A 72,089-nucleotide genomic window follows, 5' to 3' on the forward strand; every position below is an offset into this window, starting at 1 on the left:
CTTTCGACAGCATATAAAGAGGACAATTCAATAAGGAAGGCTCAAATTTGATACATCTCAGAAAATAAAAGTTGATGATAATCCTTTCCTAGGAGATTAAAACATGGTTGATGCTAGGTTGATCAAAGGAAAGACTAAGGTCCTAACATCAACCAAATCAAAAGATGCTTGAACAGTCAATCCCAAGATGCAAATATCGGTCGACGAATACAGAGAAATTAAGAGACATCGCGATGAGCAAAAGAGAAAATATGAGCAGGGAGAAACGTCAAAAACAGGGGCAACAAGGCCACGAGTTACATCTTGGATTCTGTTGAATAAGTGGCAGCAGCAGAGGGAAAAAGATTATTAGCATTGGTTAAAGGATTAAGAATACTAGCGTCAACTGAAAAAAGAGAGGTATGAAAGGAAGCAAGCCAAATCACATTGGAATTTCTCTTTCTTTAGACATTGCTGGAATGAAGGTTTAAAGTTGCCTACCAGACATGACTATCCAAAATGTAGCAATCAATATTGGGAGTTTAGGCAATCTCAAACCAATTGCTGGTCTATCCATACTCAAGACGCATATCATCATAATAACATGGATCAGCGCTTAAAAAAATAAAAGTGTTCATGATCGGCTTGGAAAACGAGTTGTTGACCAAGGCTGGACTAATTATGAAGAAGAAGGCAACAAAAGAAAATATGTTTGGCAGGAAGGCTAATGGTGTCCAGGAGGTTTGATGAGGACATCACTTCTTCAGAGGTACCCGTTGATCCTCGAACCGTCATGTAAGGTCCAATGACCCGGGCTCGAAAGCGACAACTTAATTTAGAGGTGAGCTCGTTCTTAAGCGATACTTTTCATACTTTTGATAATAGACTACTACCTAATGATGTTATCTTGCTTAGGAACATTGGAGAGGGTCATGAAAGACTTAGAGGAAGTGGTGGAGGTGATGATGACCAGCACGGACGTCCAACACAAGCCGGAGGCCCAGTCCAACAAGAATTCGAGTCTGCCTCGGCCTCTAGGACCAGTCTGCCTTAAACTGGTCACCCAGGACACATCCGGACTCCGTTTTCTATGATCCACATATGGATGGAAAGCTCATTTGATAAGGAAGCCAATCCAAATGGTTTCACATCAAAAGTTGTTCTAAATCAACAGTAATCATTGAAATAATTCAGCATCCAGAATCTGTCAGGGTGCTACGACACCGTCTTTTGGTCCGTTGGACCATGTATCGAGTTTGGGCCCATTAGGGGTGCATCCAGGGGTCTTGGATGACCCTAGAGTCTTCATAAACAGCCGCCACCCCTCCATTAGGGGTCAGGTTTTGCTTAGATTAATTTGTCAAGAACAGTTTCGCTGTTCATCGGTTTGTGAGACCCCAACTTTGTGAGTTTAATCATTCATCTGCAATTTAGTTGTGTTCTTTCTTGTTCTTGCTTGTGTTCTTCATTGCATAGGCAGGGATTAGCCTTCTTGGCGAGGTCAACCTGGTCCGTGACTCGGTTGATAACCAGAGGAGCTGTGGTGCTAAGATTGCAGGGTTTGATCTTTCGATCTGAAGCCGGATCGGTATGTCATTCTCCGCCACAACGATAGTTACCATCACCTGATGGAAGATCGAGTCCCCATCTACATTAAGTGGTAATCAAAGCTAAGGTATACTGTTAGGTTCATATTTATTCCCTAGTTTGAGTGTTTCGCATTCGTCCCATAGTCCAGTGCCATACTCGTTTTTCCTGTCCTAGAACCTTCCGCGCCATAGCCATTGCATATTTCAGTTTTAGAGTCCGTCGTGTTGAGTTTGTGTCCTGGTCGAGGTCTTGTTGCTGGTTAGGTCATGTTAGAGTCTAGTTCATGTGTTTTCCCTATCATTTCCATCAAATCTTGGCTGTTGTGACCAATTTTACACACATTGTTCCCGTTTTGTCCTCTAATTCGGAGCCAATTCTTAAAACTGGTCTAGTTTTCGCATACAAACTCCGTTTTCGACATTCCATTTATGCAAATCGATCAGAAAAAATTTCGGATCTGTCCATCCCCTGACATTGTCAGGGGTCAAAGATTTTTAAATTGTTCAAAAAGTGGTCACAAGATCCTCTTTTTGTGGTTACAAGGTTTTTATCAATTTTGATCTAGTTTTCTGAAAATTCCACAGGCCACGTCTTTCACTTGTTTGAGCTCATATTTTCTGTGGTTACTTCTTTTATGCTCCTAAGTAAAGGAAAAATATCAAAAAAATAAAATAAAAAGTCAAAATTTCCCAAAAAACAACGACAACCAAAAAAATAGAAAAAAAGAGAGGGGTAAAAGAGGAACAATATTTAGAGGAGCACATAGAGAAGACCAAAGTGAGCTGTATTAGCGTGTGTTATCTGGTTCCTTGTTTGTGTTGCTGTCTCCATCCATCATACTTTTTTTTCTCACACCTATCACCTTGCTATCCACCATACTTTTGTCACACACCTGGTACTTGCAACACTTTAGACCAGCAACGAGAATAAGTACTTTGGACTATAATTCAACATTACTTTATGTTACTGTCTTGTATGCTAGATATACATATTACTCTTTGTTTGCCTTCCAAGCTCCACAAATTCTTCAGATCAGTACAGAAAAAGGGCTTTGCAATCTTGATACCACTGCCTCACAGGTATCATGAACCAGCCGCCGGTTGTACCACCCACTGCTTGCGTTGGTAAGAACTTTGTAAGAGCTTGGTAAGACGCTTCCACTTGCTGTGAAAAGTGACACCACTGCAACCATATAGTCATTTGGTAGGGATAACTTTCACCGTTTGTTCCTATTTTTATGTTTACCATGGCAGGAGGTGAACAGACAGGAGATAACAATCCTAAGGGTTTCAATGAGTGTGTTAGCCAAGAGCAACTACAAGCTGTTGTTGAGAATGCCCAAAAAAGGATGAATGAGGCTGTTAGGAAGGCTATCACTGACGCACTCATTGAACTTAACATTGGCAACAGCATGGAGAGATTGGACAAATGAATTTCCACGCTAACCAACAAGGTTACTGAGTTGGAAACCTTGGTGGCGGTCAACAATGGCGTCTCCAGCAGCAACACTGATGGTCAAGACATGATGTATGATGCCAATAGGAACATAGGTCGAGCAGCTTTCCGATAAGAGAGATTACGACAACATCTTTGCCGCAACACGATAGGTATGGGTGGTGTCCACCACCACCATCAAGGTAATAATCACCGTATGCCCGATGATCCTTATGCTAAAATTAAGTTCACAATACCATCTTTTTCGGGTCATTATGATGCTGAGGGATATCTTGATTGGGAGATGATGGTAGAACAAAAGTTTAGTGCCCACCTTGTACCTAAGCAGCATAGAGTTAGACAAGCTACTAGTGAGTTTAAGGATTTTGCCATTATTTGGTGGAATGGGCTAGCTGCATAGGATGCTTTACTTGGTACGTGGGAAGAACTTAAGGTAGCTATGCGTGATCATTTTGTTTCTCCTTCTTATCATAGAGACTTGCGTAAGAAATTGATGCATTTAGAACAAGGAGATAAATCTGTACAGGATTACTATGGTGAGCTCCAAAAGGGATTGATGCGCTGTAGTGTTGTGGAGGGAAACGAAGATGCCATTTGTCGTTTTTATTCGGGTTTGAGGTGTGAGATTTAGGACATTGTTGATTATAAAGAATTTAACATTGTCAACCAGTTGTTTCAGTTTGCTATGCTTGCAGAAAAGGAATTACAGGGGCGTGAACAGCAGGGCAAGAGCAAGGTCAGCACCAGCACATACACACCACACTTGGCACCATCTTCGGGGCTGACCAAGCGAACCACTTTTCGGACGCCTCCACCAGCGAGCAAGCGACCAACAGCCTCTGGAGTTTCTGCTACACCTAAGACACCTCCCGCACAACCTTTAGATTCAGGTAAAAATTCTTTGTAGGTGCCTACCAAGAGTTCCTCATCTGTTGCATCGACGGGACTCACTTCGGGTATTCAGTGCCACCGTTGCCATGGCATTGGCCATGTGCAGAAGGACTACCCAAGTTAGTGGGCATATATTGCTACAGAAGATGGTTACATCAGCACCTCTTACATTGAGGATGAAGAAGACCAAGATGCAGATGAGGAGGACAGTGAAGTCCTTTGGTGACGAGGCCACGGTAGCCTATAGGAGCATCATTGTATAGCAGGTGCTTAGCTCACAAGTCCAGCAACCTGAGAAGCTACAATGCCATAACTTGTTCTAGATTTTCTTTGTCATCAGCGACCGTCGTGCACATGTCATTATTGATGGAGGTAGTTACAACAATTTGGTGAGTTCTGATTTGGTCAAGAAGCTTGGCTTGACCACACACCCACACCAACGTCCATACTATATTCAGTGGCTAAATGATTCAGGTAAAGTAAAGGTAACACAAATTTGCAGAGTATCATTTTCTATTGGTTCTTATGTTGATTATGTTGATTATGATGTGGTACCTATGCAAGCTTGTTCACTCTTATTGGGTCATCCTTGGAAACATGACAATGATGCTACACACCATGGTAGAAGTAATAAATACACTTTTGTGCATAAAGGAAAGAAAATTACTTTGGTACCTTTGACCCCTGCTCAAATTGTACAAGCTGATAGAGAACGCGCTGCTAGTTTGCAATGATGTTCAATCTAAAAATCAGCAAGTTGCTAATTCTATTTTCCCACCTAAAAAGGATAAGTCTACATCTATTTCTAAGGCTGAGGGGAATTAAATTGAAGGGTGGTGTTATGCTTGCAACAAAATGTGACTTTGCTGAAATTTCTGATGATGATATTTGCTATGCTTTGGTATGCAAACGAGCTATGTTTTCGCTTGATGATATTGTTAGCTCGGTAGCCTCCTGCTGTCACTAACCTTTTGCAGGAGTATGAGGACATTTTTTCTAGCTAAGATACCCCTGGGGCTGCCACCTATGAGAGGGATAGAGCATCAAATTCGATTTGATTCTGGGAGCAACCTTGCCCAACCGTGCTGCCTATCGAACCAATCCCTGAGGAGACTAAGGAAATTCAGCGGCAAGTCCAAGATCCTTTTGGACCACGGGTATGTATGTGAAAGCCTTAGTCCTTGTGTCGTTCCTATACTTTTGGTTCCTAAGAAAGATGGAAGTTGGCATATGTGTGTTGATTGTAGAGCCATCAATAATATTACTATTCGGTATCAGTCATCCTATTCCTAGGCTAGACGACATTGCTTAGATGAGTTGTGTGGTTCTATAATTTTCACTAAGATTGACTTGTGAAGTGGCTACCACCAATATTAGAATGAAACTTGGAGATGAATGGAAAACTGCAGTTTAAAACCAAATTTGGGTTGTATGAGTGGTTAGTAATGCCTTTTGGTTTGACAAATGCACCTAGCACTTTCATGCGCTTAATGAATGAGGTTTTAAGAGCTTTTATTGGATCATTTTGTGGTAGTTTACTTTGATGATATATTGAATTACAGCAAGTCTTTTGATGAACATATGGATCACTTACGTGCTGTTTTTAATGCTTTACGTGATGCACGTTTATTTGGTAACCTTGAGAAGTGCATCTTTTGCATAGATCGAGTTTCTTTTCTTGGCTATGTTGTAACTCCACATGGAATTGAGGTGGATGAGATGAAAATTGAAGCCATAAAGAGCTGGCTAGTTCCCCAAACCGTCATACAGGTGAGGAGTTTTCTTGGTCTTGCAGGATTCTACCGCCGCTTCGTCAAAGATTTCAGCACCATTGCTGCCCCATTGCATGAGTTGACAAAGAAAGGAGTGGTGTTTCATTGGGGAGAGGCACAAGAGAAGTCCTTTGACACTTTGAAGGACAAGCTTACACACGCACCATTGCTGCAACTTCCAAATTTTGGTAAGACTTTTGAGCTAGAATGTGATGCTAGTGGAGTTGTCATTGGTGGTATTTTGATGCAAGATGGTAAACCAGTTGCTTACTTTAGCGAAAAATTGCATGGTCCTGTTCTTAATTATTCCACGTATGATAAAGAATTATATGCACTTGTTCATTCTTTGGAGACGTGGCGTCATTATTTGTGGCCTAAAGAATTTGTTATTCATTCTGATCATGAATCGCTTAAGTATCTTCGCTCTCAAAATAATCTGAATCGTAGGCATGCTAAATGGGTTGAATTTAGTTGAATCTTTTCCTTATATTATCAAACACAAGAAAGGGAAGGATAATGTGATTGTTGATGCTTTGTCTAGAAGATATACATTGCTGTCCCAACTTGATTGTCGGATTTTTGGTCTTCAATCAATTAAAGAACAATATGTGCTTGATCCTGATTTTAAGGATGTGTTGCTTAATTGTAGAGAGGGACGCACATGGAATAAGTTTATGATCAATGATGGGTTTTTGTTTAGAGCTAACCGCCTATGCATTCCAGTTGGTTCCGTTCATCTTTTGTTGTTGTAGGAGGCACATGGAGGCGGATTGATGGGACATTTTGGTGCCAAGAAGATGGAGGAGGTGCTGTCCACACACTTCTTTTGGCCAAGGATGAGGCGAGATGTAGAGCGGTACTGTGACTCGGTGTGCCTACATGTCAAAAAGCTAAGTCGTAGTTGAACCCACATGGTTTGTATATGCCTCTTCCTGTTCTTCTACTCCTTGGGCTGATATATCTATGGATTTTGTGTTGGGATTGCCAAGGACTAAGAGGGGGAGGGATAGTATTTTTGTGGTGGTTGATCGTTTTTCTAAGATGGCACATTTTATTCCTTGTCATAAGAGCGACGATGATTGTTCATATTGCTGACCTTTTCTTTCAAGAAATCGTTTCGCTTGCATGGTATGCCTTCTACTATTGTTTTCAGATCGCGATGCAAAATTCTTGAGTCATTTTTGGCGCACGTTGTGGAATAAATTGGGGACCAAGCTAGCTGTTTTCTACAACATGTCATCCCCAAACTGATGGGCAAACTGAGGTTGTGAATCGAACATTGTCCACCATGTTGAGAGCCATTTTGAAGCAGCAATTTGAAGATGTGGGAAGAGTGTTTGCCGCATGTGGAGTTTGCATATAACTAGGGCAGGAACATTCCACCACCAAGGTAAGTCCTTTTCAGGTAGTGTATGGTTTTAACCCCCGTGCTCCTATTGATCTTTTGCCTTTACCTACCACTGAGAGAATACATAGTGATGCTAGAGAGCGTGCTGATTTTATTCGTAAGTTGCATGAAACAACTAAAGCAAATATTGAAAGCATGAATAAAAGTATAGAATTGCTGGTAGTAAAGGTAGAAAAGAGATTAAACTTGAACCGGGTGATTTGGTTTGGTTACATTTAAGAAAAGATAGATTTCCTAAGTTATATAAGTCTAAATTAATGCCAAGTGCAGCTGGTCCTTATAAGATCATTGAGAAAATAAATGATAATGCCTACAAACTTGAATTGCCACTCGAGTTCGGGGTTAGTCCCACTTTAACATTGTAGATTTGAAACCTTATTTGGGAGAAGAAGATGAGCTTGAGTCGAGGACAACTCCAATTCAAGAGGGGAGGAGGATGATGAGGACATCACTTCTTCAGAGGTACCCGCTGATCCTCCAACCATCATGCAAGGTCCAATGACCCGGGCTCGAAAGCGACAACTCAATTTAGAGGTGAGCTTGTTCTTAAGCGATACTTTTCATACTTTTGAGAATAGACTACTACCTAGTGATGTTATCTTGCTTAGGAACATTGGAGAGGGTCATGAAGGACTTAGAGGAAGTGGTGGAGGTGATGATGACCAGCAAGGACGTCCAACACAAGCCGGAGGCCCAGTCCAACAAGAATTTGAGTCTGCCTCGGCCTCCAGGACCAGTCTACCTTAAACTGGTCACCTAGGATGCATCCGGACTTCGTTTTCAATGATCCACATATGGATGGAAAGCTAATTTGATAAGGAAGCCAATCCAAGTGGTTTCACATCAAAATCTATTCGGAATCAACAGGAATCGTCAAAACAATTCAGCATCCAGAATCTGCCAGGGTGCTACGACACCGTCTTTTGGTCCGTTGGACCATGTATCGAGTTTGGGCCCATTAGGGGCACATCCTGGTGTCTTGCACGACCCTAGAGTCTTCATAAACAGCCACCGCCCCTCCATTATTGGTTGGGTTTTGCTTAGATTAATCTGTCAAGAATAGTTTCGCCGTTCATCGATTTGTGAGACCCTAACTTCGTGAGTTTAATCATTCATCTGCAATTTGGTTGCGTTCTTTCTTGTTTTTACTTGTGTTCTTCATTGCGTAGGCAGGGATTAGTCTTCTTGGTGAGGTCAACCTAGTCCGTGACTTGGTTGATAACCAGAGGAGCTGTGGTGCTAAGATTGCAGGGTTCGATCTTTCGATCTAAAGCCAGATCGGTGTGTCATTCTCTGCCACAACGATAGTTACCATCACCTGACGGAAGATCGGGATCCCTATCTACATTAAGGTTTAACAAAAAGCCAGAAGAGTAGGGTGCAACGCTTAAGGAATAAAGAGTTGGAATAGGCTCCGGCACCCGATAAACCTCAAGTATGGCGTACTAAGCAAACAGCCAATAAAAAGCAACCATCGGCTAATATCCAAATGACTTTTCTATTGACATCAGAATTCAGATCTCCGACAAATCAAGAAGTGTATTCAGATTTTGATGAATCAGAGTATGGAGAAATAGTTGCCAAGTTGACAGTTGTACAACAAGCAATATTTGATAAACCAGTCAAGCATCGGCACTTAAAGGCTTTATGTATGAAAGGTTTGGTTGATGGGAAGCTGATGAACAAGATGTTGGTGGATGGAGGTGCTTCTATCAATCTTATGCCTTACACCACTTTTTATAAACTTGGTAAGGGACCAGAAGATCTGATGGAGACTGACATGATGCTTCAGGATTTTGGAGGTAATGCATCTAAGACCTGGGGGGCAATAAATGTCAAACTAACAATCGGGAGTAAGACTCTGCTCACCACATTCTTCGTCATCGATGGAAAAGGGTCATATAGTTTGCTCCTCGGTCGTGATTAGATTCATGCGAACTGTTGTGTGCCATCGACCATGCATCAATGTTTGATTCAATGGCATGGAGATGATGTTGAACTAGTTCGCGCTAATGAGTCTGTGAGCATCGCAACAACCAATCTAGTCTTCTAGGAACTAGGAGACTTTGAGTGCTTTTCTAGCAAGTTATGGGAAGGAGGCTTCATTAAAATCAGCAATGAAAGCCAACAGCCGTTGCAAGCAATCGACTCTGAGAGTTTGTTTTAGTGAATAGTCATGGATTCATGTCGGCCATTGGATTAAGGAAGCATTAGTTCTGAGTATGGGTTTAGGCCGATGTATGAATTCTAAATAGAATCCTAAGTGCGGATCAGAATCAATGGATTTCTTAAATGAAGTTTTGTGGCACTTAATGAAATGCTTGACCTAGGTTGATTAATCATGTGACCTTTGGTATGAAAGGTTATGCGGGACATTATCCTGACATTTGATCAATACTCGATAGTCGATTTGTTTAGTCATCAGCTCTAATAGCCGGTACCGGAAGGGTATCACCTCTAGTTCAAAAAATGATATCTGAGATGAAAATCTTCAAAGACATAAAAGCCAATATGATACAAATTGCCTCCAGAGCAAAGAATAAAAACAAAAATAGTCGTACACAAGAGCATTGCACTAAGACACATTCATGAAAAGAATAGGAGTCTTTGTTCATCGGATTAACCTAGATACAATCTAATCAAAGACCTTGTTCACCACATGTGGTAGAATCGCCTAATCTAATGCCTCCTAGGAGTGCTTGTCTTCTATTAGACACTAAGCACTCAGGGGAGAACACTGAATTACTCGGTTCCGTCGAGCACACCCCATGGGAGAACTCGAAAATCCACATTTTTGCCATCAGGCTCACAAATGAGAGAATAAAGCTTACATCATTCTTAACCATTTCTTACATCACTTTTTATACAACATCATAGTATAATATTTATTATTATGACAGCGGAATGTAATAATATTACCAGAGTTATGAACAATTTAATTTAACAGCGAAATATAAACATGTGATCAGAATTACAGTGAAAATAAATACCTATTCATGACATGATGAAGTATTGATAAATAACTTGGACAACATATTATAAAACTTTCTTTATAAAAATATTTAGTAAGAGTTATAAATAAAAACTACGATCGTAGCATAAAGGAATCCTCGCTGAGCCTACCAGGAGGTATCCACACACAAGGGTTAGCTCTAGCATCCACCTGTCACCTGCAACATGGGGAATAAAACCCTGAGTACTCAATTATACTCAGCAAGACTTACCTGACAGGAGGAAAGAAAAGACTCCAAGGATATGCAAGGCTGTCTGGCTTGTGGGTTTACTACATTTGCAGGAAGCATTACTAAGCGTGCGTCCTTATAGTTGATTCTTATTAGGAAGCCACATTAGTTCATTAACTAACCATTCTATATAAGCACTTGTACTACTTTCAAGCAGGTGGTAAGCAATTAGACTTCCTTTTCTAGTCCATCTTTCATCTTTCAGTTCTTACTATGGTGCTAGACAAGAAACAAGCCGTACCGAATTGCCCGGCGATTCGCGAATCAATGCCTCCAGCTGGGTACCCCGAAAACACATGCCCCGCTTGTACCTCGGGTATAAGCAGGATCAACCCATCACCCTCCAGTCCTAGGGTCCTAGGTCCCTGTCCAAAGTAGGACTTCAAGCCCCCGCCCCTGAGTCCCAGACTCAGTGCGATGCAAGGACCTCCTCCACCAAAAAGAAACCCTGACAGTCGGTCCAGAAAGAGCCGAAACCCACGACAAGAGAGCAATAGGCCTTCCAAGCGCCCATACACAAGTATATGCTCAGGATAATAAATCTATGACTTGCCAACGATGCCTTATGCAATGACTGGTCCTTAACCGACACAGACATGGAAAGCAGTGTAACCAAGCCATGCCCCATGTCCACGGCGACACAACCTCTTACACCCACCAATACCCAAACCATATCCCTGCTCGGTCACCATTTTCCTTTCCACCATTTTTATATTTTCTAGCGATAATAATCCAATAATATATTTCCTATTTCTCATGAGTGACAGGTAATCACTCAACTTTTATCAGAGTCCTGTAGCATAGCATTCTACACGATGCTGTCATACAAGTAAGACTCATAGGATAAAGATATATATGCAAGTGAGTTTCATTCAACTCCTTAAAACTTAATGCACAAATATAATTTAAACTGCAAAAAAGTAGGGGTTATGCACCAAGGCTTGTCTGGGTAAGATATATAACCAAAAGTTAGTATTTGCATCTTCAGCTCATCCACCATCAATGGATAGAAAGCCCATTGCATCATCTCCTGGAGAGAATACCATTACACCGTACTTATCTACGTATCGATGTTGTTGAATAAGGCGTTATTTCCCAACAAATATTTTAGTTATACAAACCCATGTTGTTTCTTTATTGCATTCTATCGATTTAATCATTATTCGAAATAGGGCATCATTATATATCTAGCAAACTAATTATTTTGGAGCTACAAAAATTACAGTGAGTACCTAATATTGCTAGGAGCCTACTGTAAAAATTTCAGATCCAACACTATTACTAATTTATTACAACAACTCCTTCAAGTTTATATTTTTACAATATTAAGTACCTTAAATTAATTATATAGCTTCCAAGAATATTATCACACTATGTGAACAAAATATACTAACAGGTAGATCCTGATTTTAGAAACCTAATAAAATTAGTTTCCTAATTTTTGGACCACTACACAGATTTATATTGATTTTATAAATTTGCCTTATGCGTGAATTTATAATTTGCTTTAGAAAAATAAATGGGCCAGCGATCACCTACTCGGCCTAATGGGAGCGGCATACGGCCGGCCCAGGCATAGGCCGCAGGCCGGCTCAGCGGGGCAGGCGGTGGCTCAACGTGGGGCGACTGGCCCAGCAGTGCCAGTGGCCTAGGCGGCAACACAGGCCAGCCTAAGCGCGACACATTTATGAAACAACCCCTGTACTTTCCTCAAATTAATGAAGCCCTTAATTGCAAACCTATGAGTCTAGCATTTTTGTGAAATGGACACCGTAAAACTCTCTATTTGCGTTTCCTGACCTTCTCACCTTCTCCTCTTCGCAAAAACAGAGCACGAAGCAATCCACCGGCCCGGGCATGGTTCGACGGTGGTGAGTGCGAGCTGGCCAGTCGCATGGTAGGGCGGTGACCGACTGCACCCATGTCTGGCCCTAATCCAGTCCGTAGTAGTCCATGGTAGCCTAGCCGCGACAGCTGGTGGCTACCGGCGGACATGGCAAGCGACAGCGGCGCTGCGGCGACAGAGGGGGCCGGGGAGGCGAGGTGCAAACGCCTAGGCACTGGCGGACCTGACGTGCACCCGACTGGACGGTACCATGGAGGCAGAGCCCGTGGCGGCAGCAGCAGTAGGGCGAGCCAGGCGGATGGCACGCAGGGCAACAACGGCTCTAGGATGGCATGGGTGGTGGTGGCATGGTTGAAGGTGGAGCAGCACGGACAGACACGGTGCACCGGTGAGTAGGTGTGACACGGCAACTGGCGAGGGTGGCCTTGCTGATGTGGTCCAGCGCGGAACCGTAGGCGGTACTCAAGGCTTGGGCGACGGGAGCAGACGTAGGTGCGAGTAGCGAACGGCCACGCACATGGTGAGGAGGAGAAGCGCTCACGAAAGGGGGGGGGGGGAGAGACCGACGGTGGTGGGCGCAGTTGAGGCGATCGTGGTCCAGCATTGTGGTCCGACAGGAGGAGCAGCAGGCCTGCATGGGGTCAGGGCACATGTGGGGAAGATGCAGGCCTAGAGCGGAGAAGGAAGGAGCGGCGTGGGTCCTGGGTGAGGCATGGTAGCCAGTAGCACTGTGAGCGGGGAGGACGGATGAACCGACGATGCAGCTCGAGCAACGGTGGTGATGGGGCTTCGACTTTGGCGCTGCTCGACGGCAGCGGACCGTCGATGGCATGGCGCTGTGAGGCAACACGGGGTAGGAAAACTGTAGGACCAGCGCAGCCACGAGGGACGCGCAGCATGGCAGCACAGCACCGACAATGACGCACATAAGTAGAGGAGAAGGCCGAGCGAGAGAGCAAGCGAGCAGGAGCTAGGTCGCCTCCCTATGGCAGCAGAAAAGAAAAGGGAGGAGGAAACATCCTATGCATGCCAGAGGACGGATGGAGACAAGGAAGGATGAGGCCAAGGCTGTAGCTGGTGGCGTGATGTTCGCACGATGCGGCGTGAGTCTCGACATGGCTAGGAGAGAAAGAAGAAGAAAGGAGGAAACAACAGAAAGTTCGGCTGAGTCTAACAGAAACAATAAGGCAAGCAACAAGGACAAGCAGAGGCAGATTGTAGCTCGGCCTCAGTGTACACGAAAGGCAGGAGAAAAAAAGAGGGAGAGAGGGACAGGTCTCGCACGACTTGGCCTCATCACAGGCGCGATGCGACTGTGGAAAAGACCACACAACACAGGCACCGACAGACAACAGAGAGAGGCAAGGCAAGGATGAGACCGCGCAAGGCATGTAAAGAGACCAGACAAGAGGCATTTGAAAAAGCAGGTGCGCGGGGAAAAGAAAAAGGACCTACTGCATGCTTGAATGCTCGGTGTGACTGTCGTTCACATAAAAATATCAGACGCGATAGCTCATACTCGTACCACACCATGGAACAAAATATTAAAGCGTTATGTAATTCTTTTGCACAAAACAAATCACCACAACAATGTTTTAAAATATAATTCCTGATTTTTACCGCTGACGCGAAAAGCTGGTTTTTAATTTTTTAAAATCCGAGAAAAATTGTTTCGAAAATTTTTCTTAAGCCTAAATCGTGGTGCTGAACAAGATCGTAACACCTAGGGTGTTACACCACATCCTGGGCGGATGTGATGTCTACTATGGCCTCCGCTGCCATAACAAATTCTTCGAGCAGGTGCTCATGTTCCTCAAGGCCGTCGCCCATTAGGAAACCAGTCTCCATGGCATGGAGCTCGTACCTAGTTTGGATTTGTGCCACGGTCAGCGCCACCACCGCACCATGACGAACGCCATGGAGGGCGATCTCCTCAACGCGAGCTAGGATGTCTTGAAGACGACTATCGATGGGAGAACCCCGTGCATTGACGGTGTCCGTGGCCACATTCACCGCCAGTTGGAGAGATTCCAACTGCATCGTCAGGGCTGGCAATCACATGAACAAAAAGACTATCAAGATAAAGCAAGGGAAATTGGAATGAGGCGTTCCTGGAATTCAACTTACCCACCACCATGGCGTCAGACTCGGCCAGCCGTGCTCGGACGGCGCTGGCCTCCTCCTCGGCCACATGAAGAGCATCCTAAGAGACCCCAAGGTGGATCTTGAGCTAGCCATTCTCCCGAGTCACCTCGGAATAGCGGTTCTGATCCGCCCTCCACTCCCAAAGGAAGCGCCGGGCGGCATCACCATTGTACGAATCGGAGGAATCCGATGATGAGGCAGGTGTAGAAGACACAACATCAGAGGGCTCGCCAGCCCTGGGAAGAGGATGAAGGTTGTCGTTCATGGCAAACCTAGAAACAAAATGGAAGAGTTCATCACTATAAGTAGAAGATTACAGATCGTTGCCGTGAGCAGAAGTTATCAATCTCACCTCATGCATCGGAGACACTAGTTCATTAGCATGTTCTCCTTTGGGATCTCCTCCACTACGCGCTTGCCTCAGTTGTCCTTACCGGCCATGAAAGATGATTGGATCTACAGAAGGGAGAAATAAAATCGCTATAGGGTTTCGACAGGCAGAGGAAAGCAAAGGAATAGTTGTGAATGGAGATGTGTTCGAGGCCGAAGCCCTCGACTGGTATTTCAAGACATGAAGTGAAGAGGTGGGCGCCTCGGGACGTGCAAAAGGCTACCGCAATTAATAGAAGGTGAAACACCACTTCATCAAGGCCGAAGAAAATACGGCACTGGGTGATTAAGGACAGAAGATCAAGGAGTTCGCTTAATGAAGGCTGTGTTTTCAGACATAATTAGATTAAGATTATAAGTCTAGGATCGGCTATATCAAATCGGCTCTTTAGCCGAAACAAGAAGTATAAATAAATAATGAAGAGTACGATCGATTCTACACAAGATGTGCGTCAACATACAAATTATAAGTTTAGAGCATCCTGGATGACTTTCAGTACTTCTAGCCGGGTAGCATCAGCTTCTACGATCTTTTGCTTGTATTCTTCAGTTGTTCCAGGAGTGTTCTCAAGGCTACTTCGGATGGCTCTACTTTCTTTTACTTTGGCCAATAGTTCCTATTTCTTCTATTTGATGGCATCAGGTATTTGGGCCAGAGTGGATTTGCGATGATCAATGGTAGCCTTCATGTTTTCTAGCTCCTTCTCAAGTTCTACACGCTTGATTTCCAGTTAGGATAACTCTGGATCGGTCCTAAGGGAAGAGTTCTTTAAATCATCAATCAATTGCGTCAGCTCTTTAGCCTCTTGCCTGTTGGAATTCCCCTTGGCCAGCAAGGCTTCACGATTGGACAAGTTCCTCTGGGTCTTTTTCACCTTTAGTACCTAATCTTCAAAGATAGATAAAGATGACAAGACTCTAGAGATGGCTGGGGATGGATCACCCTTGATAACTAAGAAGGCTCTCTGCGTTGAATCAGTATCTTGGACCAAATCGACTATGTTCCTCTCAAATACTGGTAGTATATTTCTTAGCCAATTTCTGGTCTCCTCCGACAAAGCTTCATTAGAGGAAGTGGCTAACGACCTGATCTCATCTTGATCAAAATATTCCTCAAGATTGAAAGAATAGCTTCGGGTTGGAGGATCGAGTGCCTATGTATAATAGAAATCTTGATTAGAAGAATCGGATCAGTTTATAATAGAATGAATAAATAAAATGAGATACAATACCTTTTCTATGGTTGCTTCTATCTGAAGGGGAGGAACAGCTGATGATACACTAGTAATATCTGGTTGAATCGGCATGGAAATCTCAACGTCGGCATCTGTAAGCATCGGAAGATTTTTAGTTCATGTTTGTTGCGGAGAGAAAAATTGAGCAAATAACTCCCTAACCATCAGTTGTTTGCCGGACTGGGGAATCAATAGTCTGAGTGTCAACGGCAGCAAGACCATCTTCAACGTCGGTAGGATCGTTGAGCGGGCTATCAGGCTCCTGAACCTGCATAGGTGTTTCCTCAAGAAGTATCTAGCATAGTAAGAAGTCAGATGAAGGGTAAAAAACTAAATGAAGAAAGTTAAAGAAAGTACCTCAATAAGCATCAAGGATAAAACTCACATTTTCTGCTGTTGTGGAAGTATCGGTTATTTCATCCAAAATTGGCTCTTTTCATGTATCAGCCGATGGAGGTTTAGCTGATGCCGAATCGGACGCCTAGGTTGGCAGTTCCACACCTAGGGCAAGTTGAGACACAATGCTCGATAATTGTGAAGGAATAAAATTAGCAATGGGATATCATTTTGAGAAGAAGATGAATTGTTTACCTGAGCAACTGATGGCCTCGTTCTATAGAGTCTCTTCCTAGTGGTGGTTTTCTAGGTTGTCCCTTGAGCTGCCTTGCGCTTTGAAGATTGGTACATCATAATAGTAGAGGTAGCCTGAGTTTTCATCAATTTTTTCAGTGAAGGTGCAGCCGATCCCATTCTTGAAATCGAGCATGGTGGCTGGTAATCTACTGGACCCCCCTTTCTATCCAAGCTCAGATGATCAAATTCAACATCTTGAAAAGGTCGATTAGGACGGTTAGTAGAGGAATTCATCAAGCATTTTTTGAAAAGAAATAGCAAATTACCTCTCCGTCAAAAGCACATTCTCCATCTAGAGCTATACACAAAGGGTGGACCGATCCACAGAAAAGATGGGAACACCATTCTTGCCACCAGGAGTCAAAGAGAGTAGAAGAGAGAGTGACTCTAATCCAATCATGCAAACAGAGGGAAGGAAGATATGATCCTAGTTGAAAAACTCTTCCGGCTTCCAGTACTTCACTGATATCTTACCGTGGCTTCAGTATGTTCTTGAAGAATAGCTGAGAAGGCAATTGGCCAAAACCAAACTAACTAGCTACAAAGGATGGGTTGTAAAATTCATACATTGGGAGGTTGCCTAGAATGAAAGAGCCTATAGCCATTTTGCCACGACCATGACAAAACTCGGTTGGAAGAACACAGGGCTTGACAAAAGAATTGAAGATTGCAGCCACCACATCGTCCGAACAACCTGACTCAAATGAAAACTTGAATGGGAAGGCCAGCTCATCATTCTCATCATCATACGGTAGCCAAGTCAGTATGTCTATACCAAACCCTCTATAGAACTTCTTGAAGGGATGACCAATATCGAAATTGATTGTTATGGCTGATGCAGCCTCACCATAGCTCATGCACTACCAAGTTCGTCCTTCTTCACCTCTATATTCCTCATCAAAGTTGGAAGAAGAAAAACTCAGACTTTTGAGATCAGGCCTCACAAACTTATGCATATACAGGTTAAGCCACAGTTGTAGTAACCATCAAGGGCTACAGACACTATGCACTGGTTCATTCTTCAACAATTGGGCAGCCACCTTGTACATCAGATGATAAGTAGCTCCTAGCAAATACTTTCCAAGAGGGATATCCTTGCTTAATGCTAGGTGCTCCACCATGAGCTTGTGATAGGATGATCCGTAGAAAATGAATCTTTCCAGCCACATGTTTAGAAAGGCCATGTATTCCCTTTCGCTAACAGCTTATCCATCTTCAACATGGTTCAGAATATAACCGGCCCATCCTGTGCAGTCTGCAATTTTGGCTAATTTCTTAGAGCCAACACTCAAGTACTCATAAGGTTGCATTGATCTAGTAATTCTAAGGCCGGTCAACATGTAAACATCGGCCAGAGTGATGGTCATTGGACCATGACCGAATACAAAGGCATTCGGGGCATTGGACCAGAAATAAGATGCAGAGATCAGGAGTGAGTCGTTCCTCTCCATCCCAAACAACGAGAGGGTCATGCATTGATTTAGATCATAAAGCTCCCAATCTCCACCCTTTTTCTCACACACCCTACGGAACCAATTTCTCCATCTCTTAGGCATCTTTGGCCAATTTCTGAAGAGAGTTTTGGTATTCTAAGAGGACAAATCCATAGCAGATTGTTTGAAGGGGATTTGGTTGATTTCTTGGTGGTTGAAATTAGATGGATCAGGATCGCCCATAGGCCCAAGAAAGTAGATATTGGGGGCAACAGCTGATGGGATCAAGATTTCATTCCTCATTTCCTAAGAAATCAGACGAAATCAATCTGAGGAGAAAAGTAATGCAAGGTAGCAGCCGATAATTGGAGAGTAGAATCTCGGAAGCACACCTCAGGGCCATGGTCGATGGTCGCCATTACAGCCAAAAAAATGGTTTGAATCTGGCGAGGATCACTTGGATGATGGCTTATTAGAACTGATGGTTTGCTATGGTTTGGGGCCTTGGCGATGACGACGTCGACTGTTAAAGTTGGCTCAAGAAAGGAGAAAGCAAATAGGCTAAGTGGGTTGGAAAAGATACTGTTGGGATGTTATATAAAACCTAGGTCAAAAAATCAGGAGTCATGCGTATACCTCGGGATAGAGCAGTTGCAGCATGGTAAACCAATGAACTAGAATTTTGGGATAAAATCATTTTATCCCAAAATTGAGGGGCATGTGTTTACACCAAAATTTGGGAGAAGAGCGCAGGAACTCGTAGGCTTCCAAGATTGTACCAATCAAGGAGTTGATTGTGTAAAGATTGATATCTGTCAGATAGGATGCGACACTAGGATCGTTTCTCTTTAAATGACGTCAGCAGATAAGGATGGTGAGATATGATTGGCATCGAGAAGATACATATCAGACTCTACAAAAGAAGAAAGATTAGAGTCCAAGTTTTCTTAAAATAGGAATATTTTCTTTGTGACAAAGATTGTACTAAGTCGTACTCGAGTAAGATTCATTTTAGGCTCTGTGTATAAATATCAAATCCCGGCTATTGTAAAGACACACAATCAATCAAATACCAGTTATTTACTTTTTCAGTGAGTAGAGTAGATCTCGGCAAGTTCTTCAGCAAGTACAGCTGCATCGATTCAGTCGACCTCCACTGCTTGTCTGTAAGTACCGTCATGGCTTATACCTCTGTTCGTACGGCTGCATCGATCCGGTCGACCTCCACTACGACTCTGGTTTAAGTTAGTTATCGACTTTTGTCTAGTTCAAGTACGGCTGCATCAATCCGGTCGACCTCCACTGCTCGAACTAGATTAAGGTCAAGTTATCGGCTCTATTTAAGGGTGGCATTCCTTCGGATAGATTCATTAAGTTACTGATATTGCTTATTGCTTTCATTATTTATTTAATTACAGCAATATCACTTTGCCCGATTGGGATTGATCTAGATCAGCCTTACAGCAATATCGTTTGTTATTTATTTAATTACTGATTAACTTTCTCTCCTTGTCAATTGTAGGGTCAAATTGACTAGTACGTCTCGATAGGAGCGCGTAGGACCGACCACCCCTGTGTTGAAGCTAGGTGGATCTCTAGCTCTATCGACCAGACCCTTCTGGCTTGCTCGTGTGTCCTCGTCACTCGACAAAATTCTATGTCGACACTGAGTAGTGTACGATACTGAGTTGGAGGTGCCTGGTGAGTCCGCTGAGTCTGGCAAGACAATTGTCCACCCAAAGAGTGATAGGACACCTTTCTCACAACCTATACCTTCTAAGACTATGGGTGACTAGAAGACCCAGTGATCACCCTCTTGTGCTTCCACTCAGCATGAGAGTCATATTGAAGTCCATCCATAGCAATGGCAGCATTCATCAAAGCACCAAAAGTCTGATATCCCTCTATATACAGCTTCTCTTGCAAGATGCAAGAGAGACCACAATTGAAATGGTCCATCTTCTTCTCATTAGTATCCACATGAGTCCTAGCATATTGTGCAAGGTGGTTGAACTTGTTCACATATTCCATCATAGTCATGTTTCCTTACTTCAGCTCTACAAACTCGGATAGTTTCCTGTTCAGCAAACCAGCAGGAATATAGTATTAACAAAAAGTAGTGGTAAACTCCCACCAAGTCACATGATGGTCCATAGATTGCATGGCGTTGAAAGTGTCCCACCAAGCACTAGTAGATCCTAGAAGCTGTTGTGCAGCAAAGCGCACCTTCTGCTCATCGTTCACATTGAACAACTAAAACTTTTGCTCTAGAATACAAAGCTAATGCTCCATGTCTATAGGCTCAACAGTCAGCATGAACATGGGCGGGTGTGTCCCCATGAAGTCCTGATAAGAATAGGGCCTCTCAGGACTGCGGGCACTACCCTCGTTCCCGCCATTGCCACCGGGGTCTCCATGGATGAAGCCACCAATAGCCTGTGTCAGCATCTCCAAGGCATGGGCTGACTCACGATGAGCAACCAACATCTTGGCCATCATCTCGGCATGGGTCATCGGAGGCGGCGGTGGTGGTGGAGGAGGAGGACCAAGGAGTGGGGCCTCATGGCTCTCCCCGTTGGCATTGCCATGATCATCGCCATGACCATTTTTGCCTTGGTCTTCACCAAGACCATAGCTCGTCCCAGCACTGGTGCTCCCACGTCTAGACCTCAGGTTCATCTGTAAATAGATAGGAACCCACCATTGGGGACCAGGCCTCCATACATAGAAACAAACGACTAGAGAGATGACAAGGCCCCATAAATGGTTACAAGCGAGAACTTTTCCTTAAGAGTTAAAGCATTTCTCTTATTTATTAACCTATCATATTAACTACCCAAAAATTATATGTGAAGGGGAGTTTAGCTTAAACAAGATTCTCTTTTCATGATGCACAGATCGACCTATTCGTTCGCTTAAGCCGGAATATAGCGGCATTCACATATAATTTTTGGCACAACGCACACTCACTTCCCATACGCTAAACGATTCTTACGTAGTGTAAGTTAGTGTACCTGTAGAAGATTCATTAGATAAAACCAGTGCCACTATCCTAGATAGACCATATTACTAAGGCTTATACTTACATAATTTATCGCATCCTACTTTTCGCAAAGCTTTTGTTAGTCCAATTTTAGGTTTTAAAAGAGTTTTTAAACTCGTAGACTTATTATTTGCTCTGATACCACTTATGGCAGAACTGCCCGAAATAACATACTTTCGGAGGCACTCGTCTTCTACTAGACACTAAGCACCACAAAAGTTAGCTACATCGGATAGTTCCATCGAGCACACCCCATGGGAGAACTTAAAACAATCCATGTTTTGCATACCAAATCCAATAATGAGTACAAGCTTACAATATTTAGTTCATTTCATACAACAGGAGTTCTTGAAAATTATTTATTACAATAGCAGGGTTCAGAGTGCGATAATTAAACAACATAATGGAAATAAACTTCTAGCAGAAATGATACAAGGATTCGTCTGTGCCCACTAGAAGAATCCTCCACACAAGAGCTACTCCTCAAGCTGCACCTGCAACAGGGTAAAACAAACCCTGAGTACACAATGTACTCGCAAGACTTACCCGACTAGTGGGAATAGTTTCCCAACTCCATGGGATATGATAGGCAATATAGGTTTGTTGTTTTCTTTTTGTTTGCGAAAAGTATTACTAGAAGTACGTCCTTAAGATCAAGTTTAATGGAAATTAGGTTAGAATTATATAAACAGGGCTCAGGAGTAGAAAACATGGAGACACGACAAACCTGGCCAGCCAGGGCAACATCATCCTTCAACACCCTAACACGTCGGTCAGAGAGCGGACTACGGACTCAAGTCTTAAGCGCACGCTCGTCCAGTCCTTCTCCTCCACCGGGTCATCGAGGGTGAACACCAAGTCGCTCGGGTCTAGCTGCCTGGCCTAGTGGAGCCAGTTTCCTCCCCACGTGAGTGGATCATCGCTGACCAGACAAGGGACCAGGAGGGCCTAGCCCTAGCCGAGAGGTCAACCATAGCAACCATCGGCGTCAGCCCAACAGGAGCTAACGGTACCTCCTCTGTCACCGATGCTCCCTCAGGAGTGGACCCTCCGATGGCAGAGGAGGCTGACAGCTCAAGCTCCGAAGTGTGAGCCATCATCGTGTCGATTGTCGCAGGCGCTGATTCCACGAATGCCTCCCTTGGCGCAATTGGCGCCTCTACCTCCCTCGCTTCCTTAGGCGGTGCCGTGCCCACCTCGGCGCCATCATGGCGCACCCTAGCACCACGCTAGTAGGCTCCTGGGGGATTGGCCGATGTGCTAGGATCTTCCGCAGTGCCAACTCCAGGTGGTTGCTGAGGATGGTCCTACGAAAGCACCAACGTCACACGACAAAATCCGAGATCACAATGAAAGGGTAAAGAAGTTATTAACTCACCTTGATGCCATTATCCGAGGACATTTTGGGGGCTGGCCGCTCAACTCTGACTCTGCCACGTCGGCAACTGGCCGCTTCACTCCCCCGATGGGGTCAGTTAGAGTGGGGTGGACTTGCTCCTCAGACCTCGGGGGCGTGTCCTCCCTCACCGATCGTGGAGGCACATCCTCTTTGATTTGCGCTGGGGCATGCTACGAAATTGGGGTCAAGTTGGCCTACCCCATGTTGGCTTGCTCATCCTTAAGCGTAAGCACACCCCATGGGATGTTGGGGTTAGACTCATCTCCCTCCTCTTTCTTGTCTCCCTCTTCCTCCTCCTCATTGCTCTCCTCTGAGCCTTGCCGGTGCTTTCCACACTAGAGCTTTGCTCGCTCCTTCTTCTCCCTCTTCCGCTCCTTCCTCACCATTGTTGCCTTGGCCGTGGCATGGTTCACTGCCCGCCTAGATGTCCTCTAGTAGTGGTGGATCAGACGCATGGACGATGAGGCCGGGCTACAAATACCGATGCTTAGAATCTGAGAACAAAGGAGGGTTGACAAAAGAGAGAAACTCGAAGAAGGCTTACCACTTTGATGAAACCCATATCTAGCTGCATCGTAGGATGCCCTAGAACTAGATACACCAGGGCAAGATCCACTGATGGACCTGCTAGGCACTCCATCACCTCCTTGAGGCATTGTGCCATTTCACCGATGCTGAGGGACTTGCCAACAACCATCACCGTCCCTTTGGGCATAGAATTCGGCATCATCTTCCACATTAGACGAGCGCGCACCATCAGCAGTGCTAGCCTCCTGATGTGGTATGCTCTGATGATGCCAGTCCCACAAAGACTGTGGTGCCTCAGAGTCGCAATGGCCTTTAGAAGGTCACCAAGGCTCTTCTGCTCCCTCTCGATGGGCCCGTACCTCCACACGTCCGGTGCCTCCTCGATCAGGCGGCCAGTGAAGACCAGCAAGTGGGTGGTGTTGTTGTTCTTTAGGTAGAACCAAAGCTTATGCCACCCTTTGTCAGACTTCTACAAGGGGATGAACATGTACTCTGATGCCCAGCTGCCCCAAAGACGGATCCTCACGCATCCCATTGGCACCACTAGGTCCGGCCACTTCTCCTCCGTCTTCTTCTGTAGCTCGACGACAAAGAAGTATTTCCACAGCTTGAAATGGGGCTCAATCCCCAAATACCCCTCGCATAGCATGACGAAGGCTGAGATGTACTGAATCTCATTGGGATTCAGATGCTATAGCTCAATCCTGTAGCAGTGTAGCAGCCCTCAGAGCAATCGATGGGGAGGAGTCGTAAGCCCACGCTCGTGGAAGGGGATGAAGGAGACGATGTAGCCATCGGGCGGCAATGACACATCCTCGCCACCAAGTATGATCCACTCCATCGCTGTGGTCCTTGCGTGGAGAAGGCCTTTCTTAACTAGACCCTCCATGTGCGCATGGAGAACACCAGAGCAAGGCCACAGCTCCATTGAGGAAATGGGATGGCAATGTAGAAGTTTTGGTAGTGGCGTAGGGCTGGAGAGCAAGAACTTTGCCGGTGGCAGAGCAGAAACAGGGGACCAAAGGCCAGAACTCAAGAGCAAAAGGTAGGAAGGCCAGAAGGGCAAGGATGCGGCTATGCGTACGGAGGCTAGGGAGAAACGGCTTTGTTTATAGGGTAAGGGCGGAACGGGTGAGAGTCAAACCGTCCACCTAAATTAATGTGCCCCATGCCTTGCTAGATCTATTTCTTTCAGAGCCTGTGCCCTCACTATTCCTCGTAGCATCAGTCGCATCGCCGCCTCGAGAGACGAGTGCATGCCTATCCAAATCTTCCCCATGAGTGGTAAGTGGGATATAGAACTGAAAACGCTCCTACAACCCATTAATGTCTAGGAGTTCAAAGGCTGGCCCACCAGTGGCTTCACGGCCGCTCTAGGGCACCCTAGAGTGAGGGGAGGTTAAGGATAGGCCCGCTAGCGGCCAATACCCAAAGCGCATGAAGCACCATAGGTGTCCCAACCCCCGTTTAGAGTCTTAGATGATGTAAGGTCTATGGTTTTTCTCTGAAAGAAAGGCATCGAGCCCTCAGACCGGTCGAATGGATCCAAGAACTATATGGACCAGCCACCAACAATCTAGAGTCAGTCACTAGCTAACCTCAAAATGGGCCCCCACGAAGGGATGCCGGGGCTCCACTTGAACAAGCCCGTTAACAACTCAGCGAGCACCTTGCTTCATCCAGCGAGGAAAGCATGGCATGGCTCAGCCCCTCTGTTCTAGTGAATAAAGGCATGATTACACCAACAAATAGATCATAATTTTATGAACCTAACAAAACTTGTTTCATAATTTTTGGGCATCTACAAGATTTTATATTAATTAAACAAAACTAGCACTCGAATAAAAATATAAAGCTAGCGTTTTAGCATAAAAGCACATGCACTTCCTGCTATTAACGCGACCACTATGCGCCATGTTTCTTTATTCAGCAATTATGCGTGAAGGCCCTCGAAAAGACTCATCTTCGCATCACGGAGGTCCCCGAAGCCCTCGCGCTCGCCGGCGTGGTGTCGGCCAACACGGAGCCGCTACGCCAGCCAACTAGGACCCACACAGACCTAGCTAGGGAGTCGATGCTCACCTATGGACCGGCACGCAATGCTAGGCATCGGTTAGAAGACTAGAGACGAAGTAGAGCGACTTCTCCACATCGGCGGGCAACCTGCGGTGGTGACGACAATGTTTCGTTGAGCCACGATGCTAAGGGAGCAGTAGAGGTAGTGGGTGAGCATCAGCGACTCAACAGGGACCTGGCCGAGGCGATGGTTTGGCTGGAGATGCCCTGAGCAAGGCTGGCCACATATGCGCGGTGAGCTCAGCAACGAGCCGTGGCCGACACGACTGCGTTAGTAGTGTTGGGACAGCGGTAGGGGTATAGCTTAGGTGTGCAAGGCGAGAAGGGGTTCGAGGAGAGTCTAGCGGTGCAACCAATTTGGCCCGAGGTGGTCAGATGGGAGCTGCCCTCGGTGATGGGTGGACTCGGCCTTATCGGCACGGTGGTAGGTAAAAGCTCCAAAATTGAAGCTCGGACGGGCACCATTCAAGGCGGGGTAGGGAATGGTTGGCTAGGTGGCTTGATGGCGGTGCCAGAGGCGCAACAAAACAACCTGAGGTGACCTGTCCCTGTCGTATTTACTTTCGTTGCTTAGTCGGCCATGGTGGGAGGGAGAAGAGGGCAAACTAGAGCTCGACGCGACCATGTCTTGGTGGGATGCAGCCAATGAGACCAAGGCGACACACGTGCTGACGCTACGGACAACACACATGTGTCTTCGATCGAGCACTGCCTGCGTGGCCGCAGCGCCATAAATGGCAAGGCGACGATGCGGGCAGCATGGGAGGGGGCAAACCCTCGTGCGCACAGCGAGGAGACGAGCAATGGCATGATGTAGTACTAGCAACAATGGCATTGTAGCAGATCGGCAGGGACAATGCAGCGCGGCGAGCGGTAGCTTAGGCGTAGGGCCTATGGTGGCAGCAACACTGCACAGCCAGGGCAAGCGACCAACCGTGGACGGCCACGCCCAGCCATGGCCAAGCTAGGAGCGGACCCAGCTGGCATGGCCTTGGCAACATGCGCGATGCTGAGCTACGGAAGAGGTTTTGATCGCAGCACCTAGCCAGACAGCCTGAGGCCATTCACGTGCACGAATTTTAAAGCATCAACCATGACTAAACCAACTCGATTGAGTTACAGCCACCTAGACCATACCAAAGAGGGTACATTAGACTACCATTAGGAGCAATAACATAGCACTGCCCTTGTCAGCGCAAAAATGTGGTAGCCGCGCCAGGTGGACACGCAGCAAGCCAGAACGATCTGGACATCTGCCTCGCTTCAATGCAGGAGCAGTCAATCCTACAAATTGCCAAGGGTGTGCCAGTTAATTTGACCTGCAATTGATAAGGAGAGAAAGTTTATCAGTAATTTAGGGTGGAACATGTCGGATTTGCTCGGATAGTTTTAAGTGTGCCGCTTCGGGAGCAGTCAGACGGGAAAATCGACTAAAACAGCCGATACGAGAAGAAATTGGCTATTTAAGACTATAAAGCTCATGGGTCATGATTGATTTTATAGTAACGAATATAATACACCTAGTTTTAATGATCCTTTCCCTTGAGCTATTAGCATGTATGCGTCAAAGATACATCACTGGCTAAATTAGATTTTAATCGACACGTGGTGTAAAGCCAATGAATCCGGTGAAAAGGGACACACCACGCTAACAATCAACTGTTTGATATAGACAGACCAGCGAACCATCTAGATCTAATTTATTATCGCCAACAGTGAGGTTCAACCAGATCGATGCAGCTATAATAATGATGATAGCCTAGAACTAGAAAGTCTATAGAACCGATCATACTTAGACAGGCTCATGAAAGCGTGCTATATCTATGAAAACACAGGCGAATCGGCTAAAACAGCCGATTCAGGTAGAAAAGGGATTACAGCATGTGAACAATCGACTATTCAATATGGACAGATCTATAGCAGCCATGGTAAAGACAATAAATCAAACCATTAAAATAAACAGATCTATTCATATTTAACGGAATTATGAAGACACATGGTAAGCGTGAAAGTATGGGCGATCGGCTATTTAGCCGATGCAGGCATAGCAAACAGCCAAGGTCACACCTGGTCGAAAGCAAATCTACCAGCTAGCATACTCTGATCTAAAGTGCTACCAGTGGAGATCGACCGGATCGTTACAGCCATAATAGCGAGCTATAGACCAGATTCAACTAGCTAGTAAACCTTCTCAAGATCAGTCATGCCTTGACCGCGTACTATGCACAATCAAGATCGAAGTAGAACGGCCAATAAAACATAATCCATCGTTTGAAGTAAAAATTAACACAATATAGCAAAATAAACGATGCACTAAAAGGATGTGAGGCCGATCTAGATCAATCTCGATTGGGTAGGTTGATATTACTGAAAATTAATGACAACAAGAACATCAGCAACACTGGTAACTTAATAAATCTACCCGAAGGACGCCACCCTTAGGTAGAGCCGATAACTTGACCTTAATCTAATTCGAGCAGTGGAGGTCAAACTTAATCGATGCAGCCATACCTGAACTAGATAAGAGTCGATAACTAGCTTATACTAGACCTTGTAAGAGGTCGACCGGACAGATGCAGCCTTACAAACGGAAGTATAAGCTATGGCGGTACTCACAGGACAAGCCGGAGGTCGACTGGATGGATACAGCCCTACTTGTTGAAGAACTCACCGAGATCTACAGTACTCCTACTCCTAAGGTTGGCATGAAGCCGAAAAAAGTAATTGGTATTGATTGATTGGTTGGTCCTTACAGTAGACGGGGTCTAATATTTATACCCGGAACCTAAACATGAATCCTACTCAAGTATGACTTATTACAATCTTTGGAATAAAAGAAAATATTCCTAACTTAAGATAACTTGGACCATAATCTTCCCTTTTTGTAGAGTCCGACATATTTTTCTCGACGCCAATCGTAGCTCATTGACGTTATCTGCTAATGTCATCCGAAGAGAGCCGATCCTAATTTTGCATCTGAATCGGCTGATATCGATTCCTATGCATTCGATTCCTTGATGACATAATCTTGAAAGCTTCGAGTTCCCGCGTTGTTCTTCCCAAATTTTGGTGTAAATAGGCCTTTAGCTATGTTGTTCAAAATTAATTCCACAACGTGGCACTGCCATTATGTTTTCAGACTTAGGAAATTTTTTAAGTCTAGGGCTGATTTTTATTTCAACTTCAATTTCCAAGCTACTAAAAATACTAGACAGTAATTTTATTTTTCTACAGCAAAAGTTGCATTGTTATCTACAAAGTTTGTACTTCAAACTTTATTTAAGTATCATACACATGTTCTATAGTATTTTTACTTAATAAAAATTGGTTTTCAACCCTACTTGATATACATGAGCTATTGAATCAACTTTCATTTAACATTTTTATTGGTCATTTTAAGTTACAAGAAATTTATCTACACATTTTATCACATGTATTATCATATAAACATGATGCTCATGAGGGTGTTACATATCTCTTGGGTGAAAACCTTGTCCACTTTGGCTAGACGAATAATGACAATGAAGTGTGGAGTGTCCTTCTTGGAGGCGTTGTCTTAAGGGTTCCTTGACAATATGACTGCAATAGGGGATTTCGCACTTGACCATCGGCTTCCTCTTCACTCAATAGATTTTTTGTAATGACCCAAAACGTGACCTTTCAAAAACTTTTTGCTCAACCTTGGTTAGACCCTGAATCCACCTCTTAATCAAGTATGGTTGGTCTCTCGAAGCCTTTCCCATGAACCTAGACGTAGACAAAACCCCTAAGATGAGTCTGGATCCCATGGCATACCTCTCCCTAACTTCCAATTTGCGCACAGAGGGGGAAGGGGAGAGGTACCTGAACTTGATAAGGCAGATGGCACATGGGGAGGAGGATGCAACAATGAGGGTGTCGCGTCTGCGGTGGAGGCGAAGGCCAAGTAAGAGGCGGTGCGGCGGTATGGACACATTTTCTTGAACCTCATATGTACAGATTATTGACACATTTTCTTGAACCACGTCTGTGACATTCACCCACAAAAGATTTGAATTTTAGGGCCAAGACATGAGAGGTGTGTTTCAACTACACGCGTCTGTGATCACACATTGCGTTTGTTTCCGCATCGCTAAATTGGGTATCTTCTATTTGCTATTTTGGCATAGTGAAAATTCCATCACACCTCCATATGCATAAATGAATAAGCCTTTGACATTTATTTAGAACAAATAATTGAAAATTTGGCCAAGCCCATTTATATTCCAACGCAGCATAGCCGAACAAGTATCTCGCAAAGGTTGGGATGTCACTAGCCTTCAGTTCGTTGACCTGTATTCTGAAGAAAATGTACCTAACAGGTGGCTCAAAGCTTATCCGACCCATCGTCGGAGGCGGGACCTGTAGCTGTCAACTGATCGATATACTCAACTAGATAGCTACAACACTTTACTAAGCTCAGCTCACACTACTACACAAATAATTTAGGAGACGGTGCACAAATATTAACGGAGGCGGTCACTTTTATTTACCGAGACGGTCACATTTGCCCGCCTCATAAAATCAATTTATGGAGGCGGGCATCTTAAGACAACCGCCTCCAAAAATAGCCTATTTACTGAGGCGGTCGTCTTAAACTGCCCGCCTCCATAAATCTGTTTTCGGATGCGGGCACACTATAAAGCTCGCCTCCAAAAAAGGACAAGGCCCAACAAGCCCAGATGAGGCCCGATAGCCATCTTCGATATAAATAGAGGAAGGTAGGGTTTCTTCCTTCACTCTCACTCTCTTCCTCTCCCTCTCCCTCCTCAGCCGACTCCCTCCGAGCGTCCTCCCTATGACTCCCTCCTGAGCGGCGCTGCGCGCCCCCTTCGACTCGGGCCATGCCCTCTCCCTCCTCCAACGCCGCCTCCTACGACGGCGCCCCTCTCTCTCCCCCACGACAGCGCCGGCAGCGTGGATCTCGGTGGTGGAGTTCGGCGGTGGTGGCGGCCCGACGTGGCCCCCAGCTCGCGCACCCGGCGGTGGCGTGGAGGATCGGTTCTTCTCTTCGAGCTCCACTAGATCTGGCAGGCGTGGAGGAGGCCAACCTTGATCCGCTCTTCGACACAAGTAACTGGATCCGCTCTTCTCTTCCTCACTCTCCATCTCTCCTCGTTCCTCTCTCCCTCACTCTCTCTTTCTCCCAGGGCTCTAGATCCGGCGGCGACGTGGAGGTGCATCTATGGATCCGCCGTGGAGGAGGCCGGCCGTGCCCGGATCTAGCGAGGAGGAGGTCGGATGCACCTGGATCCGGCGACGGCGGCGGTCTGTGTCCCTATTCCTGCATGTGGCACGGTGGGGCCAGATCCGGCTAGGAACGGGCTCGATGGCAGGCTCGCCGGTGGGCTCATGGATTTTTTTTTTGTTTTTTTATCGATTAACCGAGGCGGGCATTCCAAAGAGTCCGCCTCCGTTAATCGATTGATGGAGGCAGGCAAAGCAACTGCCTCGGTAAATCCTCCATTAACTGATTGGAGGTTGTTGCAGTGCCCGCCTCTATTAACCCTTTTCGTCCGCCTCTATTAAGATTTCTGTAGCAGTGTCATCTCATGTCCACAAGTCAACAAACTAATGTCCAACCTAGGTGCAGTATATATATAAGTGCGACACTACGACCATATATGCGCATACATTCACACTGAAAGCCGCTTTGGCCTGGCCAATCAAAGCATGCATAAAGTGTAATTTCAGCAGGGGGCTCTTATATTAACAGAAGAAGAAAAAAAGAGTACGTACTATGCTAAGCTAGCTATGTTCTTGATTAGAGAGGATTATTCTAGTTCGATGACGCCCAATAATTTGATTGAAGGCTAATGATGGTTAGGCCGGCCTAATGCTTCTCTGTCTCCCCTCTTAAACAACACAATGGGCTGGAGGACACGATACGTCGATGCGTGCGGGCCACTCAAATAGTCACTTTGCGGTTCGCAGCTAGCCCTAGCCATGGATGTATGCAAGCAAGCACGTGGGGACATGATTCAAAAGCTACAATTGTTTGTTTGATTCCCCCCTAACTGAACTCCAATTAATTAAACTATATGAGGGAGGGAGAAGAAGATAAACCACAGCATGCATATAGTTGGCCAAACGGGCCGCACGGCACTAGCACAGGCACGGCCAGGCATGGCACGGCACTACGCAGCATGGTAGACTAGCCATGCCGTGCCTGTTAGTGCCGCCGTGCCGATATGCCGGCCCAGGCACGGCACTATCAGGTCTTAGCCGTGCCGTGCCGTGTCACTGGGCACGGCGGCCCAGCAGTGCCCGTGCCGGCACTGGCCCTATAAGTGATCAACACTTCAAACTGATCAGAATCACAAAGTCTGAATGTTCAGAATCACAAACTGATCAGAATCACAAACTGATCAGAATGAAAGAGTCACACAAACTGATCAGAATCACAAACTGATTAGAATCAAAGAACTTATCAAAGAGTCTAAGTCACACAAAGTTACATGTTTAGAGAACTTATCAAAGACTCAAAGTCACATAATCACACAAACACAGCAGAGAACTCAAGCGTCTCGTCGTCGGATCCAGCCATCGCCACTCGTCGGTGCCCCGGTCCCTCAATGGCTTCAGACAAAACAGAGCAAGGGTTAGTACAGATTGAGGGTTAGGGTTAGGGTTAGGGTTAGGGTTATGGACTTACCTTCAAAGCTGGAGCACCAGAGTCGCCGGCGAGGTCAACGAGGCACGGATCCGGCGAGCACAGACGACGAGGGACGGATCCGGCGAGGAAACCGACGGATCCAGAGAGGAAACCGATGGATCCGGCGAGGTCGACGACGGATCCGGCGAGGACGAAGCGAGATCAAGGGTTAGGGTTAGGGATTGTACTAGTGCCGGCTAGAGATGGCTCCAGAGGCTACCGGAGAGCGAGAAGAAGAGAGAAAGTCGGAGGCGAGAGACGAGAGCGAGTCGCCGATGCGGCGACACCGACTCACTGAGAGAGGAGAGCGAGGCGAGAGAGGAGCGGGCGAGACGGCGCTGCGGGGGAGAGCCGAGAGAGGAGAGCCGAGAGCGAGGCGAGAGAGATAGAGAGTGAGACTGAGAGCAAATGAATTAGGGCAACGGAGACTGAGAGCGAGGCGAGAGCGCTGCGGTTTTATACCCCCGATTTCAACGGCCGGATGCAACGGTCGGATAGGAGCGACACCGGGGATCCAACGGCCACCTGTGGCCGAGCCGTGCCGCTGCCGGGCCGGCCCATATAGCGTGCCGTGCCCAGGCCGGCACTATGGGCCAGAATGGCGGCCCAGGCACGGCACTAAGGTCGGGCCGTGCCAGGCACTGGCACGAAGGCCGTCGGGCCGGGCCGTTCCTGGGCCGTGCTGATTCGTGTCGTGCTTGAGCCGGCCCGTAGTGCCCGGACCAAATGGCCAACTATAAGCATGCATATCCTTATCCTAGCAGCGATTAGTGAGAATCTACTTACTTATATATATGCATATCTTTTGTGTGTGTATTTGTTTACACAGGGATTGACAAGCTTGCCCGCGCGTGTACAGGCGTCATTGGCTGGGCATAACGTGCGATACGATAGCCACTTGATCACGGTTTCTTCCAGGGAAGCACACAGGCTGCTGCATGCATCTCTCTCCCCCCTCCCCAACAAGGTTATGTATGTATGTATGTATGTATGTATGTATGTATGTATCATCACACTGAGTCGCCGAGAGTAACATGCATTCAGCATTAGTGTATTTTGGGAGTCTGCATAGTGCAACTCACTAGAAAAGACGTCGTTAAAAAGTGTTTACGCATTATGCAGTTTATTATAACCTTTTGGTGCTGAAATCCTTCGCATCATCCTGCTATATCAATGCAAAAGTTCTGCTTATCAAGGTGACAATGCCTTAGCCGCCGTATAATCCAATATTGTGTGGTAGACTTAACATTTTTTCTATCTCTACAACTAAAACATTCATAACTATTCCGTCCACAGGTGCGACACCAAAGCCGCTCGCTCCCATGCATCCCCGGGTGCGATCCCGCAGCTTCCTCGCTCCTCCCCTTCCCCGCACTCGACGTGCGCAGTCAATTACGCACCCGTGCGATCCCTGTCCACCCTCGCGCGACTCTGTCTCTCCCCCGCACGCACGACTCCTCTCCCGCGACATGCGCCAGGTCGTGAGGCCGCCAGGGCTCCGACCGTTGGCCATCCGCAGCAGCAGGAGGCGCATCCGGTGCCACAGTCCTCCAAGGCCTCGGTCTCCGAGGAGATCGCATTCGGCCGGGCCTCGGTCTCGTAGCGGCCGCGTGCATCAGACGATGTCGAGGGCGTGCTGACGCATGCGTGGGAGGGGAGCCTCCTGGTAGCGGCGGCGCAGCATCACTGATGCCAGAGCAGGTACTAATCACGAATTTATGCCTCAGTTAGGGATTTAGGGTTCCAAATTTGGGGAAAAAAGTTTTGATGAGCAAATTAGGGTTTCGGGAGTCCTGCTCGCCGCCCCGTCCTAGGCCTTGCGGCGGGGACCCTCGTCAGGTCGCGCGGAGCCGCGCTCGCCGGCCCGTCCCATGCCGCGCATTGGCGCCCTCGCCGGATCTCTGTACTCCTCGTCGCCACCTACAGTTTCTTCCTTCTCCTTTCCCTGAGCCAGCCGATGATAATCTATACCCTGCGACCTTCTGGGAAGTGTTGAATCTTGTATTCCTGCAGCTGCTTAAAGCTATGGTTAAAATGGGTGTCCTTTTTCCTACTAGAGAAGTTTGAAAAGAAGAAGCAGAAACTTAATGTTGTGTGACCTACCAATTTGAAAAGAAGAAGTTCATGGTTTATTCTATCAATTTTATTATGTTGACTCGAATTAAATTTTGTCGGAGAGAATCTTTTGGCGATTGCTGCTGACCAACCATTTGTGGTCAGAGCATTCTGAAAGCATCTAGGCCCCTTGTTGGGTTTCGGTGATTAATGACAATATAAGATTACTATGACTAACGTGTGTTTTGTAGAGGCAATTAAGTTAGGTCATGGTAATGGAGATCTATTGGGCAATCAAGGTTGTCATGCCCCTACGATGGAAATCATTTCGGTTTTCAAAGGATGGACGACAAGGTTAATGATAACTAGTTCTAAGTGTCGATTGGAGTTGGAGTGACACTTAGAGTAGTTTAGGACTTTGTTTTTCCTTTGGCCATACTATTAAGGGGGGTATGGACGGGTAGCTTGACCTAGGTGAGTCTAGTGAGTTAGGTGTGGTGCACACTTGTTAAAACTAGCACTAGGTAGCTCCACAACAGCCCTATGATCCTATGGAGCAAACTTCATTCACATATGTTCGAGAGTTGGAAGTGAATGGAGGGTCAAATGCTGACCGGACACTGGCCGCAAGGTCCGGTCAGTTCATTTGATCAAGAGACTGAGTTCGGTGCGACCGAACGCTGGAGTGGTCAAGTGACCGGACGCTGAAAGGCAGCGTCCGGTCGACTCCAGTAAGGTTCCAGAGAAGGAAATCTGCGACCGGACGCGTCCGGTCAATACTGACTGGACCCTGAGGATCCAGCGTCCGGTCGAGTACAGTAAGCATCCAGTGAAGGTTTAATGCGACCGGACGCGTTTGGTCAGTGGTGATCGGATCCTGCCAGCGTCTAGCCAACACTTAAACACTGGTGTGCGGGTTGAACTGACCGGAGCGTCCGGTCAACATGACCGGAGCGTCCGGTCACCCCGCAGAAGCTCATAACGATTCGTTTTTCAGGCTGCCTTATAAATAGAAGCTCCACTCGTGTGTTGAGTCACTTTTGATCATTCCAATAGCTGAGAAACATGTTTGTGAGTGCCAAGAAGAGCAAGGTCCTAGTGAGGTGATTGAGATTCGTGAATCCAAGAGAGTAGCCTCATTAGTGAATCAAGAGTAGCAAAGTGTGCATCCACCGTTCTCATTAGGCTTCATGTGGTCAAGTGAGAGTTTGTGCTTATTACTCTTGGTGATTGCCATCACCTAGATGGCTTGGTGGTGATTGGGAGCATGGTGATCACCCGGCGGAGCTTGTGGGTGACCCAACTCAAGTTGTGAGCGGTTTTGGGTGATTCGCCGTGACGGAGTGTCGAAGAATCAACCCGTAGAGAGCACTTGATCCTTGCGCGGATCAAGGGGGAGCTACACCCTTGCACGGGTGCTCCAACGAGGACTAGTGGGGAGTGGCAACTCTCCGATACCTCAGCAAAACATCGCCTCTTTCCTCTCTCTATTTACTTTGAGCATTTACTTTGAGCATTTCAATACTTGTCTTTACATTCCTAGAATTGCCATGCTAGAGTAAGTTTGGAACATAGGTTGCAAGTCCGTTGTGCATTAGATTAATAGAAACACTTTTCTAGGCACAAGGGGTTAATTGGGCTAACTGTAGGTTTTAATTATTGCAAGAAAATTTAGAATTAGCCCAATTCACCCCCCCTCTTGGGCATCTTGATCCTTTCAATTGGTATCAGAGCCTCGTGCTCATGTTTTTAAGCTTAACTGCTTAGAGCAAGATGTCTCATGGGGATGGACCTTCTCCTATCTTTGAGGGAGATGACTTTCCATATTGGAAAATCCGCATGGAGACGTACTTAGAAGCTCTAGACGTTGGTATTCTTAGAGCCGCCTCACAAGGCTTCCCAAAACCTCGGGATGCTACTAACTTACAAGGCGATGAGGTTAATTATGAAAAATGGAATGCAAAGGCTTGAAACACCATCTTTAGAGGCCTTTGCAAAGATATGACCGCGTAAGGAACCACAAAGACGCACATGCACTATGGTCGGACGTTTGTGCGCTCCATGAGGGAACCAAGAGTGAGCGTGAGGAACGCTATCATCTTGTGATTAAAAAGCTAAATTCATTTGAGATGCTTCCCAAAGAATGTGCTAATGAGATGTATTCACGTTTGAATGTTCTTGTAGAGGAAGTCAATGGGCTTGGACTTACTCAAATGTCACCATCCAATGTTGTGAGGAAGATCTTGAGTGTCCTCCCCATTGACAAATATGGGCATATTATGACCGTGTTACACCAAGGTGATCTTTCCACTGCTACACCGACACAAATCTTGGGAAAGATCAATGCTCATGAGATGTACATGCACATCACGCCACAAGATGGCTCATCCTCTACCAAGAAGAAAGAGAAGGACTTAGCATTCAAAGCTAGCCAAGACAAGGGCAAAGCAAGACTTGAGTATGAGAGCTCAAGTGATGAAGAAGATGAAGATGAAAATCTTGCTCTCATGGTGAAGAAAGCAGCCAAGATGCTAAAGAAGCTAAACAAGAGTGGCATCAAGTTGGACGGCAAGAAGAAGAAGTTCTTCACAAGCTCTAGAAGAAAGCCAATCTTCGAAATGGATTGCTTCAATTGTGGTGAACTTGGTCATCTAGCACATCAATGCCCCAAGCCCAAGAAAGACAAGTTCAAGAACAAGAACAAGAACAAGGGCAAGAAAGATGACTCAAGTAATGAAGATGAAGATGAGAAGAAGATGAACAAGCCATACAAGAAGAGAGATGGCAAAAAGAGAGATGGCAAAAAGAGGGACTTCCACAAGAAGAAGAGTGGAAAGGCCTACATCGTCGGTGATTGGCTCACGGACATTGATTCATCTAGTGGATCATCCGATGATGATAGTGACAATGAGAAGGTGGCTGCCATTGCTATTGATCTTCCATCTTCACCGCCACCATCGCCATCATCCTCTACACACCTATGCCTTATGGCCAAGGGTGAACACAAGGTAACTAAGAATGATGATAGTAGTGATGATGAGCAAGCTAGTGATGATGATAGTGATAGCGATGATGATGATTCACCTTCATATGATGATCTTGTCAAAATACTAAGAAAATACACTAAGATCATTAGAAAGAGTAGAGCTACAAATGAAAAGCTTGATGCTAAAAATGATTCACTTTTAGCAAAGTGCGATACATTGGAAAAGGCTAATGATGAGCTTAGAGAAACTAATGATGCTATATCATTCAAACTCAAGGAGCTCAAATCTTCTAAGAAAGAGCTTAAAGATAAACATGATAAACTTGAGTGGGTGCATAATGAGCTCATCACTAGCCACAACAAACTAAAAGATGAGTATACAACTCTTAAGATCAATTATGATACTCTTGTTATTGCTCAAGAATTTTTACCAAATGAGCCACATGATGCTACTAACCATGTTGTTAAGATTGATATAGCTACATCATGTGATGATTTGATTGATGAGAGCATTGAGCAAGGATCTAGTGGCAAAGGCAAGCAAGTGGTTGAGTGCAATGACTATGATGAATATGTCAAGCTCAAGAACACAAATGAAAAGCTCATGAAAGATCTTGAAGAAATGAAAAGCCACAACACCATTGTGCTAGAAACTCTTGATCATGACAAAGAGTTGATCCTTGAGAATGAGAAGCTCAAAGAAGAAAACAAGAAGCTCAAGGAAGAGAAGAAAGATGATGCTCTAAAGGAAGAAAATAAGAAGCTCAAGTTGGAGAAAGAGCATCTCAAGATTGGGTTGAGCAAGTTTGCTAGAGGCAAGCACCTCCAAAGTGAGCTACTTATGAACACCGTCATGAAGATGGATAGAAGTGGCATTAGATATGTGGCAAGTGTAGAGAAGAAGAAGGCTCAAGTTCAACAACAATAATCAAAGCCAAAGCCAAAGCTAAAGAGATGTTTTGAGTGTGGACAAGAAGGCCACTTTGCTCATGAGTGCCAAACTCCACCGCCACAACCCTTGCCCAAGCATGCTAGACCCTTTGCCTTCAATGCTCACTACATGCTTAGAAAGGACTCTAGTGGGAAGATGAAAGTCATGTTCTTAGGTCCCCCTAACAAGAATAGGCCTAAGAAGATTTGGGTGGCTAAGTCACTTGTTGAGAAGGTGAAGGGCCCTCAACAAGTTTTGATTCCTAAAGCTTGAATCTCTTGTGTGTAGGTGAACTACAAGACCGGTGGAAGTCATTGGGTTATTGATAGTGGTTGCACTCAACATATGACCGGTGATCCTCGTATGTTCACCTCACTAGATGAAGTGGTAGATGGACAAGAGAAAATAACATTTGGAGATAATTCAAAGGGCAAGGTTAAAGGATTAGGCAAAGTGGCAATATCAAATGATCATTCCATCTCCAATGTGCTATATATTGCCTCATTGAGCTTCAACTTGATATCCGTTGGACAATTGTGTGATCTTGGCTTCAAATGTTTGTTCACTGAGAAGGAGGTTGTTGTATCCAAGGTAGATGATAATCAAGTGATATTCAATGGATTTAGATACAACAACTTATATCTAGTGGACTTCACCTCCGAAGATGCAAATTTAAAGACTTACCTATTCACCAAAACAACACTTGGGTGGCTATGGCATAGAAGACTTGCTCATGTTGGTATGAGTTCACTCAAGAAGCTTATGAAGAATGATTTGGTGAGAGGGTTGAAGGATGTGAAGTTTGAAAAGGATAAGCTTTGTAGTGCATGTCAAGCCGGCAAGCAAGTTGCAAATACTCATCCAACCAAAGCTTTTATGTCAACCACAAGAGTGCTAGAACTCCTACACATGGATTTATTTGGACCAATAACATACAAGAGTTTGGGAGGGAATCTCTATTGTCTTGTGATTATTGATGACTATTCAAGGTATACATGGGTATTCTTCCTTCATGACAAATCCGAAGTTGCATCTTGCTTCAACAAGTTTACCAAGAGAGCTCAAAATGAATTTGAAGTGAAGCTCAAGAAGATAAGAAGTGACAATGAAAAAGAATTTGACAACACAAACATTGAAGCTTATTGTGATGAAGTTGGGATCAAGCATGAAGTCTCTATAACTTATACTCCTCAACAAAATGGTGTAGTTGAGAGGAAGAACCGGACCTTGATCACTCTTGCAAGGACAATGCTAGATGAGTACAACACCCCCGAAGCTCTATGGGTGGAAGCAATCAACACCGCATGCTATGCATCAAACCGCCTATTTCTTCAAAAGTTTCTTGGCAAGACACCTTATGAGTTGCTCAATGGGAAAAAGCCAGACGTCTCCTTCTTTAGGGTGTTTGGTTGCAAATGCTACATCTATAAGAAGTGGCAACACCTAGGGAAGTTCCAAAGACGTTGTGATATTGGTTTTCTTGTTGGTTACTCATCAAAGTCCAAAGCATATAGAGTATTTAATCATGCCACCGGCTTGGTTGAAGAAACATATGATGTGGAATTTGATGAATCTAACGGCTCCCAAGGATCACATGAGAATCTTGATGATGTAGGTGATGAACCATTGAGGGAGGCTATGAAGAATATTTCAGTTGGAGACATCAAGCCTAAAGATGATGAAGATGATGTACAAGTGATAAATCCACCCTCTTCATCAAATGTACCACAAGATGGTGAAAAAGATGGGAGAGTAGAAAATGAAGACACTCATATCTCCCATGAGCAAACGGTGGAACAAGCACAAGATGTTGATGCTCCACAACCTCCTTCTCAAGTGTTCAATAGAAGAAATACACATCTACTACAAGATCATCCACAAGATCTCATCATAGGGAGTCCATCAAAGGATGTAATGACTCGATCTCAAAAACTTGCTTCATTTATTGCTCATCACTCTTTTGTCTCTTGTTATGAGCCTACCAAGGAAGAAGAAGCTCTTAAAGATCCGGATTGGATCAATGCCATGCATGAAGAGCTAAATAACTTCACTTACAATGAAGTTTGGACTCTTGAAGAGCGACCAAAAGGTGCAAGAGTCATTGGAACAAAGTGGGTGTTCCACAACAAGCAAGATGATCAATGTGTTGTTGTGAGGAACAAGGCAAGACTAGTTGCAAAGGGGTTCTCCCAAGTTGAAGGTTTGGATTTTGGAGAGACCTTTGCACCGGTTGCAAGATTAGAAGCCATCCGTATCCTACTTGCATATGCATCACATCATGAAATGAAACTATATCAAATGGATGTGAAAAGTGCATTTTTAAATGGTTTTATTAATGAACTAGTCTATATTGATCAACCTCCCAGGTTTGAAGACCCTAGATATCCTAATCATGTTTATAGGTTGTCCAACGCACTATATGGGCTTAAGCAAGCCCCAAGAGCTTGGTATGAGCACCTTCGGGACTTCCTCAATGAGAAGGGCTTCACCATTGGGAAGGTCGACACCACACTATTCACCAAGAAGCTTGACGGGCATATCTTCATTTGTCAAGTATATGTTGATGATATCATCTTTAGATCATCAAATGAAGACTCATGCAAAGAATTTGGTGAATTGATATCGAAGGAGTTCGAGATGTCCATGATTGGTGAGCTTACATTCTTTCTTGGTTTTCAAGTCAAGCAAATGAAAGAAGGCATCTTCATCTCTCAAGAGAAATACACAAAAGATCTTCTCAAGAGATTCAAGATGGATGAATGTAAGCCAATCAAGACACCAATGCCTACCAATGGACATCTCGACCTAGATGAGGGAGGTAACCCGGTTGATCAAACTCTCTACCATTCCATGATTGCTAGCTTGTTATATTTAACCGCATCTAGTCCCGACATCATGTTTAGTGTGTGTATGTATGCTAGATTTCAAGCTAATCCTAAGAAAACACATTTAATTGTCATAAAAAGAATCCTTAGGTATCTTAAGCACACACCAAGCATTGGCCTTTGGTATCCCAAAGGAGCTATATTTGAATTAGTTGGCTATTCTGATTCGGATTATGCCGGTTGCAAAGTTGATAGAAAGAGCACATCCGGAGGGTGCCATTTGCTTGGTAGATCACTTGTGTCTTGGTCCTCCAGGAAACAAAATAGTGTGGCTTTGTCCACCGCCGAAGCAGAATACATTGCCGCGGGTGCTTGTTGTGCACAAGTTTTATACATGAAACAAACTTTGCTAGACTATGGTGTAGTTATAGAAAAGGTACCCCTTTTGTGTGACAATAAAAGTGCGGTAAAACTTGTAAATAATCCGGTTCAACACTCCCGCACCAAGCACATAGATATCCACCATCACTTTCTAAGAGATCATGTTGCTAAAAATGATATATCACTAGAAGGTGTAAGAACCGAAGATCAATTAGCGGATATCTTCACTAAACGGCTAGATGAGGCTATATTTTGTAGATTGCGGAATGAGCTCAATGTACATGATTTTAGTAACTTCACTACAAGATGAGCTTGTGTTGTCCCTTGCATTCATTGTAATATACAACATGTTTGTTTTTTGGTAATGCATATAGGGCTTGTCTAACATGGTTAAGATAACTGCCGAAAAGCGTGTGAAGAAGCTTAACCTTGGATCAAACTTGACAAGCAACTAGATTTACCTACAAAGTATTGCATATGCATGGATGTTGTTTTGTCATTTTGTTCCATTTGCACTCTTATTGCCTATTTTCTTAAAAAGAATTATAGCCTAAGGCAAAATATTTTGAAAAATATGAGGGTTTGAGAGAGGTCACTCTCATCAGTCCCAATTGGTGTTTATTTGGATCTTATTCATGTTGGGACTTGATTGGGAACATGCAGCATGAAGGATCATTGAAGATTTGCTGGAAAAGGGTGATCAGACGCTGCACTAGACCCTGATGTCCAGCGTCCGGTCAGTTCACAGGAAGTGAACTTGCTGTGAAGGAGTGACCAGACTCTGCGTTTCAGCATTTGGTCAGAAGACGTTCAGCGCCCGGTCGTGTGAAGAAGACGAAGAAGAGTTGACCGGACCCTGCCTACGTCCGGTCATGGACCACCGGACGCGTTCGGTCGTGATTCCAGAGGATTTGGACCTCTCTAGAATTGACCGGACGCTAGGTGGTAGCGTCCGGTCGCTACCACCGGAGTGTCCAGTCAGTAGAAAACGTGCGGAATCAGATCTCTTTCCCCATTTCCTTCTCTATTACACATGGGGTCCTCATTTAACCATAGTCGTCGTGAGAGTTCTTGACCTAACCCCATACGCCACCTTCACCAAGCCTCCCGTACGCCATGCCCTAGCCGCCGCAGCTCTCCCATGCCTGAGCGTCGCACCGCCACAGCCGTCGTCTCCACGCCGCCGTTGTCCCATGCTGAACCACCGCCGCCACCTGCGCCTTTGTTCCCATGTGCCACCACAGAGAGCCCGTGTGCCTGCTTGCGCTGACCACACCGCACCACTGCCCCAATGTCCTACCTCCACGCCAACACAGCTTGTGTTGTCTCCACCGCTTCGGTAAGGCCCTGACCTAACGCCGTCATACCCTAATCCCACACTGCTATCAAGCATTGATTTCAAATTGCATTCAGGGCCATCGATTCATCACGAACCCTAACCCTAGCTAGTTTCGAGGTTCCTCGCGTGACGTCTCTTCTTTTCTCGGATCGCCGATCGTCAGGTAGCATGCCCGTCACTTCAATTTCGTACCTACATTGCTTGCTTCCAAGGGTTTCACATCTACTAGATATATCATATTTATCTGTATATCCATCTATTCCATCGTGCAGTGAGTCGGTGCCATTGAGGTGACAGGTCCAGTTATCAGTTAACTCAGAGCCAAGCTCGCGAGTACGGATTGAGGCCAAGCCTCGAGAGTGTCAGTGGATAGTTGGTCTTGTCAGCGGTAGTTTTTCTCTTGTCAGATCAGATGGCTCGCACCAAGAACATTGGTGGTGGTCCAGGAGATGACGATAGGAGGCCCCCGCCTCGCTTGCCCGTAGGAACCAAAGGCAAGGTGACGAAGCAAGTCACATCTAAGAAGTGGAAGTACCCCAACATAGAGACAGCGAGAGCAGTAGCAGTCGCTGAGGCCGCAGAGCGTGCCGAGAGAGGCGGTGCTCATAGTGATGTTGTCATTGTAGATCAGCAGCTTACACCAGCATAGAGGACAGCAGTTGAGGAGGTTGAGTGTCGTCATGGTGGTCCACCTGAGACTGTCATGATGGCAGGACGTCGTCTGGCTATTGAGGAGCCTCAGCCTCAGGGGGAGTCCTAGCAGGAGCCACAATAGCAGCCCTCACCAGCAGAGCTTCAGCTAGCTCAGTAGACTTAGGAGGGCTAGCAGGCCGAGGAGACTGAGCAGGCACCCCAGCTACGCTGCTCTGGTCGTATCCGTGTTCTAGTCTCACCGAGGCCGCTGACACAGAGGAGGGGATCACGTCCACCACCTAGACCACAGGGTCCGCCTCCGGTGGTACACCTTGACTTGAGGGCCACCACGGCCAGACAGGTTCGGTAGCTAAGATTTGTAGAGTTGAGGTGTGGTTTCCTCTGAGGAGGGATGAGAGAGCAGTAGAGGGTTTCTACATGCCACTGCAGGAGGATTTCTACAATGCTTATCTCAACAGTGGGGCAGTGTTTAGATCTCAGAGAGTCTGTAGTATTGAGGCTATTGTAGCAGCAGCCGGAGAGCATATATGCCCTTACTTATCATATTTGTCGGGGCTAACAGATCTGATTGGCTAGATAGGATTGTATGTACCATCTTGGGTTCGGTAGTTCTATGCTTCGCTCTATGTTGACCCGCAGCATAACTTCATACACTTTGCATTCAACGGCAGAGACTATAGGGTGATGAGTTTTAGGGCTAGGGAGATACTGAGGCTACAGGAGCAGCCTATCAGATTACATGAGGTATGTTATGGACAGCAGGAGCCTCCCAGGCGTCCTCATGGAGGTTTAGTGCCCCCTACTGATCTTGTGCGACATTGCTTCAAGGAGCCCTTTGGTGAGGGGTTGAGGAGGAACCCCAGTGACCTTACTCCTATAGCTCGTGTGCTAGAGGCTATCATCAAGAGGACACTTCTTCCCAGGTTGGGATACAGAGAGGGTCTGACTCGCCTATAGCTCTGGCTCCTCAATGCCCTGATGTAGCAGACCGTGTTTGACATTTAGGACCTCCTTCTATCAGAGATGGAGGATACTATAGCTGAGGGCTTCAAGGGTCACAGGCAGCTTTCATATGCACATTGGATCACTTTTCTAATGCTTAAGTCTGTGCAGGTTAGGACCCCTGAGATGATTGCAGAGTACAAAGGTGCCACCACTGAGTTTCTAGCTTATAACATGGCACAGAGGATTAGGCACAGCACACCACAGGCACCCACTCAGCCCAGCCGTCGTCCAGATGTTCTAGAGTCAGCAGCTCAGCAGGACGACATTATCAGAGGCATAGCCGCTACTGAGGAGGAGCAGCTTGAGGCACAGCAGGAGGTGACAGAGTCTAGTGATAGTTTGAATGACGACTATCTACTAATTCCTCATATGCCTCCATGCCGACATGATGCAGAGGCCAGCAGTTCCAGCTCAGCTCCACCTGCACCGCAGACGGACCCTGCCTTGATTGCTATTCTTGAGCAGATGCAGCAGGATTAGGCACGACAAGCTCAGGAGACAGCTACAAACTTTGCACAGTTTCAGGCTCGTCAGGACGAGTTCTAGCGACAGCAGGAGATCCTCTAGCAGCAGCAGTAGCAGATGCATTAGCAGCAGTTACTCATGCAGCAACAGCTTATGGGATTTATGCAGCATGTAGTTATAGCACTTGGGGCTCCACTGCCACAACCTTCACCCCAGCTTACATAGCCTGCCACCACTTCGACGACTCTAGCAGTATAGCCTAGTGGGCTTCAGAGTCAGGGATAGCCTCTAGCTCCGTTTGCTTCTCCCACAGTTCAGGTGTCCCAGTGGTTGTCGTCACCAGTGGTAGCCCTGCAGTTCACACCATATCATACGGGCTTCTCACCGGATCAGTCATCCTCGCTATTTGTGCTTGACACGTCAGTCTCTAGGAGTCTTGGAGCATCCTTCAACGAGTTGATAGGCATGCCTACACCGCCACATATGCATACCGCCAGTCCTTCTACAGTAGCCCCTATCGCTGTGACTACTCAGAGGCTCCCTTTGTCTGTCGCCTCTTTAGACCTACTACAGATGTACCAGCAGCATCATAGGCCACACCTGCCCTAGCTCAGACCCAGACCACTTCAGCGACACTTCTAGCCACAGAGGGTCAGTTAGTACAGAGCTTAGGGTCAGATGATGATGGTGCCCAGTTTCATCTTGCTCCTCGTACCTCAGCGCCTAGCTTGTCCGCTGCAGCCCCACCGACCGACCCTTAGGTTTTGGTGTTTGACGCCAAAGGAGGAGAGGGTTCAAGTATGTAGACTCAGGGGAGCAACTTTTAGGGGCAGCTAGTTATCTATTATTACCATATTATATACATTTGGAGTTCTATGTGTGTGATACATTATGCATCCATGTTTACTATTATATCTATGTGATGTGATATCTACGTGATTGTGATTTATGACATGTGTGCTCTCTACTTTGAATTCCTTTATGTCATATCACTTGTGCAATGCTCATTTGCCTTTGCTTCCGCGTTTACACTCCGATGCAAATGAGCTTTACTACTTGTACTCATGCTTATTTCATATCTTGTGAGTACATCATGTTGGCTTGGGTCATATAAGCTTGCCTAACACTTTTGTTCTTATCGACAAAAGCTTATATGAACCAAGCCCATCAAAAACCTCACTCTTTCACATACTCGAGGTGGAATTGTCATCAATCACCAAAAAGGGAGAGATTGAAAGCATCTAGGCCCCTTATTGGGTTTTGGTGATTAATGACAATACAAGATTACTATGACTAACGTGTGTTTTGCAGAGGCAATTAAGTTAGGTCATGGTAATGGAGATCAATTGGGCAATCAAGGTTGTCATGCCCCTACGATGGAAATCATTTCAGTTGTCAAAGGATGGATGATAAGGTTAAGGATGACTAGTTCTAAGTGTCGATTAGAGTTGGAGTGACACTTAGAGTAGTTTAGGACTTTGTTATTCCTTTGGCCGTACTATTAAGGGGGTATAGACGGGTAGCTTGACCTAGGTGAGCCTAGTGAGTTAGGTGTGGTGCACACTTGTTAAACTAGCACTAGGTAGCTCCACAACAGCCCTATGATCCTATGGAGCAAACTTTATTCACATATGTTCGAGAGTTGGAAGTGAATGGAGGGTCAAATGCTGACCGGACGCTGGCTCCGGTGCGACCGAACGCTGGCCGCAGGGTCCGGTCAGTTCATTTGATCAAGAGATTGAGTTCGGTGCGACCGGACGCTGGAGTGGTCAAGTGACCGGACGCTGAAAGGTAGCGTCTGTTCGATTTCAGTAAGGTTCCAGAGAAGGAAATCTACGACCGGACGCGTCCGGTCAATACTGACCGGACCCTGAGGATCCAGCGTCCGGTCGAGTACAATAAGCATCCAGTGAGGGTTTAATGTGACTGGACGCGTCCGGTCAGTGGTGATCGGACCCTGCCAGTGTCCGGTCAACACTTAAACACTGGTGTGCGGGTTGAACTGACCGGAGCGTCCGGTCACCCCGCAAAAGCTCATAACGGTTCGTTTTTTTGACTGGCTTATAAATAGAAGCTCCACTCGTGTGTGGAGTCACTTTTGCTCATTCCAACAGTTGAGAAACATGTTTGTGAGTGCCAAGAAGAGCAAGGTCCTAGTGAGGTGATTGAGATTCATGAATCTAAGAGAGTAGCCTCATTAGTGAATCAAGAGTAGCAAAGTGTGCATCCACCGTTCTCATTAGGCTTTACGTGGTCAAGTGAGAGTTCATGCTTGTTACTCTTGATGATCGCCATCACCTAGATGGCTTGGTGGTGATTGGGAGCTTGGTGATCATCCGGCGGAGCTTGTGGGTGACCCAACTCAAGTTGTGAGCGGTTTTGGGTGATTCGCCGCGACGGAGTGTCGAAGAAACAACCCGTAGAGAGCACTTGATCCTTGCGTAGATCAAGGGGGAGCTACACCCTTGCGCGGGTGCTCCAACGAGGACTAGTGGGGAGTGGCGACTCTCCGATACCTCGGCAAAACATCGCCGCGTTCCTCTCTCTCTATTTACTTTGAGCATTTACTTTGAGCAATTCAATACTTGTCTTTACATTCATAGAGTTGCCGTGCTAGAGTAAGTTTAGAACATAGGTTGCAAGTCCGTTGTGCGTTAGATTAATAGAAACATTTTTCTAGGCACAATGGGTTAATTGGGCTAACCGTAGGTTTTAATTATTGCAAGAAAATTTAGAATTAGCCCAATTCACCCCCCTCCTCTTGGGCATCTTGATCCTTTCACATTCTCAAGTTTCATTGTCTAATAGTTTACATGTTTATTATAAGAAAATTGTAATTATGCTGTCAGTTTACTCATGCCTTCTCCCTTTTATGCAGTTCGAGAATGTATTGTTCAAGGTCTTGATCCTAGGTTTGAAATTTCTACAGAGATTGCTAAGCCGTGAGTACTTCCTGCATTACTAGCATCTCAATACTTATTAGCCCTCTAATTATTTTGACACTTATTTGGAAAAAGGGTTGGTTTTTACCCATCATTTAATTGTTGGAGGTGTTTCTGCGGCCTCTTTGCTTGCAAATATATGCATTTGTGCTCAAATGTTATTTCTGAATGTTCTATTGCTAAGTTGATTTTTTACTATTAGGATGGGAGCATTAACTGGACCTAATTAATACAATTATGTTGTTACCGAGCACAGTTGGCGTCAGTTCCAACAAGCATGCTATAGGACGAAGGAAGCTGTTAGTTTCATGTGATACAACTGATGCTGAAAATTTGGAACCTCAAGTGGCCCCTAGCATCCCCAGATCTGCAGGTAGAGTTCTTAGCTAAATTTGGACTGAATAAGTAATGTGAGCACTCCTTTTCCCCCCTCTGTCCTGTGACATTGTGCTGCAGTTTGTGCTGGTGCTAACAGAAACAAAAAAATGCGTCTTTAGCTTACTGCAGTTGAGGCGGCTGGAGTGGCGGCGCGATGGGCATCTCGGCGAAGTGGCTCAGGTCATTAGTTGGGTTGAGAAAGGTGGAGCGGTAGTAGCGGCATCGTAAGGAGGATGCAGATGTTGGAGTTGGACCTAGACGAATGGTACACGCAGGGTTTCTTCCAATCATTATGAAGTTCTTGCATATCTTGTTCTTAAATTCATGGTTGGTGCATTCATTTTGCTTATTGCCTAGACCTATGTGGATTATGCAAGAATCATTTTTCTTATGATCGTTCTGTCGGAAATTAGTAGGGTTTCTCTTTAGGGGCTTGGTTTTTCCCTTATCAGGTTGATGAGCGTAGTATTGTTCTTTTGTTGCTGGTTCAACATTTGGTAAGATGCCTGCAGCATAATGGCTAGGGCTTTTTCTTTTTCTCTGTGCTGCGAGTGTTTGTTTTGGATATCACTATTGATCTATGCAAAAGGAACAAAAAAAAGGTTAGCCTGTACTTTCTGGCCGAGTTCTTGACCATCTATGTAAATACTGAGTTGCTGAAAAAAAGATTGAAAACTTAAATACTGAGTTTATGAACAATATACAATAGTTCTAGACCATCTATGTAAATGGTTGGTGTTAACTAACAACCATGCTTTACCTTTCTACGCAACAAATTTCTTGAAAAAAATGATACATAGAACTATATAAATCACGATGTAATAAGTTGTCTCATTTGCACCGTGCATTATATCATAATATTTTTCACTTCTTTTAGTATTTAGGAAGCACATCCAGAATCTAACAAAAGAGTTCTTGCGATAGTTGATGCTCTTGAGAAATTGGAGCTTAGTCCCAAGGTATATCGGCAATACTTACTTCGAATATTCACAGCTATTTTTTGGAACTTGATCTTAAAAAACACCTTTATTTTTTTTCATTTTTACCTTTATTTGAAACCATGCTAAAATTGAATCATATAAAAAGAAATAGGATGTGCAATCAACTTGAGGACAATTGTCTTATCTCACTATGTTTCAATAGTTCCTTCTGCCTTTAGTCAAACCTTATGGGGCTTTGGCATGTTTCTTTCTTATACCGTGTATAATTGCATTTCACTAGAAAAGGATGAGTACTCATAAGTTAAATGTCATCTGATTTGTTTAGTTTTCAGCATCATGGTTCACAGGTTCTTGAAATTCAAAATTTCAACCCTACTTCTCTAGATGATGTTGCACGTGTTCATTCAAGATCTTACATCACTGGACTCGAAAAGGTACCTATCATCACACTGTCCTTATTTATTCTTACTTTTCTGATAAGAAGTTGCTTTTCTCTACTGGTGAAAACCTATTAGATAGGTTTGAAATAATGCTGCAATTTCCTTAATATGTGGCAGCATGTGGCTACAGGCTATGGGTAGAGCTTCAGATGAAGGTCTGATATTTATTGAAGGGACTGGACCAACCTACTGCTACAGAGACTGTAATGCTTTATGTATGTGCCCTTTTTGTTTTTACATGCTTTCTGATGTTAATTGTGCATGCCCTCTCCTATGCCGTGCCAGTATTAATTTGGTTGAAACTTGGAAATAGACAGAGTATTACTCGGCATGCTTACAACTGATAGCATTATATATGAGTTATTTCTTATTTGGCGGTTATCATGAGAAGTATGAACTGGTGATTCATTCAGGCGTCCTTATGATTTTGATGTTACTGATAACTGCAAAAATTTTGATCCATAAATTTAACACTGAAGAACACTTTAATGAAGTCTGAACTGGCACTAAGGCACCACCCAAATTCTTTCACGAACTTTGTCTTTTTGATTAATGTCATTTTAACATCGGTATTTAATTTCACAGTATTGTTATTTTATCATGAGATCCGTGTATTTTTAGTACAAAAGTTTAGCTGTTCCGTAGCAACGCACGGGCACAAACCTAGTTCATAAATAAAAGGAAAAGAATTGCCCTGCAAATTTGTTAATTGAAACTTCAGAGATGGATCGATGTGCAGTATGGAAATAAACAACAATACAGCACTAAGTGTTGCAACATTGACATCTTTTTTTTTCGAAGGGATGCAGCATTGACATCTGTGTGTGAACTCAGCTTCGTTCAGTGCAAACCCCTGTTAATATATAGTCAATAAAGTGATCGGGAAATAACGTTGATCATCAGCGTCCTTAATTTAGAACTTGACAGATGGTTAGCAGTTAGCACGAATGTGTCATCGATGTATCCAATAATGCGCGACCAAATTAAGTTCGCCGGCTAACCAACCCACACATCCCTCTGTGCAAGGGAAGGGAGGATCGGACCTAGCTGAAAATGCACTACACTACACATGCGCATTGAGCTGGAATGACGATGCAAGGGCTGATTAATTAGTAGTGATATTAGGAGTCTCTCCCAAGCCTTCCTAACGTGCTAAAATATGCAGGTTGCTGATGGCTACGGGCAACGGAAAGGTGCAGACGAGAGAATAATCCAGGGTGTTGCAGTGACAAAATGGCATGGAAGCTATAGGCAGGCAATGCAAGCGACATCTCATAGCAAGCAAGCATGCACGCCTAGCTTCATGCAACACACAAAGAAGGGATCGGCCGATATAATAGCGACGGGTGCATCTGTTGCAGCTGGCGTTCCGGTTTGTTGGATGGCAATGGCGGCATCGTGCATGTGGTTGCATGTGCTCGCTCCCAGCTGCAACAACGCGCCAGCGCCAAACAGACCACACAGCACGCCCATGCATCGTTCTAGTAGCCTGATTGATCTATCAATCCTAGCCACCAAAAGCGTATACATCGATCAGCTAGCCCCGTGACGCCTACTACCAACGTGCATGTTCGATCATCTGCATTGCTTGGTCGATCGATCGATCGGCATGACAACGCAAGGCTTTCCGCGAAGCCGCGCGCGCCGCCGGCTATGTGCGTCGTCGGCGGCGGGCGCGCGGGCGGCAATATAGAATCACCGCGCTGCGTTTGCATCGCCTGCCCGAGTCCCGCCAACCGCAGCAACGGCGCCATTAGAATAAGCCGCGCGCGCACCCTTTTGTGGGTGGTTCGCGGTGACGGTTCGGACATGCGCATCTGGAAGCCGCACCGGCCGCCCGGCACACATGATTGGGTGTTGTGCGCGCCCATGTTCTCGCGATTCATCATATCCCTATCCATCCATGGTGTAAACAACAAAGATTGCGGCTATATATGCGCGCGCACTCATTGCCTTTGCCCGGGTGACGATGTGCCTTGCCTTGTTCCGTCGTCCTCCTCCTCGATCATCTCATCCTCAGTGCTCTTCCCTTCCGGCTGCCGGCGGCGGCAAAGGCAGGTGCTGGACGATCGAGGATGAGAGGAGATAGAAGGAGCAAGGCGACACGACCGCTGGCGCCGCCGGCGATTAGCGAGAGGGACATGGTGGAGGACTCTAGACTGGTGAAGCAGGTGAGGGAGCTACGGAGGCTGGTGCCAGTCTGCCGCGAGCCATGCGGGCTCGGCGAGCTGTTCCAAGACACGGCGACCTACATCGAAGACTTGCAGGCGCATGTCAAGGTGATGCGGATGCTGCTCGACAAGCTCTCCGATGAGTGACGAGAAGTTGTCAGCTATTCGATTATGTGTCCATGATTTAGGATTTGTCCATCGACAGGAACATACTAGTATATATATAATACATTTTTTCATACGAATTGTTTGATCAATTCTTGCTTTAAATTATGTTCATTCAAGATTTATGGGATATGTTATTTGATTTATTCGTACTTGTATTCCTACATGAAATTCTTGCTTTATATTATACTATACATTACATATGTGCCGTGTATTTTTTACAACCATACCCAGTCCGGGTCCTTGACTTAGCACCATGTGCTTATATTGCTCGTGAACAATGATATATCCATAGTGACTTTGTTAATCTCATGTATATATGTGAACATGTATTTTTGTACACCCAGTTTTAGACTAGCCACAGCATAGTCGGTGCCAAAGATATTCCCCTGCCAAGTTTCATCGACGATGCCAACAATCGGATCGGAGATGCAATGTTTGCATCGATGCTGGTAGTCAGTGGAATCTAATAAGTGAAAGTATTTCCTTTCTTTCTCAAGTGCTACCCTGGTACAAAAATATTTGTTTAATTGCCCAAGCGGCTCAGCATCGAGGCAGGAACTTTTCTCGAGTAGAAGTTTTTGTAACTTGGCATCGTCCCGCACAATGGTGGGACCCGGTGCTCACTCTCTCTCTCTCTCTTTCTCACGTTGTGGGTAGTCGGTCCTTAACTCAGTACAATGAGTTTATATTGCTCACTGAACATCGGTAGTCAAGAGCGGCATCTGAATCCGCTACAATCCCTCCTGCGCAGGTGGAGAAAAAGGGGTAAAATCTCAGTGGCCGACCTTATGTTGGCTCCACTATCCGAATCTATTCCCCTTAATCCTCCAAGCCAATCAATGCCCCATACCCTCATCATGGTCAATCTCATCTTTAGTGACTCCCGTTGTAAGGGGTCGAGGGAAGTGGTGTGGTGGGCCCCCTCACTTTTTTTTGAAAGAAGACAGGACCAACGAGAAATTCTTTTGCATTTTTTGAAGAAATCTTCTGAAGATGTCTCTTCTAAGTAAGAATAGAGAAGATGTCTTATCTATTAATACTAAGAGGTATTACACGGCATAAGACATGCTAAATCTATAAACTCTATAAAGCTAAACCCCACTAGCTATTTCTCTAAACATGCAAGCTGTCCACCTAATCAGTCCACTATCGGATGCATTTATGATCAACTAACATTTGCAATTATGATCTATATGTCAGCGAGATACATCATCCACTAACATGTATTTAGTTATCCACATCAGCGTGCCACGTCATCCACTAACATTAACTTATAATTGTTGATCCCTTTGTATAAGTAATTTTATTTCAAATCATCAGCAATTTCCACGGCAACGCGCAGAGTATTCATCTAGTTTCTTTTATAGGTAAAGATAAGACTAGCTAAATAGAATTACTCATGCATGAGTACGGCCCGCAAAGCACAATCAATAAGGAGTAAAGAGTTGAACGGTTTTCCCATCCTTGACCCCGCGTCGTCTCCTTCGTGAGGCGACTTGGGGGCGTCTGGCCTCTACCGTAACTCTTCCCCACCGTCGGCTGCTCCATGGCCGCCGCTGCCGCGCTCTCCGGTGAACGGCGGTGGCGGCCACGGCGGCTCTCCAAAAGGGGCGGTCGTTCGCACCTCGTTCTCCTTCCCCTGTCCCTCTCTATCCACCCCTCCAGTTTTGACCCCATCACCTTCTCCACCGCTAGTGTGCTCGCTGCCGGTCACTGGAGTCCAGATCCGGCCATGCCTCCACGCGATCTATTCTTCCCGGTGCCAGATCTAACCTCCCATGCCTTCCTACGCCTTGGAGAGACTTGGCGATGGGTTCCCAGCCATGGTGGTTAGGGGCGGTGTCTACCTCATGCAGCGCTTCCCAGCGCCCACGCTCGGCTGTAGCCGGGGTGTCGGCGGCCGTCAGGCTCACCCGGGCCCCCGGTGGCTGGCTAGGTCGGATGCACGGTAGGGCTTGGCGTTGCGCGGCTGGTGGTTGGCCCTGGGCGGCGGTCGGCTCGTGCCCCCACCGCCTTTGCGTGTCGACTATCTGGCTCGTGACCGTCCTGTGGCTGCGCTAGCCACTGCACAACTTAATTATGCCATCGCTGAAAAAGTGCTTCTTGCAGTTGTTTTTGTTATTGATAAATTTAGATCTTACTTGGTAGGAGCAAAAATAATTGGTTACACCGATCATGCTGCACTTAAATACCTACTCACTAAGAAAGACGCAAAACCACACCTCGTCAGATGGATTCTTCTACTCCAAGAATTTTATCTAGAAATAAAAGATAAAAAGGGAGTAGAGAATACTGTTGTGGATCATCTGTCGCGTATGCCAGCCACTAACATGCAAGAACTTCCAATTAATGACTTTCTATGCGACGACATGTTGCTACGGGTGATGGATTCAAACCCATGGTACGCAAACATTATGAATTTCATAGTTTTAGGGTACGTACCACCAAGCGAGAACAAGAAGAAGCTACAAACTAAAAGCAGATGTCACCTCTGGGACGACCCGTACCTCTATAGGATCAGTTCCGATGGCTTGCTGAGAAGGTGTGTGCCCACGGCAGAGGGCATACAAATCATCGAAAAATGCCGTGTAGCCCTGTACGGAGGCCATTATGAAGCATTCCACACTCAAGCCAAAATCTGGCAGTGCGGATTCTTCTGGCCGACGATGTACGAAGACAACAAAGAATTCTTTCGAAGGTGTCAGAAATGCCAGCTGCAAGGTGGCATCACTTCTCGCAATGCAATGACCCTCTGTTACAACCTTCAAATAGAAATATTTGATGTATGGGGCATTGACTTCATAGGGCCATTCCAAAAGTCCTAAGATTGCGAGTATATCCTCGTCATCGTCGACTACGTGTCAAAGTGGGTGGAAACATTACCATGCAGAGCTACCGATGCCAAGCATGCCCAAAGGATGTTCCATGAAGTGATCTTCCCTCGCTTTCGAACACCGAGAATGGTGATAAACGATGGGGGATCTCACTTCATCGACAAAACCTTCAGAACCTTCCTAAGGGAGCTTGGGGCCAAGCACAACGTCGCCACCCCATATCATCCGCAAACCAGCGGCCAGGCGAAAACCTCAAACAAGCAAATAAAAAATATCCTGCAAAAGACGGTCAATGAAATGGGGAAGGATTGGAAGAACAAGCTTCCTAATGCACTTTGGGCATATAGGACAGCTTACTAAACCCCATTGGCATGTCGTCGTTCTAGCTCGTCTATGGAAAAAGCTGCCACTTACCAGTTGAGCTTGAGCATTGAACTTACTAGGCAATCAAGAACTAGAACATGGATGTAAGGCTAGCCGGCAAAAACTGACAGAGGCAAATCTCTAAGCTAGAAGAATGGCGTGAGAAAGCTTACCACAGTGCTAAACTTTACAAAGAAAGGACCAAGAGATGGCACGACAACCGAATCCAACAAAAAGAATTCAAGAAGGGAGACAAAGTCCTACTATTCAACTCCCGAGTCAAGCTCTTCGGTAAAGGTAAGCTACATAGCAAATGGGAAGGACCATTCACCGTCGTCAACTCGTCAACTCATGGCGCGATCACCATCCAGGAAAATGATGGTAACACATTTAAAGTTAATGGTCAACGATTGAAAATTTTCTTAGAACCTTCTCATGATATAAATCAAGAAATTGATGAAATAAACCTAATCTCTTTTGATGAATTCATTGCAAATCTATGAAAATTCAAATATCTCTAACATGTTCTTGCATTTAAACATGTACTCACATATATTTATCATCATAAGGCTATGTGCAACTTATACTTATGTCTTATTTTAAGTAACACAAAATTATGAAATATGTTTAAAAAGTTGAAGATAAAAATAGAGAACAGTGGGGATCAGATATTAGTGCATGGAGGAACGTCTAGAAGAAAGCACGATCAGGGTAGCGACCCCCAGGGGGCGAGCAACCCATGGGATCGGCCACCCCCCTCCTTGCTCCTCTCGCGCCCTGTCTGCTGGGATAGCTTCGTATGATTGAGCATATCATGATCATCTAGGGTTTTGCACTGAGATATCTTCCCTTGCATAGCTGCTAGCCTATATAAAGCACCCTAAAGCCTTCTTCCATACCAAAGCATCCTTCTCCTCCTCTACACATAGCATTGATCCCTAGCATCCCTAGTGAGCCATGGCCAACCAAGCACTTGCTTTGTACATCGGCTCCAACTCCACCTTCAACTTAGAAGAGATCCCACAGCCCATCAACCAAACACCCGAAAACACCTTTGTTAGAGAGGAAGCGTGCGTTGTCATGATGGCTCATCTTGCCATCATGCCTCTGCTCCTTAGCAGAGCAAGCAGAGGCATGAGCGTGCGGTCCACGGCTAGGACCAAGGCACCACAGGCTGATGCCTAGCCTAGGCGGGCGCCCCCGTCAAAGTCGCCTTCAGGGGCCGACAAGCGCAAGACTTCGGAAAGTGCTACAAAAAGTGTCCGTGTAACGCCTTCGGACAACACTGTTTATAGCTGTAGCTACACTTTAGTGGGGCTTCAAAAGCCCGATGGTGGGTGTGGAAAGGGGTTGATGCGCAAACCAGGAAAAGAAAAGGGGCCGGCAATCCCTGTCCAAAAATCCGTCTCAAAGGAGACAGCCGGCTCCTCATCCAAGCCCCTTAGATTTAAGAGGACCAATAAGTCGCCTACCTTAAAATCATGCGCTATATTTGAGGAAGATGCAGAACCTGCACCTCCCGAAGACTCCCAAATCACCTCGCTAAAAAACAAGACTAAAAACCTGCATGAGGATGTTAGATTTCTCAGGGGCCACTTAGACGATAGCAAGATCAACGTTAAAGGCCTTAAGCACCAGTTAGACGCCTGCATCTTTAGCTTTGGGCGTAGACTAGGCAAGGTGGTTAGAGCTGCAAGGGTAGAGCACGCTCTTGATTAGACGCATGCTCTATTTTGTTTCCTTAGGCGTATGCTCTATTTCCTTTTTTAGGCGCATATTTCATTAGTTATTTCATTTAGAGCATTTTCTTTCCAATCATGTAATGCGCCTCTTATTCTTATGATTGAATAAAGATTTATTTTTAGAATTATTTGTCTACACTTGTCTCTTGGATTCCTTGTTGTCAAATGAAAAATAAAGATAGGTACAAGTGTGGGGGAGGCACCTCCATTTTGCACAGATAAAACAGCACACACAAAAATCACGGTCTGTGAAATTCTCTCCTGCTCTATTTCAACAATAAGAATCCTAAGAACTAAACTTAAACATAATAAAGTGATGGTCCGTCTCTATATCTTCCTGTGATTAAGGGTTTGTATACTTTTTATTCCCTGCTAATATTCCTTAAAATTTGTGAAAACTCATCATAAGGAACCCATTTTATCTAAGTAATTGACGAATGAGATATAGTAGGATGATATGACACTTACTCATTCCTGGAAAGTGCTTGGGATTTGTTTTATAAATGAAAATTCAAAATAGTATGTTTCTTGAATGACATACAAATACATACCAAGACCATATATGTTCATACATAACAAAAACCTTCCACATGCATCTCTTTGTGTTGAGTTCGGTCAAATTTTGTGACCCCTGTTGAGAGATGTTTCATGCTCTCAAGATTAAAACTCACGTACACGCCACATATAACAGCTATTCCTACACTGGGAATACACTAAAATATGTTTTCATCACCATCACATAAATACTCCATGTTCTAGAGATGTGATCCCCTAGCATAGTAAAAGAGACAGAAAAGGCTATGCAAAGCATTGAAAAAAAATGTTGAGACACATGAAGGTCTCCAAAAAAATAGGGACACATGAAGGCCCCAAAGTATAGAAAAAAATGATGGGCATATGAAGGCTCATAGAAAAATATATGTGCTAGCCATATCTCCAAATAAAAAGCTAGAGAGATCATATCAAATGGAGGAGTGCAGTTCCACAAAAAAATTCCACACACTTGCACTGTTTTTATCTAAGAGTATGACGCTTCCCTCCAGTGAGGTCTAGGATTTGACTTTACAACATATGCAAGGTAAGTGTGCCTCACAATATTCATCCCTACCTAATGCTCCATATAAGCTTTTTAGAAGTAGGATGATCAAAAGAGAAGGCAAAAACTTTCAAATATGCCTTGGTAAGGAACCACTTATAGATTTGAGTGACTTGAGCGAATCATTCAAGGAACAAAAGCTATCTTTATGTTTTCAAAATCATACAAAACTCAAGTTTCTAAGCATGAATAGAGTAAGGAGATTTGAATCCAAGCTATTCCGTTTTTCAATCACCCAAGATATTTTGGTAGACACTTGGAAGTTCACAAGTTATGGTGAAGCTTAGAATAACCTGTATACATATTTTGAATCAAGGAGATGAACCCGCTTAGTCCTTAAACTTTACTCGAGGACAAGTAAAGGGCTAAGTGTGGGGAAGCTTGTTGGCGATGCTTAAACTCGTAATCCTACCGCCAATATATAAACAAAATGAACAAATGTAAACACCAAAACTTAGAATTAGAGATTTTAACGTACACTTTCCACAAGTTTTGGTACAAGCATGTTTTGCAGGTCACAAACATTAATGCATGGAAAATTTCACTGAAAGACGCTTTCCAACACTGATTCATGCAAAGGAACAACAAAGGCGCCCATCAACTCAACTCAACCGGGGCAAAGCACCACCGGGGAGAGATCTAGGACCAGCCCAAGGCCTGCCACGCGAAGGCGGTGACCAAAGGCGGTGGTCAAGCGGTGGCCGGCCTAGGGGGCGGGCGACCCCCTTTGGGTGCCTTCCTGCCTTTCCTCGCTCTGGCGGTGGCATGCCGCCATGCAGAGGCGGTGCAACCCCGATTTTGCACCAATAATAGCTTGAAGCACCGCCATCATCTGTAACACCCTTGGTGTTACGAACTTGTTTAGCACCATGATTTAGGCCTAAGAAAAATTTCTGAATCGAGTTTTATCTGGTTTTTAATTTAAACGTACTTGAGGCGATAAGCGAATCCTGTGTGACTTAGTTTCGTGGACTCAAATAAACGCTCAAGTTAAATTACGTAGTGCGTAGAAATATTTAGGAATATTCAATAACGATTCTAGCAAGTAAATGGCTAATGGCTTGTTCTGTTGGATTAAACATGAAAACAATTTTTATAACCAAAAATAGGATTTGACTGGTATAGAGTTCTTAAGTAAAATTCAGAGTATGATTTTGGTTACAGTTAAAATATCGAGTAACAAACTTTAGTGCTTTAGCCATGTTTAAAAATATAAATAGTTGGCTTGATAAATGAATATTTGAGAGCTGAAATAATAACGATAGTGTTGCCGACCACTCATCTCACCTATCTCGTCGGTACGACGTGCGTGTTATGAGAAAGGACCGAGCCTGTTGGCCTTGCCGGCTGCTTGCTCTCCCTCCCTCTACTGGCCTTGTCGCATACTGCTCTCTCTCTCTCTCTCTCGCGCGCGCGCTCTGCTACTGCCCGTGTCCTTGCCACGATGCATGTCTATTGTCTCGTGCGCCTTTAAGCCGAGGCCAAGCTACGGCTGCCGCTTGTTCCCCTGCCTCCGAGCTCGAGCTCGGCCACCGCTGTTTCCACTGCTCTGTTTACCCGCGCAGCACGCGCACAGCGACGACCGACCATAGCAACAGCATCGCACATGCTACGCATTAATTTCACTTACAAGCTCGGCCCGCTGAGCACGCCGCTCGTTCGCTGCTCTGCAAATGTAGAGATTCTTCTGTGATCACTCTGTTTAATATCGTGGTACGTGCGATCAAAGGAAAGATGAGCTTTAGAAAGTTTATTAGCGTTGCAATGCTGCAGTTTATAAGCTACGTATAGTATATAAACACTCGTCGCGGCCACCTGGATGGATAGCCGAAAGCAAAAGCTGAGCTCATCAGGCTCACACACTCACATACGTTTCATGCAAGTCTGGTTCAGTCTCTCTGACCAATTATTTGTGTACTAGTATTTCACGGTAGCTGAGCACTGTAGCCAGCCATGTGAGCAGCAGCAACCCCTCATGTTGCCCTGACGATATGAATTCCTAGGGTTGTGTTGTGCTGTTCTGCACCTGGTTTGGTAGCAACTAGCTTGGCGACGATGACCGGTCGGATGACGAACTGTGTACTGGATTGGATTGGCGGAAGGGATGACCCATGGCCATGGCATATATACCCAGTCAATCGTCGTGTTGGTCGGGGCGCGCCCATCAAACACGCACTTGAATTAATAGCAAATGCAAGTAATAGGGATCCCCGTACGACAATTTGTTAAGTCTACATTCCATGTTCCCTAATACAATGATAGCAGATGTAAGTAATAGCTTGTTACGCTTCACGTACTCTACTTAAGCCACAAAAGGCAAGCTTGAACTAACACGGCTATTACTAAAACAACAATAATGAGGTATTTGGTACAACACTTCTTTACTGATTGATCATCCCGTTCTTGTACTTTTTCTGTTGGCTTCTTTCCAACTCGCCCATTCATTGCTTCTCCTATTGCTGCTTGAATCTCCACGGCTTGCTTCTGTTCGTGCATGTACTTTTTCCAAGCATGGTCAGCTTCTTCCCATATAACACTGTAGCACACAGAAAACACTGTAGCTACACCTTTTTTGTGCTCCTGTGGCACAGTTTTTGCTCTAGTCCAGGCCCATCAGTGATATTAATTGCATTTTGTAGAAACTTTTTTCGTCCAAGAAGAGAAATAGCTACGCCTTTTTTGTGCTCCTGTGGCATAGTTTTTGCTCTAGTCCAGGGCCATCAGTGATATTAATTGCATTTTGTAGAAACCTTTTTCGTCCAAGAAGCGAAATAGCTTAATGCATCGGTCAAGCAGCATATATTCACCGGGTGCTTTGCTCCATTGCTTGACTCGCACACTCAATCACTAGTTGGTCAATAATGCACCGGGTGAGACACACAAGTACCTAGCTCTAGGCCGGTCAGAGCATTAGTTATTTCTTTCTAGGTCCGGTCCAAGCGTCTGAAGCATCCAATCACCTACAAGTTATAGTGGAGCTAACTATTCTAGATTTCCCACAGATCCGATCCATCGCTCTCATCTTATCTATAGCCCGTCCAGCACGCGCACGATGGTAGGCGGACAAGCTTGCCAGCTTCTCTTCGCGGCCTATAAAATGTGAGCCCGCATAGTCCAGCAGCTGAGCCTTCACTCTCCATAGCTCCAGCTCTCTTCTCACTCTATCGACTTCCCTGTTCTGTCCGCAAGCTGCACGTGGGCCAGAGTCGACATTACTCGCCGGGCGAGGAACGATGATGGGTCATGGGATCGATAGGAGTAGCTGAAAGATGATGCTATGGTGATCATGGCACGGCGATGGAATGCTAACTTTTGGTTATATTTTACCAAGGCAAGCCCGGTGCATAACCCCTATTTTGCTGTAGTTTAAATTATATTTGTGCATTAAGTTTAAGGATTTGAATGAAACCCACTTGCATATATATCTTTATCTTATGAGTCTTACTAGTATGATAGGATCGCATAGATTGCTATGCTACAGGACTCCGGTAGAAGTCGAGTGATGGCTGTCACTCGTGAGAGATAGGAAATATCTTAATGGATTTCTATCACTTGGAAAATATAAATGGTGGAAAGGTAAAATGGTGACCAGGCAGGGATATGATTTGGGTATTGGTGGGTGTAAGAGGTTGTGTCACCGTGGACGCGGGGCATGGCTTGGTTACACTGCTTTCCCTGTCTGTGTCGGTTAAGGACCGGTCATTGCATAAGGCTCTAGGCAAGTCACAGACTTATTATCTCGAGCACATACATGGGCACGGGCGCTTGGAAGACTTGTTGCTCTCTTGCCGTGGGTTCTAGCTCTTTCCGGACCAACTATCAGGGTTTATTTTGGTGGAGGAGGTCCTTGCACTGCACTGAGTCCGGGACTCAAGGGCGAGGGCTTGGAGTCCTAGTTTGGACGGTGACCTAGACCCCAGGACAGGAGGGTGATGGGTTGGTCCTGCTTGTGCTGGGGTACAAGCGGGGCATGTGTTTTTGGGGTACCCAGCTGGGGGCATTGATTCACGAATCGTCGGGAAATCCGGTACGGCTCGTCTGCGGCCTAGCATCATAGTAAGAACTGAAAGATGAAAGATGAAAAGAAAATGAAATCTGATTGCTCACCACCTGCTTGAAAGTAGCACAGGTGCTTACATAGAATGGTTAGTTAATGAACCAATGCGGCTATTAATAAAAATCGAATATAAGGACGCACACAAAGTAATGCTTCCTGCAAATGCAATAAACCCACAAGCTAGATAGCTTGCATATCACAATTAAGTACTTAGGGTTTTATTCCTCTTGTTGCAGGTGACAGGTGGAGGCTAGAGCTGACCTTTGTGTATGGATTCCTCCTGGTGGGCTCAGAGAAGATTTTCTTTTACGCTGCGATCATAGTTTTTATTTATAACTCTCACCAAATGTTTTTATAAACAGAAGTTCTATAATCTATTGTCATAGTTTATTTATCAATGCTTCATCATGCTATGAAAAGCTATTTATTTTTCGCTGTAATTCTGATCACATGTTTATATTCCGCTGTTCAATTAAATTATTCATAACTCTGATAATATGATTACATTCCGCTGTTATTATAATAAATGTTATACTCTGATATACATGTAAAGTGATGTAAGAAATGGTTAAGAATGATATAAGCTTTATTATCTCATTTATGATCCTGATGGAAAAATATGGATTTTCGAGTTCTTCCACGGGGTGTGCCCAACGGAACCGAGTAATTTAGTGTTCTCCTTTGGGTGCTTAGTGTCTAATGGAAGACAAGCACTCCTGGGAGGCATTAGATTAGACGGTTCTGCCACAGGTGGTATCAGAGCGCAAATAAGGAATAAGGCTTCAAAAACTTTTTCTAAACTAAAATTTGACAACCTATTTTTACAAAAAGGTTAGGACGTCTTTATGCAAAGTTATATAGATAAGCCCTATTACTATGGTTATGTATCCAGGATAGATGGCACTCTGTTGACTTAGATAGGATTAATCAATTTCTCTACAGGTACACTGACTCGAGCATAGTTCGATAGTATCGATTAGCTACAGGGAGAGAACGATGTGCCAAAAATCTAAGAACGGTTGCCCTATATGCTACCAACAGTGGAAGGACATATAGGACGTGCATTCATGCATATCTTGTTTGTGCATTGTAGTGCCGTATTGCTTATACGCCATCCATAGGTGTCACGTGCCTCGTATTGTACATGACTAACACGTTCCTGTTCTAGAGTTAGGTCTATACTGTGGCTTCGTGCTCCACGTTCGCCATGGTTCACGTAGGTCATGATCCACGTCACTCCGTACCCCTTTTCTACGCTCTTATCGGACCTTTGCCCTATAGTCATACTAGTCAGTAATGGCATCGCACGTCGCTCGCCTCGAACGCGTGGAATTTTGTCTATTCGTCATAGTGATCCCACGCAGGAACCCTGGTGGACCGTGCTAGGACCACTGAACGCTCCACCTTTATAAGTAGAGCCTGACTTAGCTATTGGTATCACTACTCGGCGCTCTTTGGCTCGCTTAGTTTTTCCTTTGAGCCAGCTTTTCGCTCAGCCTTCCTTGCAACCACCGCCAGAGACGGTAGGAGCCTAGGTTAGTACTTACTGCCTTAACGTTGAGGGTTTTCCTAGAATCCTGCATGCCACCCTGCAAAAGCTCAGAGTCAAATATCATCCCGAGTATGAGGGCCGTGAGTATGAGGAGCATGGCATCGAGCGGCGTGAGGTTACCGTCTACATTGGGAAGAGTGAAGAGTTCCCTGACCTCACCAAAGCCTAGAGTGTGACCGTAACCGGGTTTTGCTTCGTCGACACCTACCAGGTTGTGGCCCGCAAAGCCTTGTGATACCTCTGCCAAATCTATGAGGAGCCCATTGCCCGTACCCCCATGAGGTTCTTTCCACCTTTGGACAAGAATCGGCTGGCATGGAGGGCTCGCATGGAGGCACTGTAAGGGTGGGATGTGCAAGAGGACAGTCCTACCGTGGTGCACTTGACCACGTACATGCTTGCTCTAGATGAGCAGTATGACCGGCAAAGCTTGGAACTGGGGATATGCCTCCGGCAAGCGGAGGAAGCCGAGATCTTCAACCGAATGCTCCAGGTGCAGCTCGCCGAAGCGCATGCCAATGCTACAGCTGCTGAGAGCCGGGAGACTGTAATGTCAAAAGCTCTGCAAGAGGCTGAAGACCGGCATGTTCATCAGCTGTGTGCAGCCTATCTTGTCACCAGGGCCAAGCGAAGGGCGCTGGCTGCTGAAAGGCAGGATGCCCTAATCTTGGAAGGGATCCCTATCCACCTGTCAGAAAGAAGAAGAACTAGTGTTGCAGCACCGCCAGCACCTCCACCCTCGGAAGTGTCAGAAGTCAAGCCCTTGATTCCTCTCACTCAGCCATTGCCACGAGAAGATATAAATTAGTTGCCTTGGGATGATGTACCCGTAGTAGTAGTGTTTTTCGTTGCTGTCCTCTGGTATTGTACTCTTGCCGTCGTTGTCATCCATAGTTGTCGAGATCGTCCGACCATAGGCGAATGTTGTGTCGTGAATGGGAGCCTGAATGCCTATACGTTGTACCCATATAAGACCGTTGGAATGTGCATTTTGTTTATTTCGCTGTGTTTATTACGTTCATCTACCTTAAGTTTCGTTAGATGTGCTTAAAGTTTTCAAGGGCGATGTTAGGTGGATTACAAGAGTAGTTGACATTCAGATGCCAGCAGATCCGCAGTGGTTGGATGTTTGGACACTATATCGACTAATTGTGGATGTCCCAGCAGAACACTTGAATCTCTTTAAAACAAATCTGCCATTGGATTTGAATTCCTTGTCCCTTGTTGTGAAGGGAACCTTTGTTGTTTGAATTTTTTTCCTTGCACTACTCCCCTTATTCTGTGGTCTATGACCCCACCGCCTTCATGGCGTGTAAGTTGGTAATAGTTGCCTGGTTAAAAACTTATGGTGCCGCGATGAAACCGAGGGCTCCCTGTGGAACAGCTGCCACATGGTGACGCTGCTCGGCATGCGCTGGTATAGAGGTTTTTGACCAAGTACCTTTATCAAGTTACACCGCCGTACTGTTTTGCTACAAAATTTTCTCCTTGGTAATGTTCAGGTGTTCAAACGAGAAATCCACAATGGGTTGATAACATAGTGTACTATCAAAGTAAACAAAAGGAGGTGGTTTTGAAGGAAGAACGTACGGCATAACCTGAGTTTACAGGGAAGACAGATGTGGGCAAGGAAAGGAAGGAAAGAAGAACACCAGGGAAAGAGTTAGCCTCAGGTAGTTGGGAGGGATTGTAAAAGCCTGAGTGGACGTCATGTCCCAAGCCCTATGCTTAGTTGACCGTGCAACGTATGTCGAGTTATTTCGCTGCATGCCTTGCGAACGCTGTCTGTGTCGGGTCCTTTAGCACCCCGTTTTCGCATGGCCACGGCATCGTGCTGCACTCGCCGTCCTTGTGCACTGTGCGCTTTTCCTTTTCCTGGCATCCGATCGGCTCTCGATGCCCACGCCTTGTCCCTCGTACCGAACCCCCCCCCCCCCATCCCCTCCCTCCTTTCTTCTTTTGTGAACATGGTCGCCCGCACGCCTGCCTCGTTGAGCGGACCCCCTCTACTCTCCTTTATTTCCCCCTCCGCCGCTCGTGTAGGAAGTGCACCATGTCTCCGACCTTATCTCCATAGCATGCACTGTCTGTGTACTCCATCCCCACCGCATCCGCTTCCGGTGTGTTGCGCCCCACCTCCATTTGCCTCTATAAGATACCCTTGGTCCTCGCTTTTCTTCTTCATCCCATTCCCTCGCATTTGGAGCAGAGCTACAAGATCCAGTCATCCCTCGTGGAATTAGGTTCATCAGTCTGAGGTGATGGTGTAATCTGAGGAGAAGAAAGGATCCGGTTCATCGAAGAAGTTCAAGTTCCCTTGGGGTAGGCAACCTTAGGGTTCACAATGTTTTACTTCTCCGTCGACTGTTTCTAGATCTGTTGGTGCTACGCCATATTTTGGATAATCATTATCTTGTTGTTTCTCCATTGCCCTCGTTTATCTCGACTTCTGGATTAAGTCTCGATTGTACCAGGTTGCTCTTAACCATGTATCCCAAGATTCCCGTGTGGTTTAGTATTCGAAGTCGTCTAATCTTTCGTGTAATCCCTGATCTACGAAATGTGATCGCGTTTTCCCCTCTTCTGGTTCTTGCTTCGAATCTCGGGACGAGATTCTTTTTAAGGGGGGTTGATTGTAACACCCCTGGTGTTACGAACTTATTTAGCACCACGATTTAGGCCTAAGAAAAATTTCCGAATCGAGTTTTATCAGGGTTTTTAATTTAAACGTACTTGAGGCGATAAGCGAATCCTGTATGACTTAGTTTCGTGGACTCAAATAAACGCTCAAGTTAAATTACGTAGTGCGTAGAAATATTTAGGAATATTCGATAATGATTCTAGCAAGTAAATGGCTAATGGCTTGTTCTGTTGGATTAAACATGAAAACAATTTTTATAACCAAAAATACGATTTGACTGGTATAGAGTTCTTAAGTAAAATTCAGAGTATGATTTTGGTTACAGTTAAAATATCGAGTATCAAACTTTAGTGCTTTAGCCATGTTTAAAAATATAAATAGTTGGCTTAGGTAAATGAATATTTGAGAGCTGAAATAATAACGATAGTGCTGCCGACCACTCATCTCACCTATCTCGCCGGTACACCGTGCGCGTTATGAGAAAGGACTGAGCTTGTTGGCCTTGCCGGCTGCTTGCTCTCCCTCCCTCTACTGGCCTTGCCGCATACTGCTCTCTCTCTCTCTCTCTCTCTCTCTCTCTCTCTCTCGCGCGCGCGCGCGCGCGTGCGCGCGTGCGCGTGCGTGCTCTACTGCTGCTCGTGTCCTTGCCACGATGCCTGTCTATTGTCTCGTGTGCCTTTAAGCCGAGGCCAAGTTGCGGCTACCACTTGTTCCCCTGCCTCCGAGCTTGAGCTCGTCGACCGCTGTTTCCACTGCTCTGTTTACCCGCGCAGCACGCGCACAGCGACGACCGACCATAGCAACAACATCGCAGATGCTATGCATTAATCTCACTTACAAGCTCAGCCTACTGAGCACGCCGCTCGTTTGCTGCTCTGCAAACACAGAGATTCTTCTATGATCACTCTGTTTAATGCCGTGGTACGTGCGATCGTGCGATCAAAGGAAAGATGAGCTTTAGAAAGTTTATTAACGTTGCAATGCTACAATTTATAAGCTACGTATAGTATATAAACACTCGTCGCGGCCACCTGGATGGATAGCCGAAAGCAAAAGCTGAGCTCATCAGGCTCACACACTCACATATGTTTCATGCAAGTCTGGTTCAGTCTCTCTGACCAATTATTTGTGTACTAGTATTTCACGGTAGCTGAGCACTGTAGCCAGCCATGTGAGCAGCAGCAACCCCTCATGTTGCCCTGACGATATGAATTCCCAGGGTTGTGTTGTGCTGTTCTGCACCTGGTTTGGTAGCAACTAGCTTGGTGACGATGACCGGTCGGATGACGAACCGTGTACTGGATTGCATTGGCGGAAGGGATGACCCATGGCCATGGCATATATACCTAGTCAATCATCGTGTTGGTCGAGGCGCATCCATCAAACACGCACTTGAATTAATAGCAAATGCAAGTAATAGGGATCCTCGTACGACAATTTGTTAAGTCTACATTCCATGTTCCCTAATACAATGATAGCAGATGCAAGTAATAGCTTGTTACGCTTCACGTACTCTACTTAAGCCACAAAAGGCAAGCTTGAACTAACACAGTTATTACTAAAACAACAATAATGAGGTATTTGGTACAACACTTCTTTACTGATTGATCATCCCTTTCTTGTACTTTTTCTATTGGCTTCTTTCTAACTCGCCCATTCATTGCTTCTCCTATTGCTGCTTGAATCTCCACGGCTTGCTTCTATTCGTGCATGTACTTTTTCCAAGCATGGCCAACTTCTTCCCACGAAACACTGTAGCACACAGAAAACACTATAGCTACGCCTTCTTTTGTGCTCCTGTGGCCCAGTTTTTTCTCTAGTCCAGGCCCATCAGTGATATTAATTGCATTTTGCATAAACCTTTTTTGTCCAAGAAGCGAAATAGCTAAATGCATCGGTCAAGCAGCATATATTCACTAGGTGCTTTGCTCCATTGCTTGACTCGCACACTCAATCACTAGTTGGTCAATAATGCACCAGGTGAGACGCACAAGTACCTGGCTCTAGGCCGGTCAGAGCATTAGTTATTTCTTCCTAGGTCCGGTCCAAGCGTCTGAAGCATCCAATCACCTACAAGTTACAGTGGAGCTAACTATTCCAGATTTCCCACAGATCCGATCCATCGCTCTCACCTTATCTATAGCCCGTCCAGCACGCTGCACGATGGCAGGCGGACAAGCTTGCCAGCTTCTCTTCGTGGCCTATAAAATGCGAGCCCGCACAGTCCAGCAGCTGAGCCTCCGCTCTCCATAGCCTCCAGCTCTCTTCTCACTCTCTCGACTTCCCTGTTCTGTCCGCAAGCTGCACGCAGGCCAGAGTCAACATTACTCGCTGGGCGAGGAACGATGATGGGTCATGGGATCGATAGGAGTAGCTGAAAGATGATGCTATGGTGATCATGTCATGGAGATGGAATGCTAACTTTTGGTTATATTTTACCAAGGCAAGCCCCGGTGCATAACCCCTACTTTTGCTGCAGTTTAAATTATATTTGTGCATTAAGTTTAAGGAGTTGAATGAAACCTACTTGCATATATATATCTTTATCCTATGAGTCTTACTAGTATGATAGGATCACGTAGATTGCTATGCTACAGGACTCCGGTAGAAGTCGAGTGATGGCTGTCACTCGCGAGAGATACGAAATATCTTAATGGATTAATATCACTTGGAAAATATAAATGGTGGAAAGGTAAAATGGTGACCGGGCAAGGATATGGTTTGGGTATTGGTGGGTGTAAGAGGTTGTGTCGCCATGGACGCGGGACATGGCTTGGTTACACTGCTTTCCCTGTCTGTGTCGGTTAAGGACCGGTCGTTGCATAAGGCTCTAGGCAAGTCACAGACTTATTATCCCGAGCACATACTTGGGTATGGGTGCTTGGAAGACTTGTTGCTCTTTTGTCGTGGGTTCCAGCTCTTTCTGGACCGACTGTCAGGGTTTATTTTGGTGGAGGAGGTCCTTGCACCGCACTGAGTCCGAGGACTCAAGGGCGGGGGCTTGGAGTCCCAGTTTGGACGGGGACCTAGACCCTAGGATAGGAGGGTGATGGGTTGGTCCTGCTTGTGCCTTGGGTACAAGTGGGGCGTGTGTTTTCGGGGTACCCAGCTGGGGGCATTGATTCACGAATCGCCGAGAAATCCGGTACGGCTTGTCTATGGTCTAGCATCGTAGTAAGAACTGAAAGATGAAAGATGGAAAGAAAACGAAATCTGATTGCTTACCACCTGCTTGAAAGTAGCACAGGTGCTTACATAGAATGGTTAGTTAATGAACCAATGCGGCTATTAATAAAAATCGAATATAAGGACGCACACTTAGTAATGCTTCCTGCAATTGCAATAAACCCACAAGCCAGATAGCCTTGCATATCCTTGGAGTCTTTTCTTTTCTCCTATCAGGTAAGTCTTGCTGAGTACAATTGAGTACTCAGGGTTTTATTCCCTGTTGCAGGTGACAGGTGGATGCTAGAGCTGACCTTTGTGTGTGGATTCCTCCTGGTGGGCTCAGAGAGGATTTTCTTTACGCTGCGATCATAGTTTTTATTTATAACTCTCACCAAATGTTTTTATAAACAGAAGTTCTATAATCTGTTGTCATAGTTTATTTATTAATGCTTCATCATGCTATGAAAAGCTATTTATTTTTCGCTGTAATTCTGATCACCTGTTTATATTCCGCTGTTCAATTAAATTATTCATAACTCTGATAATATGATTACATTCCGCTGTTATTATAATAAATGTTATACTCTAATGTACATGTAAAGTGATGTAAGAAATGGTTAAAAATGATGTAATCTTTATTATCTCATTTGTGATCCTGATGGAAAAATGTGGTTTTTTTTGTTCTTCCCTGGGGTGTGCCTGACGGAACCTAGTAATTTAGTGTTCTCCCTTGGGTGCTTAGTGTCTAATGGAAGACGAGCACTCCTGGGAGGCATTAGATTAGACGGTTCTGCCACATCATCCCTATATAAATAGAGGGGTAGAGCTTCCCTCTAGAGGAGGACATCAAGAGAACAAGAAAGAAAAGGAGAGCTACATTTCTACTTAGCATTCAGCTAGAATAATTGTGGAGTGAGTGAGGAAAGAGTTGGAGAAGTGCTGGGCTATCGGCAACCTCCCTTAGTGTGCAAGCTACACTAGCAAAAGAGTGTCGGAGCTAGGAACTCCTCCACTTGTACCTCTACGAACGTCTTACAACTTGGAGTAAGAAGTTCGTGTTTAATTTTGGAATTGATTACTTAAGAAAGTTACCTTTGATCATTATAAACCTGTGGGGTCGTCGTTCAACCTTGTGACAGGTACTCTAGTAGAAGGGCCCTGATAGAGACGGAGAACCCTTGCATGCATGCTAGAGTAATAGTTGATAGCGTAGACGTGGTGTTTAGGCTATAAGCTATCTTCGCTTGCTTCGTTCCCCATGGTTGAGGGGTAGGCGGCAGGTGGTGACAGCCCTGTCCATCCTTCATACTCCCCCACGTCCAAGTTCGACGTAGAGCGAAGGACAGTATCGCTTGGCAGACCAAGACGGCGCTCGAAGCAGGTTTATAGTGTCAAAGTTATCTCCGCTTAAGATATCTATCCTTAGAAAAAACCTCACTACCCAAGCTACCTTTTTCTTTTTTTTCTTTAGGTGAACTAGATAAGAGACTTGCACACCCGTTCCTTTGGGAAAATACGATACCCTAAATATCTCCAGGTAAAATGCTACAACGGTGTATCCGTGCGCTTGCGGATCCCTCTGTTTACGCTAAGAAACACCAACACAGGTCTTCAAACCTAGCCCCACAGCCCTCTCCACATCCCAACCAAGCTGACAGCCCACCCTTTCTATTCTTATTGATATTTTGAGCACAATCCATATCATCATTTATGTTATTTGTAAAATCTAGTTTATGACTACTTTGCTGGTACCATTTTAAGTCTTCTATTATTTAGCCCCCCTCTTGGTCCGTTTCTGTATCCACCACTGCTCCTAAACGATCTGAAATAAAAATGTCGTGAACAACAAAGATTTAGATCTTATTGATCTCTACAATTTTCATATAAATTTTGTCTTTATCTGATTATATGTGACAATATTATGAATTTATTTGTTTTGGAGCTATCATGGCAAAGGTTCCACTACCTTCTATAGTAGCCTTTAATTTTTTTTCCTACCCTCTGGTACCCTGTTAGAAAGTTAATAGTTATTGACGAAAGTTGCACAGGGGCAGAAAATAGTTTAAAAGCTAGTATAGGAGTCACAATGAATTTTCCGATGGTACATACGGTCAATCGGCTCGTTAACTTTTAGGCTATTCTTAGTTGTGGTTTTGTAGAGGTTTCAATCTCATTAGATAAGATATCACATAGACAAAATATTGACATGCGAGAAATTTATGTAGAGAGATGAGATTGATTTCATTGGGATGAAACTAGGTGTATAATGTTCTAGCACTATAAAACACACTGAAACTAGCATAAAGGGATAGAGAGTTTTATTTCATCTGACTATCTCAATCTCGTGCATTGCAGCTAAATGTTTTGGCTACCTTATGGAGCTAAATGAAACTATGCATGGAAGATCTTGTTTCATTGATCATTTCAAACCTCTATTTTTTGTTAAGGAACTTCATTAAGCATTATAAACATCAAGTACAACATACATGAATTAGCGCTCTGTTCACTTAGCTTATAAGCCGTACTTTTTCAGCCAACGAACAGTATTTTTCTCTCACAATAAATCAGCCAACAGTACTTTCAACCATGGCTTATAAGCCAAGCGAATAGGGCACTAGGTCCTAGGGGATCCAGGGTACATTAGAGAGGGCCTGTTGCACTGGGCATCTAGGGGTGTGCAGGGGTTTGGACATGTGAAGGAAGTATAGGGCCTTGTATCATTTTTTGCCTGATGTGCTAATGAGTGAGCGGTGCAGTTCTGGCTTCTTGGCATTTTGAATATCTTGTAATCCACTACTGTGTTGAGAGATTTGAAATCTTCTATCAGAGGTACTAATCTCCAATGTGATATTATTGTGACCTGACTTTGAATTGAGGAATGAGGAGAGTGACCAGGTTTTGGTTATCTGAGGAGTACTTGATGATAGTGTAATGTAGAATTTTTGCAAATCTTTTTGCCACCAAGGCCAGGCCATTGCCTATGCTATGAGAACAGAGGTAGAGTTTAAAAACCGTGAAATCTCTAAAAACGATTCGTGCACCAAACCAGGGCTTCTCATTGGGCCACGTCGCCTGATCTCAAACCAACGGCATCAGGCACTTCAACATGGTTCGACTAAAGGCTGGTTCCAAAACCTTGGCGAAGTCTCGGGGAGTCCCGGCTACCGCCGCCGCCGAACCACATAGGCGCAACCGGCGGCGCCCGTGGTCACACGGG

This window comes from Miscanthus floridulus, chromosome 2 (assembly GCF_019320115.1).
Source record: "Miscanthus floridulus cultivar M001 chromosome 2, ASM1932011v1, whole genome shotgun sequence".
Taxonomy (NCBI): Eukaryota; Viridiplantae; Streptophyta; class Magnoliopsida; order Poales; family Poaceae; genus Miscanthus; species Miscanthus floridulus.